Genomic DNA, 63,568 nt, shown 5'->3' with positions numbered 1-63,568 from the left:
GTTTTTATTACGCTGGACTAGGGAGACAATTCTAATAAAGAAAATATGACGTGTTCATCATGGTTTTAAAATAAATCCATTACATCTGAATTGCCCTTGATTAGCTATAAATTCTGTGCTAACACTTCTATTGAACTTCTTATGTTTTAGGTCTCTTTGAAATATCCACTGTAGAGAGAGGTGTTGTTAGCCTATTTGGTGTGAAAAGTGCTCTCTTCATCGCAATGAACAACAAGGGGAAGCTGTATGGAACGGTGAGTACAAGTGCAAATAGTTTTTCAAAGCTTAAACAAAGGCTGCACAGGTTTTCTTTTATGTTTAGGTTTTTTTTCCCTCCTGGAAATCTCTGATTACAAGCAGAAAAAATAGCCTTTCAACTACAGGGAGCCGGCCCAGCCCGGTGTCACCAGTGTTATTTTGTGTGACAAGCAGCGTGGCTGTTAGAGGTCTGTTATTTGAAAGCTTTCCAATAAGATTCTACAGGGAGCACGCTAGGAAAATGAATGCATTCTGCAAATAGTATGGATTAATTAGACTGCTTCTTCTAAGGGCTCAGCACTGCAAACACGTTCTAGTAAGGCTGAACCCTGTTGTTTCCATTTTGCATTGCATTGTATGTAAAGCAAAAGGGTGTGCTCTGCAAAAAACCTTAGGAGGTAAAGCCTGTGGGTATGTCCACGAGTGTGTGTGTGTGTATATGTTGCACGTGTATGTGTGTGACTACAGGTGTGTGTAGGAGAGGTACAATTAGAGCTATCTACACTAGCTACTATTAGTAAAATCATGACCACATTCCTCCCCCTACCAAAACCAACCACACCATGAAGAATAAATAGGAAGTCTACCCTACAAAGTCAACATATGCGCCTGGGGCTATTTTAAGGACCAGTTTTGTGAGATCAGTCCCAAAGCGTGAGAAAACAACAATAGCTATTAACAACGGTATGCAAGTCGTACTGAAACATCATCACCATTATCCTCATCTAGAAAGTGCTAGCTATGCCATCTAAATGCAATTTAATCTCTGAGGCCTGAGCAAGGCATCTCCAGTCTCAACGCTCAGCAGAAAAAGCGCTTCTTAGGAAGTGCGATTGAAAGAGGCTGGCTCTGGGCAATAGGAGCCCATCTCAAAGCATAAGCAGCCCATCTCAAAGTCATGAATGGCACTGATTGCATTCATCTTTTTTGTCAAGAAAGAGCAAAGTCATTTCCTTTGAACCAGCTGTGATTTCAACAAAGCATTTCAGTTGCTTAATGAAATACCAAATGTTGTGAAGGACCCGTAGCCATTACTAATCTGACTGATTCCTTCTGACACAGATAATGAGAGTGGGACGTTTTAAGGGTCATGTCTGATTTCAAACACCTAAAAAGTGCCACAAGCCCAAGTGCTTTATTTGATTAGGTCTTTCTAAAGAAATGCAGGGTCTAGCTTCAGACCTCCCTTTGGTATTTTTTCCCCAGTTTCAATCCAGTCTTGCTTGTTTTCAAAGAGACTTTTAAAAGCTGTAAGAGATGTGCGTTTTCCCTTGCACAATGCAACGCCCAAAGTTAAACTCTTACAAACTATGAATGGTGTTATTACAAAGATGTCCAAATAGAACGGGACTGGTGGTGTCTCATGTGCCAGACATTTGATGTCAGGGAATTATTCTGCTTTCTCTTTTAATTTCCTCGGTGCTTTGCATTTGCCTCCTGCTTCTCCTTGTACCTCCTCTCCCAGAAAACTCCCTCTCCTTGGATTTACATGATGCGACATGAAGAAAAATAAAACTGTTTTCCCAGCTTAAAACCTGCTACATATTTCCCTAAGAGTTAAATATAATGTCACTAATGATACAACAAAAGGAAAGATTGAGTGCTAATCTACAGTCGTATTCAAATACCTTATTCAAGCAAACAGTTCTCCCTAGGCATTGCTGTTTTTAAGACAACTGAATGTTTTGACAGCCAGCATATCATTCTTTTATAGATTACAGGCCTTCTTGCAGAGGGGAAATGTGAAATAAAGCTACGTCATTTGGGTAAAAGGGCATGACGCTGACGGAAATTATTGCTTGCAAATAAAATTAAGAAATCCATGTTTTATGATGAATTAATTTGATCTGTCACAGGAAGTACACAGTCCATTATCTGGACAGGTGGCATCTGAGTTCATCTGACACCAAATTAGCACTGAGGAGGGAGATTTATTGTTGAATGCAGTCACTGTGGCACCACCTGTTGCACACTGCAACAAGTTCTTCTGTAAAAATACTAGTAGGAAAAATGACTTAAGTCTTCATGAAATATTTATTGTACCCGCTTTGTTCTTTTCCCCTGCTCCTTCCTATTCTTTAGCCTGTTTTCCAAGATGAGTGCAAATTCAAAGAAACCTTGCTGCCCAATAACTACAATGCATATGAATCAAATGCTTACCCTGGTGCCTACATAGCACTCAGCAAACATGGGAGAGTGAAGAGAGGAAACAAGGTTTCTCCTGCTATGACAGTGACCCACTTTTTACCGAGAATATGAACATGAGCAAAGCAGAAGATTAAATCCCAGGAAAAACTGTTTCATTTTGCACATGGGAATAATCTCCCAGGTAAAGTATTTATACTGTTCATTGAAAAAAAAAATCTATATATGTATGTATGTGTATATTTGGATAAAAATATTTGTACTAGATTCATCACATAGCATATGTAATACCATGCTGCTTCTCTTCTACTCTACAAATTTTACACGGCTGCGTGCCTCCTTTGGTGCTGAACAGAGAAAAATGCAAGCTGGAGTGCAAAGGAAAAGAAGTATTTGGAAGATATAGAAAGGCTGTGGATAATATAATCTAATCAATCATAGGTTATCTTCTCATTAATATTAATTACCTCAGATAATAACCTTTCACAGTGAGCTGTTTACATATCACGGGCCAAATCATCAGATGACTGATTCACCAGAGCTTCAAGCAGTTCACTCCATCTGAATATCTGCCTGCACCTCCTCTTCTACACTCCGTGTCTTGTCTTGTAAAGTCCTCAATCTATTTTGACCATTAGAGTACCAGTTCCACAACCATTTCCACACAAGCAAACCGTCTACCCCCAGAGCCCCTCTGCCTCTGAAGGGATTCTCCAGGGTCTCCTCACATGGACTTGGCAAAATGAAAACCTACGATCAATTTCCCTTAGGAAGGGCCACAGGATAAATCACAGATGGGTCCCAAATGTAAAATATATTTGGAGCTGAGGATTTTGAATGCCGCCCTCTTGGCATTTTGTGAGCTTAGTTTAGACCCACCTCAAATATAGATGTGTACATCTTTAATATAAATACACGTGTATATCTATAGACATGGGATGTGTGAGTGTGTATCTGTGTGATTACATACTTCTAATGAATCAATCATCCCAGTCTCTAGATGACCAGGTGCCTTTTTATGTGTACACACATAAAAGAACATAAATATTTAAAGGCACTCTATTTCATTTAGGCTGAACCTTGTTAATCTCTAAGAACTAGAACTGGTCTGCAGGATGCATTTTATAAAATGTATGAAATTCCTGAAAGCCTCCGGCAAAGGGTTATTTTAGAAAACTTCTCTGTGTTGAATTCTCTTCTATTTACTGCTTTAAGTACCTTTGGTTCTCGATCATACCTCACTGAGGTATGAAGGACAGAGGAAGAAGGAGGTTGTACAAGCATGCCTTCCTGAGTTGGGGCAGAGAAACTTGTGCCGTAATTCCAATTTCTGTCACTTGCAAAGCATCAGTTTCAAAGACAACACAGCAAGCTCTATGAAACACTCTCCAAATCTCTCCTAGAAGCCGTACAAGTGGCACATAACCTTGTCTTACTATTTTGACAACCTTTTTCCAGATCACCAGTGAAGCTACATTCTCTGTGCCTTTGAAAGAGTATTTTAAGAGGCCCTAAGTCAATAGTCACTATAAATGTCAGTTACCAGAAGCCTTGGGATTCCTGCATTGATGGCATGCTCCTAAATTTGAAACTAGATTCAATGCAATGTCAGAGCATGAGCATTTTCAGCATAGATGGACCATGCTGCTGCAGAAGTGAACATTTGAGTGCAAGATAATCTCCCACGTCCAGCCAAAATGTGGCTATGTCCAGCCTTGACATGCCATTCTATTTGCAGGGGGTGTCTATTCATGATGAATTTGAACCTTCTGACATGCATGAAAAACACTGTCAGGGCTAGATCCTCAGCTGGAGTAAACCAGCCTAGTCAGATGATCAGTTTATAGCTGCAGAAGATTTGGCCCAAAGAGCACACCTACAAGGATGTATCTACAGCCACGCTTTCTGAAAAACTGTCAAGACAATTGTTTTGTGAACAAGATACAGTTTTCCAGCCACTTTTGTGTGATTTATACTTGAATTTATTTTGCTCAAATGTAAGTGGTGATGACAGTGTAAATGAAGAGAAAAAAGAATGGAATACTGCTTACAGCACGTGAACAGGATGCTTTGGATATGGCAAAAGAAAGGAGTTATTCCTAATTTTCTGGTCTTGGAGTATGTAGAGAGAAGCCAAGTTGGCACACTTTGTTCATCCACAATGTGTGCTGCAGTTTGCTTTGGAAAAATGTGCATTTTAAGAGAAAAAGCAGGATGTTTTGAGTCGGGAGAGTGGGTCAGAGAAAAGTTTGGAGGATATCAGACAGTTACATTGACCTCGAGTCTCTAGAGGTGCAGATAGGAAGACTACAGCTGTGCTGGAATACATTAGCTGGCAACCTGTATCCTTGTGTTATACTCCTAATTGTCTTTGAAATGAAATTTGAAGAAGGATGGAAGAGTACATGGAGGTAGAAGAAATCATAGTTCGAATGCTGACACACAAGTTTGTTTCTGATTACAGCTTAAACTAGTGTCCTTAGGATAGGATGAAGCCTGTTCCCTCTTAAACCAGTGCAGTCTAGAGTAACTTATTGTTGCCAGTACTGATAAATAATGGGATAACTGGCATAAAAGGTGAGAATCAGACTCACTGACTCCATTTTGCACATACTGGTCAACAGCCAGAACAAACTGTAGACCAGGTCACAAGAAGTCTGTTTGGACGCAGCTTGCTGGGCTGAGCTTGTTCTTAAGAACTGCAGACCCCTGCGGATGCAGTTTTGGTGGGCGTTTGGAAAGTCCCACCAGTCACTCTGCTGAGTTACTCTTTACACCACTGCTTTTTCCAAATTACATGTCAACGTCAGCCAGATCAACATTGAAGTCAACATCGAAATCAAAAAAGGTCTCTGAGTGCCAGGAGTCCTGATTAATACGTGAGTGAAAGAGGTCATTGTCAGAAGTGACAATGACAGATGCCATTGTTATGAGTGATAACTTTGGCAGGAAACCCCTCCAGCACAACCAGGGAAGTACCGCAGCACTGTGGAGTTTTAGACTAGTTGGATACGGTACTTTGACAGAGGTGCTTCTTAAGTGAATGCATGGCTACTTTCAAGAGAGCACTTAAGGCACATGTTGACACATTGCTGCGGACAGGCAAGCAGTCTAGGGGCAGCTCATGGTAGCAGAATCACTGTGGTCATGTTCAAGGAGTTATGCAACTTGCCTGGGAAACGGCCTAATCCTGTTCTGCCTCATGCTTGATTAGTTGAATTCCACCTCCTCCTCCTCAGGCCATTATCACCTGCATGGGAGAAGGAGGATTTAGGAAGACCACCACTCATTTTACACACGTCAGGATAAATTTGTTGAGCTGGCACAGAGGAAAATAAAAAACCAAACCGTTTGTAAACTGAGTGTACATGATATGGAGGCTATGGAGAGAATATGGGCATAGTCTGACAAACTCTCAAGTAAAACTTGCTTCGAAAAAATAGTTGCATGGATATGTGATCACATAAAGAAAACTGGTGAAAGTAAAGGAGTTTCCCAAATCAGGGCCAAATTAGGAACGTATTATTGACAGTTCTTGCGGTGGTCGCTTTCAAAGCATATCTCATCCCAGTGTGCATTAATGCAGAGTCATGAAATGGGCTACAAGCTTTGAAAGCATTGCTGTGAATGCCCCACGCTAGCCTGTCTTGCCCATATTTTGCACATGGGCTTCTCCTGTGGAGTTGATACCTATTTTCAAGGTTTCTTCTTCCATAGGCAAATCCCATACTAATTTAAGACCTAATCCAGCTCCGTTAGAAAACGGTCTTGACTGGAATTAAGTCATGCTCTTAAATAACCAAAATCATGCTCTTAAATAACCAAACATGCAGAGATGCAGACACACGCAGTGGAAAAGCAGAGTAATTTTTGTATACCTCACTAAGTATTTCAATTCCAAGACTTTATTTTGCACGATAAAATGGTGCCAAAGTTCTCATTTTTTTTTTCCACTAAAATATACCTCATATTCTGACTCAATATGGACTCACAATTGAGACTGTAAATTTGCAAGAAACACACAACTGTCCAATCAATTGTTTGTGAAATTGCTTCTATTTTTATATGTATGTGCTGCGCACAATAGTTTAATGTATTAATAAAATAAACTTTTATACATTTTTGGTAGTGTTTTGACTCCAAATCCCTCTTAACATTTGGGTTTTTCCTTGCTTCAGAGCCGCTGTATTAACAACCCCTCCCCAGTTTTTATTCACCTCTGGAACCAGAGGATGTATTGGTACACTTAAAGACTTTTGTGTTCTTCAAACTTCTTGCCTTGGAAGCCATAAGAGAGTCGTGCTTGTTGTAGAGAATCCGGAAGTTTCACAGAAGAGAAGGAAAATAAAAGTACAATCTGATTAAAGGTGAGCTGTCATAGTCACCTGTCTAAATTCCAGTGCTTTTTACCTAGGGAGGTTCTAGCGCTGCTCTCCTGTTGTTAGTGCTCTTCAGTGTGTAATGAACTGCCCAGGCATATTCCTTACTTTGTTAAATAACAAAGGCTTTTTTTTTAAATGATGTTTTCTTCTTGCCTGGGACTAACTTCGGAGAGCAGCTTCCTGCAGCCATCGCTGACGGGTTTTGCCTCTCTATGCCTGAAAGTTGGGTATTTTTGGAAACGCTGCTACATTTCAGTGATATGGTAAGTTTTGATCTCCCTTTCTCCACTACCAAGTCATCATTTAATCAGTCCTTCAGTTACTTAAATGATTAGACCTCTCCGAGTCTGGCAATACGGACTAAGGTATTAGAAACCAATAGCTGGGAATCAGCCTCCTGCTTTTTGGTTCAAGCACACTGTTTAATCCATACCAGCATGATACCGCAGAGCGGACAAGTCTTCAAAGCTCTGATTGCTGGCGCTCCTTCTCAGGAGCATAAAAATCACAGAATCACAGAATCACAGAACCATTAAGGTTGGAAAAGACCTGTAAGATCAAGTCCAACCATCAACCCAACACCACCATGCCCACTAAACCATGTCTCACAGTGCCACGTCCACACGTTCCTTGAACCCCTCCAGGGATGGTGACTCCACCACCTCCCTGGGCAGCCTGTTCCGATGCTTCACCACTCTCTCCGTAAAGAAATTTTTCCTAATACGCAGCCTAAACCTCCCCTGGTGCAACTTGAGGCCATTTCCTCTTGTCCTGTCGCTAGTCACTTGGGAGAAGAGATCAACACCCACCTCTCTGCAACCCCCTTTCAGGTAGTTGTAGAGAGCATCAGCACCACCACGCTGGCTAAACACCATTCCCTGCATTTGTGCTTCAGCTGCCTACGCTCCCCCGTAATAACTCCCTTTGCTTACAAGTAATCATAAATTCTTCCATATCGTTGCTCTGCGTATGTACCACATCTCACCTGAGAGAGGACCATGTTTCACTGGTGGGTTAAGCAATGCTTCTGTCTGCTGTAGAATGGCCTTGTTTACAGCTCTGAAGGCCAGTGACTGTAAGCAGAAGTGTGAGCAGGAGAAGACAGACAGCCTACACACAGTAACTGGAAACAACAGGACAAACCGGCAGCTGATGTAAACCGTCCTAGCCCCCAGCAAAACAGAAACATAAATGATCTGCTAAGGAGTCATCTGCAGCGGCGAGGAAAAGGCTCCACGTGGCCGGCTCACAAGACATCCCCTCAGACACAGGCTAGTTTCTGCTCCCTGTATCGCAGTTTGCCCTTCGAAAGGTGATGCTGGCCAGACACAGCTGGGCGAGTGCCTGGGTGCCCTGGGAGGCACGGATGGTTCCCATGCTCCCTTCCCACTCTGTGCTCTCAGCTCAGGGGATGGGAAATCTTCAGGGAATTTAGGGGACAAGAGATGGTGGCTAAGCCCCACACCTCTATGAAAAGCAGGAAAAATTTTGGCTGAACTTAGCTCTGTTTACATCATTTTCTGCTTCCTCCCAGGTCATTTGAAACCTAATGGTGTACCTGTTCCTACAGGTACAGCTGCGACACAGTAACCTTATCTTTCTCCTCATCACTTTGACTTGGGTTCCTGCCTCAGCAGCTCTCCGCTGCTCACCCCAGACTCTGTTCCCAAGACTGTAAAGCTGTGGGATGTTTGTCAGGGAAGCAGAAGCTTTAACAGACAAAGAAAAATGCAATTTAAACAGAAAATTAATCAAATGGCTTAAAAAGTGACCTCTCCTACCTCCCTGCACTAATCCTGTCCCTATTCTTTCTTCCACGTCTTTTTGTCTGACCTGTCACTGAAAATATAACAGCTCCTCTGAAAAGTCTCTCCCTGCACCCAGAGCGGAGGAGCAGTATCCCAGCGTGGCCCTTCTCGCCCCCCTCCCTCAAGTCATGCTGCCCTCTGTGTCCCCTGGCCTGAAGCCATTGGCAGAGACCCATAATCTGTCCACTTACTCAGGCTCTGGCTTCTCTGATGACCCATCATCTAAATGAGGGAGCAGGTGCTGTTTTCATTAGCTTGATGAGCCTGGGTTGTCAGTAGCTCCTGACAGACATGCCAGCCCTGAGTCAGCTGGAGGTTACAGTGTGAGCAGCGCAGGTGAAAGCAGGCAGCGCTACATCTTCCCAAAGCCAGCAAAAACTGCTCAGCAATGGAGCAAGATGAAAAAAAAAATATGTAAATATGTATGAAAGAGCAGGAAACCCTTTCTGCTCAAAGTTAAGGGCTAAATAGGTGTTGCCCTGGGAACATCCTGGTCATGGAATCTGAACTATTTAGACTGGAAAGGACTGCTGGAGGGCTTGAGTCCAACCGCTAGCTCAATGCAGGACCAACTTCAAAGCTAGGGAATGTTGCATCAGGAAGAATCGCCTCTATCCACCTCCTCCAACAATCTCTGTGGTAGCCTCATGATTCATTAAGCTCTGGGTGAAACTCTGGATAGCAACTCAAAAAGGGTCAATCACAGAGAAATAACTCAAAGGGGTCACCAGCGCAGCTCGTGCTTTGCTGGAAGGCTATCTAAGAGCTGATGGCATCTTCCTATTGGGCCTTGACACAAGCCACATCTGTCCTGTGCACCAAGCCGAAAATGTCCTTCCTAGTCTCCCCTACCAACACAAATGGCTGCAGAAATCATCTGAAGGATGCAGTCCCCTGAAGGGAAAGGAAAAAAACCAGAAAAAAAAAAGGTTTTCTGACAAGTCACGGATGCAAGTCTACCTCAGCTGTAGGTACACAAGATTTGGGGAAGGACACAGGTACATGAATTGCATGGCTTCAGTGCAACCCCAGACCACTCGCCAGGAAAAGGGCAGCAGCAGTGCTATTCCGAAATCTGAACAGCACCTAACGCCTGCTAGAGACAGGTAGAAAGAGTCTGACCTCCTGAGGCTGATTACTGCACTTTTTTACTGGCTGTTATTATTATTGCCCTCTGGTGGCTATTTTGTTATTTAGCAGCTAGACGTTGGAGACCAAGCATAGGTTCTGTACCATGGGCCTGGGCACAAGGAGGAAAGGAGGCTACCACCTCATGGCTGCAATTGGATTTAGGCTTCAGGTCCCTCGGCGTGTTGGTATCTGTTGCAACCTTATACAGGAAAGTCACAATTTTAACTGGGAAGCCACAGAACACAGCGTTTAGGATTCACAGAATCACAGAATCACTAAGGTTGGAAAAGACCTGTAAGATCATCAAGTCCAACCACCAACCCAACACCACCATGCCCACTGAACCATGTCCCGCAACGCCACATCCACACGTTTTTTGAACACCTCCAGTGATGGTGTCTCAGGTGCCTTCTTGATGAGCAACTTTTCATAAAAATGGGCGGGTAAATTGATCAAGAAAAGTACTTTTCTTTTAGTCCAAATTTTCCAGCATGAAGATTTGCCAAGTTTTTTGCAAACAAAAAACCTGAGCCTAGGCATCAAAGGCAGTGCCACACAGAACACCTTAAAGGACATAGACATGGACCTGTTGGAGCGGGTCCAGAGGAGGCCACAAAAAGAGAGGGCTGGAACACCTCTCCTATAAGGAAAGGCTGACACAGTTGGGGTTGTTCAGCCTGGAGAAGAGAAGGCTCTGGGGAGACCTTATTGCAGCCTTGCAATACTTAAAGAGGGCTTATAAGAAAGATGGGGACAGACTTTTTAGTAGGACCTGTTGCGATAGGACAAGGGGCAATGGTTTTAAACTAGAAAAGGGTAGATTTAGACTAGATGTAAGGAAGACATTTTTTACGCTGAGAGTAGTGAAACACTGGCACAGGTTGCCCAGAGAGGTGGTAGATGCCCCATCCCTGGAAACATTCAAGGTCAGGTTGGACGGAGCTCTGAGCAACCTGATCTAGTTGAAGATGTCCCTGCTCATTGCAGGGGGGTTGGACTAGATGACCTTTGAAGGTCCCTTCCAACCCAAACTATTCTGTGATTCTATGGATCTATGACATAAAATGACAAGGCTCATTGAATCCCCCTGCTATTCCTCGTGACACCTGTGGCAGGAAATAACTGTTTAGCAGCATGGAGCACCTTGAGCGGGATAGCAGAAAGCAACAGCCTTTTCCAAATTATATGGAAGACCACAATTTTAAAGCATGTTAAGAAATCTCTTTTTTCCCCGTTACCTCACTGAGCGCATTATTACAATTAGTGCTGTGGGAGCGTAAGTGATCACAAACAATACAGTCTCCAGTTCATCAACTACCAGAGATGCTCTTTGCAGGAGCAGGAGCCCCAGGCAAGATGCTGGTGCTCTGGCTGCTGGGAGGGCACTGTGCCACCTGCAGAAATGGTGACTTGGGGGAAAAAAAATACAGAAGAAAAAAAAAACCACAGGAGGGGTCACTCACACACTTAGAAACAAGCATATTGTTAAGAAATTTACTGAACAGTGGTTTACTTCACCAGCAAAAATCTAGAGCATGATAAAAATGCTATAGCTATTCTCCATCAACCACTGAGCTAGCACAGTATTTCTAGAAGAGCGGCAACTACTGTGCTCAAGTTTCATGAAAAAACGTAGCCTGAAAAAACTTTTTTTCATGAAAGTTTCATGGAAAAACTTTCATCAAAGGAAAAAAATAGGCTTTCAATTCAGTAGAAAACCCCCAACTTTCAGATAAGTTGTTTACTTTCCTTAGAACATGCATTGGAATGTACGTTGGAAAAGTGATAACAGAAAACATTTTGGTTTTCAGAAGTTTTCACCCATGTCTTTTAGGTCAAGAAAGTTTATGGCAGAAAACACCATGTTTTATTTAATAGGTCCTTATTTTCTGTGTTGTAGGAAAAGAAAAAATTTCTAGTTTAAACGATAGATATGTAAGGCATCTTAGCGTTAATATGTTTTTCTTCCTCTTAAAAGTGAATCTACTGGGAAGTAATAGGCTGACACAGTCAGAGACCGAAGGGCCAGCCTGTACGTTATGTACATAAATGTCACCTGACATTTATGCTGCTAAAAGGAAGGTAGGAAGCAGGATCAAGCTTGCCCAGTGTGTTTAATCTATGCCTCCAGTCCAGTCTCTGAGTTTCTGTGCAGGTGCTGATTGTAGGAGTGGGAGTGGGAGAAGGGGTTGGGGTGCAATGTTGAAATCTCATGGGGACCTGAGGACCTAATTGCTTTCTGGTCCTTTTCTCCTTATTGAGACTTGGTGTTGCATAGAAGAGACCACAGCATGGGCGTCCCAGGGTCTCCAGCAGCTCTGGAAAGCCTGTCTTTTAGAAACCATGATGAGAAACCAAAGCAAAGGTGAGAGCTGGGCTCAATTTGTATGTCAGCTAAACTCAGCCTTGCAGAAGGCCAGGCCAACAACCCTGACCGAAGGTGCCTCCAGGGCCCGGTCTTGTTTAAACCAGCCTGGATCGGGACAGAGCCAAGTGAGGACATCAGAGCTTCTTAACAGCACGGGCAGGGTCAGCCGTAACGAAGCAGGGCATGCACCAGCAGCATTTCTTTTTGGAAAGATAGAAAAGGAGATGCCCCAGAAAAAACATCCAGGGAGATGAGACTGGAGAATGCAAAGGGAAGAATGGGAAAGGAAAAAAGGGAAGCCAGGCAAGATAAAATCAACACCTGATGAAAACAGGAATGAAGGCAGCAGACAGATTTAGTCCCAATTCCTGTCTATGAAAAAACCCATCTGACTGCAAAACGAGCGCACTGCAGAGCAGGCGCTATCCCAACAGTGGCCATGGTGCCACAGCCCTCCTTGCTGAGCTGTGGGCCTGCAGGCCCGCGTGCCCCATGGCCTAGGGCGGCCGGCCAGGCCAGGCCAGGCCCCTGCCAGCCACAGCAGCAGAGCTGTGGGCCATGGGATCCCCCCGGCCTCCCGCACTGCTCCCCGAGGGCGAGCTTAGGCCTTCCCAAGCCCCGAGGCAAGCGCCATGGAGCTGCTCTCTGGCCTCACAGGGCCTTGGCCCTACAAGCCCTCCCGAGGGACTGGCCTTCCCCTGGGCTCTGGCATCCCCACAGCGCCAAGGCCTTCAGCTTGGCCATAATTGGCCCTAATGGCCCTGACCAGCCTCACCTGGGACCTCCTGGATTGAGAGACGTCACCGTAACTCTGGAGAGGAACAACATGTTTCTCTGGAAATTGTCAATATTAGAGAGAGGTTAGCACGGATGGTCACAATTCTGTACGATCTTTCTGATTCTGGAACTGGAGGAGGAAGGCACCTCTGGGAAAATGTTCACACCGGGGGTCTGTAATTGGCAAGAGAGCAGGGAACACTTTACAGGGTGCCGGACTAGCATTTGGGAGTCACAGGCTCAGTTCTCAGCTCTGCCGCAGGCTTCCTCTGTGACCATGGACGATGCCCTGTGTCTCTGCACTGTCACTTGTATGCAGGCAATGCTGCAAAACCAGCTGTAGGAAACTAAGTTAGCCATATGTACTGGATTGGGACACCTCTGATAAACGGAGAGTGGACAAATACCTCAGCAATGTATTTTTCACATCCTAATAATATCACTTCTATCTTCTGTATGTTGCCTTTCATGTAGTGAAACTGCAGCCAGATTTCCCCCGTCTTCTCCAGGCTGAACAAACCCCGCTCCAACAGCCTCTCCTTGTATATCATGTGCTGCAGTCCGCACACATCTTAGTGGCTCTTCTCTGGACTTACTCCAGCTTGTTAACAACTCTCTCGCAACGTGGAGCTCAAAACTAGACACAGTGTCAGATGTGGCCTGACAAAAGGGAAATAAACACTTCCTTCAATCTGTTGGCTATGCTTTTGCTCATGCAACCCAATATGCCATTGTTTTTTTAATGGTTGCATTGATAGTCTTTCTTACACTAAGGAGTCTCAGAGGGTAAGGAGTGGCAAAGGCAGAGAGTCTATAACCCAGGGATTCCCCCTCCAGCCTCTCAAGGGAACTGCCAGACATTCATTTAAGACAGTTTTGTGTAAGAGCATGACAATGGGGTGAGGTTGTTGTCTGGATTTCATAAAGTGATTTGCAAACAAATTAAACTGTTGTGAAACAATCCAGTCCCTACGGAGCTTAACAATACTCAATTCCATTCCCACTGTTGCTAAGGAAAGCAGAGGATATTCAGCATCTTTGACAAACATTTGCAGGCCATGGTCTAAAGATGTCCCACTGTCTTCAGAGTGCTGGTCAGTATTGGCCATGTAACCTAAGATATGCTCATAAAAGGAAATAAACAGCCCCAAATCTCTTTTGCATTCTGGTTTTTTTTGGTTTTACATTTGGCATTTACTGAAGCCACCCTGCTCTGCATCAGTTTAAGCAATGGAGGACAGAATTAGGTCCCAGGTATCTAACTACAGATGGCCTTGTTCCTTGGAAAAATGACCCAACTGCAAGCTGTTGCGCCTCATGTTTGGAATCAGAAATGACTCAGCAGAAGCCAAGAGGACATTCAGTTTCCTTGTCAGAACACAAGAGTGAAGCAGGAAGTAAGAATCTCTTCCAGCTGTTGAGTAACTGAGGGATAGACTGAGGCTAAGACAAACAGTGTGGGAATCTCTAGGTTTAATATATATAATGCAAACTGGAATTACAGTTAACTGTAGTGACCAGTCCCGGCTGATGAAATAGCTGTCACTGGAAAAAAATCCTAAAAACAAACAATCGAGTATGCAGCCACAAGAGGAGATTTCTTTTTTCTCTCCAGCCAAGATCTGCATGCAGCTCAACCCAAAAGCATGTTTGTTTTGGAAGCCGTAGTCTGCTGAAAAGTGTTTGGCCAAAATCCAAGGGGCCAATAAGTCCAGATGAGCTGAACAAGCTGTGTCCTTGGATCATGAGATGTGAACATATTATTCAATCCTGTTTTGCATGCATGCATATTATTGTTGGTTATTTTTTGTTACAGGGTGTGGACCAAAATGCCTTGATCGGGACTAAATTTCTGTCCCCTAAATTAACTGTTTACAATTCACAATTTTATTGTGTGCTTTTGATTTCCTGGACCAGAGCTCGCAGCACTAGAATAGCTCCTCCAAGGACAATGCGACCATACTGACTTACGTCAAAAGAGAAATCATTAGCGGTAATGTATAACCCAACAGAGTTGCTTGCAATTATATTTGTTTCAGGGTTGTCTGGAGAAGAACATCTATTTTTTCCTTAAATATTTATTAGGAGAACTGATCCATCCTGAGTCATTCCAGGTGATCGGAGCCTGTTCTTTTCCTGGGGTTACTCTGTCTGTGACCTGGGTCCAGGGTTCACCGCTCAACACAAATCTTCCAGTTTATTGAAGAGGCAATAGATCTGCTGCTAAAACATAAGGAAGGTAGTCATGATAACCAGCATTGGTGTCATTCAGTGAGATCATCATCTTTTCCAATGGCACTTTAACTACCTCAGTTATCCAGTGAGGGACAAGCTAGCTTACATTTACCACTGGGTCAAAACACAAGCCATTACTGCAAAGCAGTGGACACATGGCAAATCCTTACCCTACCTTGACTCTTGGCAATGCTTCCGTGCAGCCAGGCGTTCAGATCTCAAGCTGAGCTGATGGGAACTGCAAGTAGTACAAGCAAGTTATTTGACTCTAGCCTCGAGATGTTGCCTGGTTTGATCCACAGTCCTTTAGTGAAAATATGTTAAGTACTTCTGCACTTCAATATAAACATGTAGCTAACCCTAAGCAAAAGCACAAAATGCCAGTGCTAGACTAACAGCAATGTTGGTAAATGGGTACCTTTACCTAAAACAAAGAGTTTTCCCAAAATAAAACAGCCACCCAGCCTACTTTCAGCTACCTTGCAATGTAAAACAATGGGAGATGAATGCATGAACTGATTTTCTTGCTGAGGCTGCATATCTGGATCCTCAGTATTCCTAAGGGCCTAGAAGCAAGCACACCAGGAGAAAGAATACGCCTCTTTAAACAAGACACACTACCTGGGTAGGCAGGTCAGCAGAATTGGGTACACCAGTGATGGACAAACTGTAGCACAGGGCAGATTTCAGAATCCAGACAGATAAGCTGCAGCCCTTCCACGTCAGCTCACCAGAAAGCAACACTTTGCAAAGGCAACGACTAGAGCAATAGAAAATGTGGGAAAAGGAAGGGGACGTGTATGGGGCATGTACGGGTGCCACTTTCTGTAAATTTTGAGCAAATCTGTAGCCATTGTGTTGCAGATTTTAAAGAGAAACTTGCAGATTTCAAAAGAAGACAATATCAAATAGGATTTATTTTCTACACCCCTCTAACAATCACCATGCAGATCTATGAGCCACTTGGGTGCCTGTGAAATTTCTTCTGTATGAAATTTCTTATGTATGTTTGCATTCTGCACAACCTCAGTTTATGTTGAGCTGGTCATCAGCTGTCATGAAAATGTTAACTTGAATTCATTTCCATTCAGAAGTGGAGACTGAGGGAGGAATGAACCATGGATCAAGGGCTCTTGAAGTGACATCAGTGTCAAAAAGACATAGTCATGTTCGGGCTAGGAGGGTGGGCTAGCCAGCCTCTGGCATGTAAGAAGGTCCATTAGGGTTATGGAAAGGATAATAAAGAAGATTTTTTTTAAATTAAAAAAAAAGTGTTAGGTTGCATTTCTAAGTTAAAAAAAAAAATGTCAGCCAGCAAATCTTTGTTTTTTGAAAACCGAGCAGTTTGATGAGAGTCCAAAACTTCAATAAAGATGATAAAAACAGCCTGCTTGTCTTCTTTGAAACAGAATGCATTTCCCAACCAGTCCTGGCATCACACCAGCCTGTGCCAGCTGTGAAAATGGGCAAAGATCAGTAGGGCCCAGGTGCAGGATCAGTGTCCCAGCAGCTGATGAACCTGTGCATCAAGGGCGCAATGTGTCACTCAAGTTCCTCCTCGCCAGCAGTGTGACAGGCAACACGGAGAACTATTGTCACTGCAGTCACGAAGAAATATTGTAGCTGTGAATCGACCTGAAAAGCCATTCTGTGATGAAAAACCTGAACCAGAGCAGAGTTCGAGACATATCTTTGCCAGATTTCCATCCAATCTAATCATTCCTTATCTACATGGTCCAGGTGTCCCCATCACAGAAATACCTCAACAAACAGACCCCAGCTTCTGAGCAAAGCTGACGTAACAGTTTTAGGTGAAAAATTGAAGTCACTGTTACTCATCTTGCCTTGCCCTTTCGGTGGAGTCACCATCACTGGAGGTGTTCAAGGAACTTGTAGATGTGGCACTGCGGGACATGGTTTAGTGGGCATGGTGGGGTTGGGTTGATGGTTGGACCTGATGATCTTACAGGTCTTTTCCAACCTTAGTGATTCTGTGATTCTGTGTGAAAGTTTGATCTCCATGTTACTTCAAAGGAGTCCAGAATCATGTATTAGTCTTGCAGTAGTTTGGGAAACTTTTCTACTTTCCTTACATTAGAAGTACCGAGTACAAGAGGGATGCTTGGTTCAATCATGGGCTTCTTCCTTTACTGCTTAGGTTTTCAGATTAAAAAATTACTCTTAAAACTTATAGAGCAAATGTTTCTCAAATCAAGTTTTAGTTTCAAAGAGTTCCCACTAAAAAACAAGCCTCAGAGCTGAAGAGCCACACATGCAATTGCACTGAAGCAATTCCAACCATATCAGTCACACGCTATGTTATTACTGCCCCACAGCAAAAGGACCCTTGGCTGATGATGAGGTTGTCTGCATATTTTGTCTTTTGACAGTTTCAGTGCATTCCCCCCTCCCTCTTTGCATTTTCCATCCTTAATTTCTTTAACCTAAGCCTTTCCATCTCTTCCTCCAGGGTGCAGAGTCGAGAGAAACTTGAACCCAAGAGACTGGAGTAAGTTTAAAACTAGGTTAGAACAAATTTTATTATCTATTCTCATTTTCTATCTAACAAGGGGAAACTACCCTATTAGTTCATCGGAAACTGTCAATAAATACAGTGGCATACCTTGCCATGCCCAGTGTCATAGAATCAGAGAAAGATCTAGGTGGGAAGGGGTCGCTGGAGGTTTCTAGTCCAAGTCGAGATAACAGCAACACCAACTCCCAAGCTCGATCAGCTCACTCATGACCTCGCCCACTCAAGTTCTGAATATCTTCGGGGTTGTGGGCTACAGCCTCTCTGGGCATCTGCTCGAGTGCTGCATCACTCTCAGGGGAAGAATTTTTAACTTCTCTCCAGCCAAAATTCCCCTTATTTCAACTTGTGACCATGGCATATTTTACCCTAAATTACTGATGATACTTACTCTCAGTCTTAATGGATTTTAATGTACAGGTTTTGTACAGAAATTGTACATTACAGGGGGCTGTTAGAGCAGACCATTTGAAACAAAGCACTATCCATGGAGATGACTGGGAACCAATTCACTCACTGTTTGGGTTTGGGTTTTTTTCTGACCAAGGTAAAAAGTATGTTGCATGTTCTGCTCCTGCTTTATTAATTTTAATTCCTCCTTTTTTCAGTGCCATTCATTAACCTAATGTCACTCTGTTTGGTTTGCAAACACTACTCAGAAATGCTTTATAGTTGCATTTCAAATCTGTTTGTCAGTATCTTTTGTAATATCAGTGTATCTTTGAAATCTTGCAAGGCTGTTCTTTGTTTCTTTATGGCTGAAACCAAAGTGATGCTAGAGAGGTCCATTTTTAAAATGTCATCTTTTCTTCAGAAAAAAATTCAGAACTTGCATGATCACTAAAATTCAGATGCAAAGCTGTGGAGGTAGACCAGTGAGATTAGACTGCCTAGACATTATCTTCACTCATGTCTAGATCAAATATCATTGCTGTAAAGTTGAAAACTGAAGGGTCATGAATACTGTACTGAATTTTTCCTCCCAAAAACAGATTTGGAAACATAAAATAAGAAAACTACCATTAAAAACAAAAAACAAAAAAAAAGTGTCTTTTAAAACTTTTGCTTCTGCTTATAAGGCTGCCATCTCGATCCCTCCCAGCCCCTTGTGTAAGGGCATGCATTTCTCAAGAGTAAACTCATTGCAGCTGAGAAACCAATGTCCTTCAAAGACTGCAAGTAGTTTATTATGCTAAAAAACTACATTTTACATAGGACGCCAACCTAAGTGCCACCAACCCTTACAGGTTTTTAGAAGAGGCAAGGAGTTCACACATCTAAGGAAATATCCGTAAAGCTCAGTTCTCTACTTTGTGTCTGTGTTGACGTGCAGGAGAAAAAAAATTCCTTGACCAGTTCAATAGCAACACTAGTTCAGTAGCATTTGGCTATGAGAGTTTGGAGTCAATATAGTGACCATAATAAAACATTAAATGTGATAAAATCATCAAGAAATTTAAGTTCCCTTCAACCCAGAGCACCCAAATGCTTCTGTTTCAAGTCTGAAAAAGAGCACAGCAAAAGGATTCCCCAAGGGCACACTTCTATTTATACTGACTTTGTTTCCAGTACTAAGAAGACTTGAACATAATTGAAAGGCAACAGAGCCGCTGTGAGCAAAATGCTTCACAAGCAACTGAGCGTCAGCCTTTAAACTAGAGTGTATCCAAAAGGAGTCTTTCAGAGGCTGCTTTTTACCTTTTTGCTCCCTTCCCCTGCAGATGAAAGGGAAGATACTATAGTAATCTTACTGGTTTAAAAAAAAAAAAAAAAAATAAAAAGAAGCCACATCTTCTTGATTCTTTCAGTGCCATCGGCTCCTGAGACGCAGGAGCTGCTGGTTCCGCTGCTGCTCGCCCCTGGGGACGCCTGCCAGGGCTTTGCCAGTGGTGGGTGGCCTCTGCTGGCTCTGCTGCCCAGGGAGCTGCACCCCAACCCGTGGTCAACCCGCCGGCCAAAAAACACCTGACACACGTTTTACGCCCTTCTCATCTCAGGTCTGGCAGGTTAAAGAGCATTTCCTTACACCGCATTACGGAACATAGGAAACAATGGAGATGTATCCACGGAAGACAGAAGGGTCATGCAGTGAAACAAGGGATGGAGAAGTGCTGCAGGTTCTTACCATCGGGCATGTGGATTTTATTTTATAGTGGGTGGACTGAAGCAAATCAAGGTGTTCAGGCTGGGATCTGAGCAGCAGGAGCAACAATCCAAGGACGCTCAGTGAAAGCACGGAGGCATCTCCATGTGAGAACTCAGGTTGACTTTGTCTGTCTAGTTTTGAGGAGAAAAAACACCTAAGAGCTGATACAAGTATGTGTGTAGGAGCAGAACTAACTTAAAACTCTTTCACTCTTATGGTACATTATATGAAATTACAAGTTTGCACACTGAGAGATCAAAATATATACTTTTAAATAGATATACATATTTTAAGCCACAGATTATCAGGAGAACTTACTACCACAAGACACTGAGAAAGGGCGTTTGGTTCAGCCACCTGCATCCTTCAAGCAGATTACCTCAGAGTTTGCTCATGTACAAAGAGCAGCAGTTCCCACAGCCAAACGTGACAAGAGGTCTGTCTTCGTTCCTTCTTCCTTCACTTTCTTGGTGTACCCCTTCACACGTCTCCCTTCCACCTTGACCACTTGCCTCTGACAGACTCCTATCCTAGGACCCACCCTCAGATCCCCACCAATTTTTCTCATTTCTCTCACCCTAGGGTAAGTACCTCCTCTTACCTACGTACCACCAAGTGTATTAGCTGATCTATGGGGTTGCTTGTGTCCAGGTGCCGACCTGAGCTGCAGGAGAAGCAGGTCCCCACATGTGAAAGGGGCTTCCCATCCCCAGAGGAAGAGGTGCCACCACCTGGGAGGCTCCGTTTCAATAAACTAGAAGCATCTCTTTGGAAATGGAGGTATTGGCTGCTCTCATCGCAGATTGTAACCATTCTCTATTCCACAATACCTAAGAAAATTCAGACCCTTTAAAATGACAGAAACACTCTCTGTTCAGAAAACACAACCTTTTAGGGACTGGTTCTGCTTTGACTGGGAGCTCTGCCAAGGATTTCAGCCGGAGGAGGAGTGAGGCCCTTCATTTCAGTTAGAGCAAAACAACACAAACAGCATCAGAGATGCCCATCTGGGACATTTACAGGCAGGGCAGTCTGATTTCTTATCTACGTCCTCCTCAGAATACAGAGAAATATTGTGGCTTTCTCTTTCTGCCTTTGTTGTATTAAATTTTGAAAGCCCATAGTCTCTAAAGCCATTGGTAAAAAGCTGCCCACTGCACACACACCACACACCTCCCCCCCCCTTTTGGACTTCTGAACCAGAGCTGAAAGCTTATGCCAGTCTTCTGTTTGACTGGAAAGAAAAATGCCAAGAAGGAAAAACAGGCGCTTCTCAGGAAGACTATACATCCTGCACCCTGTAGAGAAAGGCATCGAGGAAGCTACTCTAGCAATACCACCATCTGAGCTGCCTGTGCAGGTGACTTAGCACTTCTGAAACTGGAAACGGATTTCCACAATGTCTACTATGTAGAGAAAGGGTGAAAGGAAAAAATAGGAGACCCAAGACAATATATTTGGCAAGCACATTGCAGAAACTGCTAGTACATGCTGCGGTCCCAGACCCAGTGGGCTGTGCTTACCTCATTTGTTTCACGTAGGTGAACCTAGCCAGGATGTTTTCTTTAGTCGTGGGCAGTGTGACAAGAATGGGACATCCAAATAAGGTCACTCAGGATGTGTTTAACAACACCGGGTAAAGTCTGTGGCAAAGGCTGATGCACACACACACACACAGAGCATCCACTGTACATACCGTTGACTTAGTGCGTCATTATTCCTAGAATAACTTCTGGAGAGGCACTCCACCCTTGTATTTCCAACGCTGAAGATGTGATTGTCCCAGAGCCAGTTATTACAGTGATTTTAAGGAAGAGGAGGGAGAGGGAAGGGCCCCCGATTTCTCTGACCGCTTTGAAGAGGTGCAATGCAAAGAAAATTGCTAAAAGCAGCGGTAGTTTGAAATCTGTCAACCCAAACTCCCTGGTGATCTTTGAAACAGCAGAGAGCAAGAGGCTTCCTGAGGCCATCCCAGAAAACCAGACAGCACAGGGTTCTGCAAAAGGACAAGCCACACACCTGTTTAAATATAAGTCAATATGCTTTATTAAGCAACAGTGCTCCAGGTGCCCCTACGTGATGAGAGGTAGTCCAGCACTGTGAGGGAACGTGCATTTTTACTCATAGGAGAATCCTGGAAGGCAACCCCATTACACTGAGTACAAACCTCGGGTTTTTAACCTGCAAAATTTTGATGGTGCATAAAGCACTTTCAAGGAGGTCTGTAAAAGGTAACAGAGCAAATCACTTGTAGTAACTTACATGTGTTGTAAAAAAGCTTGCCTTTTCTTTGCAAGCCCTCTGCAGTTGACTGAAGTGATAAGCAGTAAAAGAAAGGAGTTACTTTGCTAGCAGCTGGACAAGGGATGATGTACAGTTGCTGAGATCAGGGTTTTACAAATTTGAAACGGTAGGTTTTGACTGAAAAATGACCTAAGGCTGAAACTCAAAGCAGTCAAAATGGGGGAAAGTCAGATCCCAGGCTGCTCCCATGACCTTAACTCAGTTCCTTCTGTGTACAGGTTTGGGTGTAATTTGCAGTTAAATGATCATATTTAAATAAATTACAAAACTTCCCACTGAACATTTGCTTCCTTCAGCACAGGAAGTTACTATGTTCATTTACAGGTATTCAGTGTTCTGTGTCCCATTGGCTGTGTGCCCTGGGCTAGCACTCCTAGCACAGCCGGTACCAGCGAGGCACAAGCGTTACAGGCGTCCCGGCTGCAGCGTCTGGCCCAGCTGAGCGCCCAGACTAACCAGCTCAGCCAGACCTGGGCTGCCTCTGAAGCAAGGAGGCAGCAGGAGCAGGCCTGGGATGAAGGCACGGCAGAGAGAGGGAGGGGAATGGGACCCACTAAGGGGCAGAGCATCAACGATTTTCTCAAATAAATTCCAGCCTGCAAGCTGGGACCTGTCTTATCCATCTTTTCCTTTCAAGCTTGCTCTGAAGTGAGAATTTCCTCACTTTACCTCCATGGGTCCCGACATCCGCCATGGGTGGTTCCTCCAGGCTGTCTCCCAGCTGCCTTTGCAGGATGCTTCCAAGGAAAGCCCTGCGCCATGGTGGCACCTGACACTGGCTGTGTAACATCCCTGCAATGGGAAGTGGAAAATGTGGCAACACGGCCATCCTGACCGTCGAAATGTCCGCTTTCAGTACTCCCCCTCTACTCTGCCCTGGTGGGGCCACGTCTGGAGTGCTGTGTCCAGTTCTGGGCTCCCTGGTTCAAGAAGGACAGGGAGCTGCTGGAAAGGGTTCAGCAAAGGGCTACGAAGATGATTAGGGGACTGGAACATCTGTCTTATGAGGAAAGGCTGAGGGACTTGGGTCTTTTTAGTCTGGAGAAGAGAAGACTGAGGGGGGATCTTATTAATGCTTATAAATACTGAAAGGGTGGGTGTCAGGAGGATGGGGCCAGTCTTTTTTCAGTGATGCCCAGTGACAGGACAAGAGGTAACGGGCACAAACTTGGTCATAGGAAGTTCCATCCAAACATGAGGAGGAACTTCTTTCCTTTGAGGGTGGCAGAGCACTGGAACAGGTTGCCCAGAGAGGTTGTGGAGTCTCCTTCTCTGGAGATACTCAAAACTCGCCTGGACGCATTCCTGTGCAACCTGCTCTGGGTGACCCTGCTCTGGTGGGGGTTTGGACGAGATGGTCTCCAGAGGTCCCTTCCAATCCCCGTCATTCTGTGAGTCTGTCATTCTAAGGTATAGGTCGGACATGGCCTTTCCCACTGGCATGCCTCCAGCTCCACGCGTGCTCACACCACTGTTTTCACAGCACCCACTTTCCCTCCTGTCTGCTTAGAAGTGTAGGCTCCTCCAGAGGAGAAATTAACCTATTTCCACGTTTGAACAAAACTTAGCACTAGCTGAATTTTTCATTTGGACTAAGGTAGCAGTTAAAGAAGAACAGCAGTTCTGAATTTGCTGAAATGTTTTTGGTCTTCAAATTCAGTTCCATTTTTTTCCTTCCCTCTAAACCAAGCAAAATCTTTAAGACTCTGCAGCTAATTCTTTGCTGAGAACTGAGAAAAGCTGTCTCGCTTGGTTAAACATCTCAGAACAATATAGAGATCTTAAAAAGCAATTATCAACATATGTGGTAAAAGTTGCAGAAATATCATTACTACTGATGCAACAGCATGACAATACAAGAGAAGAAAGATTGTCATCGCTTCTATTAGACTAACAGACACAGCTGAAAAAGTAAGCAAGCTTTCATACACCTGGTTTCTTCATCAACAGCTGAATGAGTAAGAGAAGGTAAGTGGCATACCAATAGAAGGAATAAATGGATCAGCCTGAAATAAAAAAGATATGGACTGTAAAAAAACCCAAAACACAGGCAGCGGGCATTTATAGGTTTAAAAGAAGAAAAAAAAGGTCTATGAAAAGGCAAAATTTTCATTGTCATCCTCACAAGCAGAGACTTAAATAAATTCTCTTTAGCCCAGCAGCTTAAAGAGAACTTGGCAAAGTCTGGAGTTTTGCTGACCCTATGGGAAACTTTTGAAAATGCCAAACAGTTTAAGCATGTGAAAGTAGTCTTTGCTTATATAAAAAAATAAAACAGCTGCTCACAACTGGCATGTGCTGAAATGGGGTTTGAATAAATTTTTCAAACACCTGAGAACTGTTTCTCTGCAGCTAAGACACCAGAGAGAGATCAGATCAGTGCGTAATGGCAAGCACAGAAAAATTTCATGATGAATATGAAACATCAAACCAGAAAAACTGCGTTCACAAAAGAATCACAAAAAATTCCGAGAGGACACGCTATCCTACAAGTACCTCTCGCAGAAACTTTCGCAACTGCTTCTGAGGTATACGTATCCACATTTCCATGGTGGTCTAATGAAAGGGAGCAGAAGAAAAACAAAACAACAAGAAAAAAGCCCAAACATTTGCTTTAATACCAGAGTGAAAAACATTGGTGGATATTTCAACACTAACTAGATACATCGCTTTAAAAAAGAGAAGAAAAAATAACACTTCTTTCCTTCCAAGCTATCTTTTAAGTTAAATTAAAGCATTTCAGATGTTATATCCAGTAAAACATCTAGCCTAGATTACCTCTCAGTGAAGACAGCCTTGTCAGTCTACTCAGTTGAAGATATGACCCTTATACAGTTTGGCTAAAAACCACTGTCATTTACACAGGTGTATATACACTGACGCAAGGCTCTAGATTTACACAGGTGTGACAAAAGAATTTGGCAGAGTTTTGCTAATTTTAAACAATTAAAAAAAAAAAAATCAGATCTTTTGTGTTTGGTTACAGTTGTATCAACCCGTAATGTTTCGTGCTGATGGCACTGCTCCACAGCTTGTTAATGAAACTAAGAATTTTGCATACTGTGTCCAACTAGAGACTGGAACTGAACCTAAGGCTGCTACAATTAAAATCCTCAGGTTTCTTTAAAAAAACTATTAATGTATTGTTTGGTACTCTTTTCAGTTTTGTATTAGTTTTTGAAAGAAACCTTAAAGCAGTCTAGTTTTATAACCTGTTATTCATATCATTGTTTTACCCCTATACTCAGGGTCCCGTTAGTACAGCATTTTCATACAATAAATGGAATCATACTATTTGAAATCAGAAAATTTGTTTGTAAAGCCTCAGAACATTGGCAGGACAACTGAAAAGCAGGTATTGTGTCTTGGAACATTTTTTTAACATTGCTGTCCATTTATTATATTACTTTTCAGCTTGTTTGTGTCCCTTTGTAGTTCTTCCAAGCTTGCTTGCTATACCTGAAGTAATAAAAATGTGCCAATATGAGTGATTTCAGGTTTGATTCAGATCCTAGATCTGAATCACCGGCTGTGCTATCCTATATGACTCTGTAACAAAGACTGCCAGCTGGATGTGCAACGCAGGAACAAAGATGCAGTTTTTAAGTGTTTTACAGGTAATTTTCAGCTGTTTGGCCAACTTTAAATTGTTCAGGTGACTCAAAATGAAACAGGAGAAAGAAAAGGGACGGCTTCTTTGAAGTGGGTTGTGCTCATATCAAATTTCCTTTGCTTAAATGGAGAGACACAAATATCAGCCCAACAGGCTCACTGCTAAACTTGCAGGATAATGGAGGGGGAATCAGGCCCAGGACAACCTAATATCAGCTTTTGATACACTTGCAAAATATTTTAGCAGTACTCGATGTTTCCACTAAATCAGAATCTATTTCGGAAACTGAGAGGGGCAGTGGGAATCCGAATAAACATATCTGAGAAAAAAAAAGACAGTTCAGGTCTGAAAGGTCATTCCCTTCAGCAGAAGTGCAGTGCAGTGGATTGCTCTTCCTGGATCTAACAGTAGGGGCGTGGGAAGCTTTCAGATGTCACAGGGTTGTAGATAACATTTGAACATATGATTAGCTTTTGTGAGCTGTCTTTAGAAACCTTACATTTTTCCCCCCCGCACCTTAGCCAGAGATCCTTCCCTTGAGGTTTCGGGACACTTAAAATGTTGCTTTGACAAAAATCAAGGATGTGGAGAAGTTTTTCCTGTGTGATGTCACTTTGCTGCCCTTTATAAGCCTCTGCAGAAGAGAAGGGAACCTATCTGAGGATTCACACCCCAGACACAGGCGACCAAGGGAAAGCGAGAAGCACAAGGGCGTATCAAGTTGCAGACATCGACCAACAGCCAGGAACGGCGAGCCATGCTGCAGACCAATCCCTACAGCTGCCTGGGGTACACGCTGCTGGTACTCTGCAGCCTGAAGGCTACCCTCGCCTTTCCCAACTCCTCTCCACTGCTGAATCCCAGCTGGGGGAATGGAGATCGCCTGATGCACCTCTACACAGATACAGAGAGGAACAGCTTCCATCTCCAAATCAACGCTGATGGCTACGTTGATGGTGTTCCTCACCAAACCATTTACAGTGAGTAGCTTACTATGGTCCCTGAGTCTTCATGGGAGCAGGGGAGGGAGAACAAGACTTTTGCTTTCTCACTACCTCTAAAAAATCCCCTCCTCTCGTTAGGCAGGCAGACAGACGAGTATAGCTATGGGATGGAAAACATACATAATTACAATCCTCCTTTTGTTTAACAAATAAACAAAATCACTCCAAAGAAATATAGTGGATGGGGAATTTCATTCCTCGCCTAAGAGAAGTGAAGTCCTATGGTTTCTGTGATACTCCGTGAGCAAAAGCTACCTGAATGATCCTTCACTTCATGATTTTACCCACAGCTTCTTGGGGAAGTTCCTAGTAGAGGTTGGTGATGACATCCCCCAAATAGCTACTTCCCACTGCAGTGACAGTATTACCAAAGGAACTGCACTGAGGGAACTCACCACAGCAGTGGTGGAAAACCCATAGCATCCGTAAAATCTTTGTTTTGGGGTAGAGAGCTGATAACTACTAAAACTGATTCTAATGTGCCCAGAACATGGGTATGCAAAGGTCAATTAAAAAGGGGGAAACTACAAAAGGCCAGGCTGTCATAAAAGAAGTGCTAAGCCTTTGGGATTCACAAGAAGTAACTATTCCCTACTGCAACTAAAAGATTCTCAAATGGTCTTATCATAGTTTATTTTCACGGAAAACTAAGGTATTCTTCTTCCTTTGCTGAATACCTGGCTCAAACACTATAGTTAGTAGAAAAATGGGGTTTTTTTTAAAACTTAGGGTTCTTTCACAGCATTCCAAAAGTATGTCTCTTTTAGCAGCACTCAAATCACAAGCAGCTAGGCATCATAAAGACATGTTTATTATTATTGCTGCCTAGCGTCTTCTTCATCCACTCAATTAAAAACGTAAGCATATGTAATGATGTTTTTACATAGGTATATAAGGAGCAAAGGATGTTTTTAAAAGGTATAGTTTAATCAAGGTGAAAGAAGGATCAAGTTCTGCTATTTTATTATTTTTTTTAGGAATGAAACACTTCCAGGGATGTTTGCACTGTCTTGTTATTCTTCCTGCGTATTTAAGGGTTTTATAAAACTCATTTTAGCTATGTTGGTCAAGAACCAATGTGATGTTTTAGAGAACACCAGCCAGCAAAATACCATGTTTTGCCCATATCTGCCATGAAGCAAATACACCAGTGTTTGGAATGGTGGAGCAGGAAGGGTGGAAATCAGACAGCAAAAGGGGTCATGAAAAGGAGGGTGACTGAATCTCTGCCAGGTCACCATGGTACCACTGAGACGCCGGATAAATGAGAAGTGCAAAGTTCGGTAGCAGGGCTGCAATAACCCCCTGCAGCTGCACAGGCTGGGAGGAGGCTGGATGTCTACGGCCTGCCTGGGTAGGACCTGAGGGTTACGGCAGGCACTGAGTCAAAATATAAGTCAACAGCACACTCACTTTGAGAGGATGGCCAACCACCTACTGTGGTCAGCAGTTCAAGGGAAGTTGTTGTTCCCACTTTACTCGGCACCGGTGAAACTGCTCTTGGAGCACTACGGCATGGAGAAACTGGAGCTGGTCTGGTTTTTCAAGATGGTCAGGGGCCTTGAGCACAAGCTATTGGGAAAGGTTGAGGGAGCTGGGCTTGTTTAGTACAGCAAAAAGGAGGTTAAGGATAATCTAATACCACAGGGCAGCCACAAAGATGAGGGAAACAAACTCCCCTTGGTAGTGGCTGATGACAGAACTAAGGGCAATGTCCCCAGGCTGTGGTTTGGGACTTCAGCGGGGATGTTAGGGAAAAAAAGTTGTCTTTGGGAGGTTAATGCAGCACTGGAACAGGGCACCCGGAGAGGTGGTGGCATCTCCATCCTGGGAGCTTTCCAAAACTCAGACGGACAATGCCAGAGCTAACCTGATCTAGGGTGGGCAATAGTCCCAGGCCATGCAGAAGATTGGTTCAGACCCCCAGAAGACACTTCTAGCAAGAGCATCTGTGGATCTGTAAGGCAACAGTGCAGTGTCAAATTGGGTCCTGGATTTGACATCTTTGTTTTTCTAAACAGGTGCCCTGATGATCAAGTCCGAGGGTGCCGGCTCAGTAATAATCACAGGTGTGAAGAGTGGACGCTACCTGTGTATGGACATGAAAGGAAACATTTTTGGTTCGGTGAGTGACCTTTACTAAGACTCAAGACTGAAATGCGGGTGCAGTCTGCTACTGTTGCGCCTATTTCCTCAGCTGGGGCAGATCTGTATAGCTATGGTAGGAGGATGCAGACTTAAGCGAGCTGAGGACCTGCCACTTAGGTTAAACTTTCTTCTCTTCTTGGATTGTATTGAGTTGTAGAGCTGACAAAAATCATCTGAGTTCCTGCTCAGGTAAAGGAGGGCAGAATGAGATCCAGTGATGGACCAATCTCAATTCCTGCTGTAGCGTAGCGCCATGGGTTGGGAGTAGCTCGAAGAATGCAGCCCTCTGAAAGAAAAGAATGTTATCACTGTAATACCTTTGCTGAAAACACGGGCATGCATCTCAGATCTACATTTGACTAAGCCTGAATTGCCCGAGTTACAGAGCTGGCAGATCAGAAAAATGCCTGCTGCAAGATCTCATCCCTCTTTCCGTCTTTAATCGTCACTTGTCGTTCACCAAATCCCTCTGCTCACAGGTATCATGTTTTTTCCCTTAAGCATTACTTCAGTCAAGAGGACTGCGTGTTCAACCACAGGACGCTGGAAAATGGATATGACGTGTACCAATCTCCCAAACACAACTTCTTGGTTAGCTTAGGCAGGGTTAAACAAGCTTTCTTCCCTGGCATGAATCCACCACCATACTCCCAGTTTTTGTCCAGGAGAAATGAAATCCCTTTGTTTCGATTCAACACACCTGAGCCCCACAGAAATACTAGAAGTGCAGATATCGATCCGATGGATCCTCACCAGATCCTGGTCCCGCAGAGAAAGATCTCCGCGTTCGGATCTCAGTTGCAGCAGCAAGCAGACTTTTCCCACATGCCCAGAGAACCCATGAGAATCAACCAGAACGACGTGGTCAACCCAGATGACCCACACGCCATGATGGACGCCAGGAGGTACGCAAGTCCTCGCTTTTATATTACAAGATAACTGTGGCCTCGCCACTTGCAAATTGAAGACATGGGCAAATATAATAGGCAAAAGGAACCATCTGGCATGCTCAGTCTGAATGTCAAAATGGCTATTAGAAACCTGAAAGACACTGGGAAAAAAAATCCTCAATTTCAAATTTCATGCTTGGAGATGACAGTTTACCAAAAAAACAAGTTGGACATTTTCCAGTTGGCGTTGTTTTACTGGAAAGAAGATACATTTTTGAAAAGAATAATACAAACCAAACATTTTAGGGTCTGAATCACCTTAAGTATGCATCAGTGAAAAAAAGAATTCACTTGAATGAGACGAGAAACCGATGTTACGTTACTGATGTAACTGGGAAGAGACCTGGAGCATCTGAGATGCCAACAGAGGCAGGGAATCCTCTTAGTAGCACCGTCCCTGGCTGTGCAAGCACAGCAGACAAACCGACTGATGGTGTGTTATATTATTATATAAAAATTACTATATATGTTTTTAGCTGTTAAGTTGGAGCTTCAGTCTCTTTTCACACCTATACAAGTCAAAAAGTGACTATTTTGCTGTCATAGGAACAGCACACACGGAAAACTGGAGTAACTGGCAGGAGAACAGGACAGGATCAAAGGTCTTGTGTAGAAAGAGTAATTTCTGACACTTATTGAACCCAAGCTGAGGTTTGGGAAACAAAGAGGGGAGTCCCACTGTCCCTCAAGTGCTTCTTTATCATACTTCTATATTCACTAAATTCTAGCATCACAATATGGAAATATAATGTAGTGACATCCATTAGTTTTGCATATTTCCAGCCCAGAGAGAAGTACCAGGGTTACTAATAATCCACAGTGTGTTAAACAGGATGGTTTGTTTTGCACACTGCTGAACTATACAGGGGAAAAAAAAAATCCAAACAATTATGCCTTATAAGCATCAAACTATTAATAGCTCATGAAGACTCTCATCTAATGAGTGAAAATTAGGTTTGTACTTAGAAAAGGAGAATTTACGTTTAGCATCCATGTTTCTATTTAGTTTTGAGCAGGTATCAGATGCTTTATACTTGTAAGAGTGAAATTACTTTAATATTAATCAGATTTCTAATGTTGACAAAAACTTTTCCCAAGATTGGTATATGTTATGGGTAAGTTTACCTATCAGAAGCTAACATCCATATACACATCTGAAGTTTACAAATCTTCAGTTAAGATATCTGCAGAGCAGAGATTTTTATTGTAATTTAGGTGCCAAATTGTTAGCTGGTAGAATTCAGTATAGTTGACTGGTTTTAATGGAGCTATATGGTTGGACTTGATGATCTTACAGGTCTTTTCCAACCTTAATGATTCTGTGATTCTGTGATATTCATTTCCACAAGGACTCTGAAAATTGTGTACATACTTTGCTATTTTTCTCCCTTATTTCTTTTCATTTTGATTCGATCTTCTGGTAATCTTAAATCTGTGTGGTTTTGAAAACGTTGTTCTTGATCTACTCTGCAGAAATCAATAGCACAGTACTGACGAGCTGCATGAATATCCAGTGTGCTAGATATTTGAGGAGAGCTTTTTATTTTGGTGTGTGTGCATTTTCTGCATGTCAAGATGCAGATTCTTCTGTTTCGTTTATTTAGTATATTCAATAGCCTGACAACAGTCTGAAAATGGTACATTTGTCCCAAGTGTGCTCATAGCAATAATCCAAAAGACCTTAGACTAAATTCTGGTCCTGTTCTTTTTTCTGTCTCATGAAGTAACTCACTGAAGCCACTGGAGTTACAGCAGAGTAACAAAATCAAAATAAGGGCCCCTGTGTTTCTTGCTTTCATTGGAATTGCTCTGGATTTAGCACAGGGTCTGTCCTGCTGACAGCATTTAAAATCACCTCTTTTTTTTTCTTCCTATATATGTATATGTATAGGGTACACGATATCTCTTTATCTACAACATCCAAGTTGTTACATTAGAAAAATCATAGGGTCTGATTCTGCTGTCAGAATAGTTTTTCCTACTTGGAGTGATTCCTAATTCATATAAGTTCTTAGGAGCACAAGACAAGCCAAATGATTAGGATTAGACCAAGAGTTCTGCCTCATAATTTGTTGTTTGTCATCCTCTAAACTCATCATGGTTTCAAAAGGAAAGGAGTGATTCTAACGGATTTAGGAGCATTGCAGGGCGGGCGGATAGTTGTGTATTTTCTGGCTTATTCAAAATACAGCGAGACTTTTTACCTTGCTGTCTATACAGTGGGGAGGTGTGATTTTATTTGTACGTTCTAGCTTTGTAATTTTACTTGATTCCTATACCATTCTTCTTGGCTTTTGCTCCTTGATAACTCTAGACTGCAATTACACGAGCAAAGCTTTCATTTTGCACAAATCGTTGTAAGCTCCGCAGAGCTCTCTAGGACTCCAAGTCAACGGACCTACAATTTGCATCATGAAAAGTTCTGTCTCTATCCATATCAAACTTTGATGGGAAATGTCGGTGGGGTTAAACCCCTATACCATCTCCATATTTGTACATTAGAAGAAAATAAGAAGGGTTGCTCATTCCATCAGTAGCCAGGGGATTTAATCCCTAAGCTAAAAGTGAATGCATAGTGGCTTTTGCATCAAAAAACCTATCTGCAACTATGGAGAACTGTATCGAAATGTCAAAAGAATTAATTCTTCAAAGGAGATGCTGGCCATCACCAGCTAGTAAGAAAGCATTACTTATTTATATTGCAATATTTATTTATTTATTTGAGTGGGTTTTAAGTCCCACAGAATATTTATAAGTATTTATAACAATGTATTACAGAGACTGTTTCCTTTTGTAAAAGTACCAATAAACTTTTCCTTCTTGCCAAATGGTGGATTCTGCATCGTCTGTTCAAACTCCCCCTTCCAGAAGGACCTGGGTGAACAAATGGTACTAGCTGTGTCCGAAAATTCTTGTGTCCCACTGGCCCCTGTGATTTTCAGCCTCATAGGTTGCAGCTTCCTGGGTGTTTCACGCGCCACAACCATGAAAGTTCTGTGAAAGATGATGAGGAAAACAAAGTCTTCGTAGGTCTAGACTGACCATGAAGGGATTGTCACCTTTACTGAGAAACAACTTCCGCAACCCAAAAGCAATGGAAAACCACTGGCCTAGCAGTTTGGTCCTGCTAGGAAATACTTGTGATCCTGGCTCTGAGATCTTGGGGTAAAAGATACCTGGTAATTTACCATTACTGCTCACTTATTGCTGCTCATACGAAATATTCTAACTCCATTCCTAGGGCTATGCTAAGGCTCTGTTTTGCAGCAGGCAGGTCACAGCTTGAATACATTGCGGATACCACCCTCATGGTTCTTTCCTGCAACGGTCCCCGGGCCCACCAAGACCCATCAGAGAGCTGCAAAAGGGCAAGTGCCTGTGGGTCTGACAGATTGCCTCCTCGCAGCGCTCCCCCTCACCGCAGACACTCCGTGGAGCTCTGCCGTAGCCGGTAGCATCATTTGCGTCTGCTGTGGTGCCAATACCAAGAGAAACATCACATTACTACCAGGTACCACTGTACTGTTGCGCTTTGTGGGACAGTGGTCTTCGGTGGGAGGGTGGTCAGGTGGGTGGGGAACTTTCCTCTCTTCTCCAAGATCCCTTTCTCCTCCCGTTGCTAAAGTTTAGGTCCATGGACTTCAAAGGGGGAAGAAGCACAGCAGGAATGTGCACCAGAATTGAAGCATATCAGAGATTTAATAGATGCCAAGGTACCGCAAAAAAAGCATCTGGTATCTCTTAGTCTCCCACACACTTGAAATCTCAGTACTGCCTTGGGACTGTTCAAACCCATTCACAGTAAGCTCTGCGCAGTGAAATAAGAAGAAAGGATGCTGCAGAGGAGCCGTGGCCCCAGAAACCATCTCTGCCACCTCTCTCTCTTTCCAAGAGCAGGACAAACACGAAGGTTTGTTCAGTTGTGGTCTCTCCTTGTCCAGAAAGCTTGCTCTGTTGTGAACCGGAACTGCAACTGGATCTTAAAGCAAGGAAAAAACGCTGAGAAAGAGGAACAGTCCAAAGACTGTCGTTTTATGGATCATGAGGTGTTATCAGAAATAATTTCTGAGACTGTTTTCTCCATGGAGTAACGCAAATAAAACACCAAGCATCCGCAAGGTACCTTCGCACAGCAGTGAAGGGGACAGCATGGGTGATAATGGTAGGAAGATCAACGAAATCCAGACTGCCTCTTCCTGGTGTCCTTCTAAAAGCAGACACTTCCTAAAAAAAGCACTTGATCCCCATCTCTAGGCCAAACAAATCCTGGGAAAAGCAACCGGAAAGTGAAGCGACTCTTTTTCTAGAAGTGTCTGTAAATGGTGACACTAAAGAACAGTACTTGAACGGCAGTGTGAATGGAGACTCTTGAAGGACATCTGAAAAGGTTTAATTGGGCCTTGTTTATTTATTTACTAAATATAGAAAGCTTTACCATCTAACTCTTTAAGCCCATATTGCTACAAAGGACCAGCAGAAAGCTGGACTGCAAGTAAACTAGTCCGTGTATGTACACATCTGAAACATTTTTCTGTAAAGATGTTTTTCAATTTTCATTTTTCAGGTACAACCAAATTAAAGGGTCAGCAGAATCAGGTGTATTGGCCTTTTTATGGGTAACGTGTGCCTGCAAAGTGAGGGGAGCAAAACAACTGCGATGAGTGCATTTCTCACGACTGAGAACAAAGTGCCAGGTAGACGTCACCCATCTGTGTTCCATCCCTGCTTCTTTGGCCTGGGTGGGGTTTTGGAATTACAGTAGCTTCATGCCTTGATGTAACCTTCTACCTTCCCTCCAGAGACCCTCACATTGCCTTTGGCCAGTCCTCTCTCCTTGCAGAGCTGCTGAAGATGCAAGGACAAGGGGCAGAGGGGACCGAGCTGGCCACTTCAAGAGCCCCCGGCTATTCTTTCTATTGCTAAATTTTATCTCATTGCAAACTGTGTGATTTTAGAAACTGCTCTTCAGTAATAAGCCTGTAACCCTGTTTGATAACAGTACCAGACGCTAGTGGTGCCCAAAGCCCAGAAGAAAAAGGCTATTGCGAAACACTGATCAGCCCCCGAGTCTTCCTGTGGCACGGGCTGGGCTCGTGGTGGACTTGCCAGCACGAGCTCAAACGTTGTTAGTGCTTCAGGCGTAACGGGGAAGCATGAAGTACCTTCTAGCACAAGCTGCGTCTGCCCAGTGTAACACGGGCGTGGGCAACCACTGGTTCTGCTCACCTGCCCGCTGTGCCGGCTGTTGCTAGGCTCTTCTCGTCACCCACCATCCTATCTTCCCCTACCCGCTTCTTCATCCCTTAGCTTGATTTAACAGGGATTCACCCTCTTTTTATATTTCTTATCTGATTCTGGGCTTTTTATAAAATCACAGACATTCAGAGGAAGTCCATGGCTAGGAAAGAAAGGGGTTCATATGGGGGATTTGTGTTGAAGTTGAAAGACAAAAAAAATTTCTGCACCCTTTTCACCCAAACGCCTGTCTTTTTCACAAGGATGAATGAAGTTTTATTTTTATGAGCCATGTATGCTTGCAAAAGAAGCATGAAAAAAGAGTGCTAGTGCTAGTGCACAGGTCTCAGACGCTACCAGGAGATGAAGACTATGACGCGTATTTGGCTACTCAAAGAAGTAAGAGAACCCTTAAGTTTTTTTACCTGGAGTTGTTGTTCTAACAGAGGAAGACAGGACATGAAGGGTCACACCTGGTCCCGACTCCTGTTCCTGACAGTGACCAGTACCAGCCAACTGAAAGGACGGGCCCAATAACAATACCGTAGCAACTGGGGTTTTTCCAAGACCTGTGACACTGTTTTAGATCCTAAAGCATGAGGATTCACACATCTTCCAGTGCTCTTGCACTTCCTTTTAATCTTTACTCCTTTAATTCTCTAAATCTTCATTAACCTACTATGCATCCTATTCTACTTTGCATCCTGGTAAATGCTTGATCTGGATAATATCTTACAGAAATCTGAGTATTTTGCTTAGTAACTTAGTTGAGGGTTGTGTGGTTTTGCTGAAGCAAGGGAAAGCTGCACCCTGCAGACAGCAGCTTGAATAAGACCGCAATCCCGTTCCAGGACTCTGGGTAAATCCTCATCCCCAACAATTCTTCTCTCTATTCCAACAACATCTGGCGCATAAAACAGGAGTCTGTTTGCTGAGGTAAAGGCACAAGCCTAGATACAGCTCAAATGTTTTTAGAAGGGAGAAGAACTGATTTTGAGACTCAAGAAGCAGTAAGATTGGCAAGTGAACTAAATTTAACCTCAATTTCTACGATTACTTTGGTGGTTTACTGAGCTTGAAATGCTTCTGTGAAGCAGGTCGCCCCTTCTCTTGCCCTACTCTGAGCATCTGAATGAGATGCAGGACTTGCCCCATTCACCTGCCCAAGAGTGAACTTCATTGCTGTCTGTTAGCTTTCAGGGTAAGCACCACGCCTAGGAAGGCACAGGTTAGAAAGAGCAACTTCCTCAAGCGAAATATTGCCTGCTCATTCCCCCCAGAACTAACCATGCATTAAACAGCAACCCCCGGATCTATCAGTAAGAGGAAATCTTTTACAAAATGCTGTTGGTGCTCATCTGAATAACTCAAGGTTTTCGATTGATTTAATTCGGGTCATTGTCTTCCATTTTCAAGGTAGAGTTGCCTTTCCCAGCTCCTCCTTGAAAGTGCCAGAATGACACATAGCATTGCAGGTGAGATCCCATCAGTGCTTGTACACCGGCACTAATGACTCCTCACCTTGACCAGAGACACCTTCCAGGATCAGGTTTGTCTTTCTAAATGCACCACCAACTACCAGTAGCAAGTCAGAACTTAACATTACCCCAGCTAATTCTCCTCCTTTGTTGTTTTCAACAATTATCTTCCAGCTTGTAATGGACGTTATTGTCATTGGTATCAAAGTGCCTGAGCTGGCAGTCTGTAGTAGCTGGTTTCGTGCCATGTCTTTAATTTCACTCCTCAAATTCATCAGTTCTTCCTCTGCATGATATTCTGACCCACGTAGTTATTGGTGGTCCTTCCTCACTAACATTTCCACATTCCTATATTTTTATTCAGAGTCATTACCAAAAAATTTCCCCATGAAGAATTTAAATGTTAACTTTACCCCAGCTCAGTGCTTGACCTCGGACACTACTACCTACTCATATGCCCATAAATTGCTTGCATACCGGCTTCACCGTGGTTTTTTTTTCTAGTAACATCTATCTTTTCCAGTTGAGCTGATGGTTTCCATCATGGCATTGTGTCAAGTGTTCAATTAAAATCCACGTAGATCACATTCCATCATTTTTCTCTTGCCTAGACATCAATTATTCCATCAAAGAACTATCAGTTCAGTCTAACGTAAAACCCCATTTAATTATATTCCAGGTTTCATTTACCTCTCTTGTCTGTAATTACATTCTCCTTCAGAATTTCTTCTAAAGTGCTGAATGTTATTATGGTCAAACTAACAGTTCTGTAAGATTACTTTGTCCTCTGTTCTCAAATAAAAAATATTTTATTTCCTATTCTCTAGTCATACAGTTCCACGCCCAACTTGACAGATCTATTTAAAATACTTGCTTACGGATGTGTAATTTTAGATGTTCTTTCAGAATTCTGGGATAAAGATTAGTCATTTCCCCTGACAGGAGCATATTAAATTCTTTAATTCTTGGCTTTTAAATGTGGTATTTTCCCTATCCTCATTCCCATTATCCATCCCCTTTTGCCCTTGTGTTCAATACTGCTGTAAATGAAGTAATTAATTTTGGGGATGTAATTTAAGACTATCTAATCTCTATTCCATCCACATACTGCAACATTTCTGATACTCCTTTCCTTGTTCTCTATTTTGATAGACACGTATCTCAAGATGTTTTTGCTACTTAATTTACTTTGCAAATTCCCATCATTTCATATCTAAGGTACAACATTCTATATGATATAACTTTCTACTCCTTATAGGCTCTCTTCCCAGTATCAGTAACTCCTTCTGAGCCGATTATTGATCTAACTGGGCCTGGAGACCTTCCCTGTAATTTTTTCCTGGTTGGGATATAACTTCTAGATAATTTTTACATCTCTGATTTAAACAAGCAAAGGTGTTCAGGTAGGACAGTCATGGAGTCACACAGGGCTCCCTGCGTGCCAGGAAACCCCAGAGATGTTTGCAGGTGACACTGGAACTACCTCAGCACAGAAGACCTGCCCCAACAGCGTTGGATTCACCACGCACAAAGAGAGCATCCACACAGCAGGTCTGCCATATCCACGGGTGTCAGGGCAGCGGCTTGCATACCGCGCGGTTGATTTGTGCTCACGCAGCTGCTGTTTGCCTGGGATTACTATACATCCAAAAACCTCAGGCTCCTGGCCAAAGCCCTCACAAGAGGGACACATCTGGGGAAAATCTGACATATTTTAGGTCCAGGCATGTGGGTTGTGGATCTGAGGCAGTCTCATGAAATACCAAAAGCTTGGCTAGAGAATGCATCTGATCTAAATTCTGTACTTAAGGAAAAAAAAAAAGGGGGGGGGGGGAACCCAACCTCCTCCGATTGCAAAGACAGGGCTATGTCTGGAAAACAAACCCAACAGAGAAGTGTGGGAATAGAGCAAAAATCTTGAAAAATACTGATACTTCAGAGGAAGGAAACTGTGATGCTCCCAGAGCACTCTGCCAAAGCGCATGCCTGATGACCACTAGACATTTAGCAGAACTGCTGGGAGATGATGTTGGTGGAGCCAAAACTGAGGAACAAGTGTGCTACCATGCAGGGAACTTGGAACTCCTCTTTGCCTCTCCTGTCACCTCTTTTAAATCAAGCCCAGCCTGGTAAAACACTGCTTAAACATGAACGTCGACTTTATCAAAGGAGGTCACAACTTCTCTACCTTTGGAAGCATCACGTTTTTGGGAGCAGAATACCACCGGACTCTTCAGCAAAAGAAAACATTAGCTGAGAAAGGAGGGGACCAAGTTTCCTCTTGATCTTGGTGATCTCCACCGTCACCTTTTCTTCTCCTATTGTGCATCTGAAAAAGTCTGCCTAGACAGCTTTTATTTTAACCTTCACCAGTTTAAAACATAATTTTCAAGTACACACAGGTTCCCTCAGATCTGACTATAGGCCGTTACATCAGCAAGCTGAGATGTTTCTAACATTTGTTTCAGCACTGTTTTCCTACAAAGGTATTGGAAAGGAATGTACCTTTTTCTTATCACTTGAAATTCTTATAATCCTGGTAATGCATTTAACAGCACAACGGGCTTTCACAGCCTCTCTTACATCTTGGCAGCTACAGCTGAGAATCCACCCTGTAGTTAACGCCTTGTCTCCTGCTGCTAATTAGAGACTGGCATTTCACAAGGACAAAACATTCATTGCCCACCACTGAGTAATCCCTCAAATATTTATGTCCTGCTACTATTCCTAACAGAATCATCTATAACTGAAGCTCTCCTTTCCCATGATCACAATAAACTGTACGGAATTACTGTACAAATGTACAAGGGTCACTTTATTAAGAGCAGGAAGAAAGATTTCATCTCAGTGTCGATTCAAAGACTTAAAAAGACCAGTACCATACACAGACTTAAAGAAAAAAGGCTTACAATTAACTTCAGAAGCTTCCAAAATTACCAATTTACTTTTTAATGCATAGAGAAGCTTACACCTGATATAACAAAGGTGAAATAAAAAGTGTAACTTTATTAGGGTGGGCTATAAGATCACCTAGGCCAGATACTTAGGGAAAGAATACAACAGGGCAACTGCAGAACACGCTTGACTGCTTATACTCCCCTGGCCACTGGCAGATGTGTTTGCACCAATTTAGTGTGTTTTACAAAGTCTTAATTAGGAGACTCGGGCTCTCGAGTGTTTCATTGAAAAATGTTACTTCATTAACATAGGAGCTGTTTAGAAAACGCGAACGGTTTCACGCTTTGATATTTTTCATGGTTAGACACTATGGTACCTGCTGCTTGCCCTACGTAAGAGTTAATGCAAGATGAAAGAATTCGTTAACAACAGCTTAAAGAAAACAATCATAAAGACAGGTTTCTTAGGATGGGTCTAAATTTTAAACATCTACAAATGCATGAAAGAAGGTAAAACACTATAGAGGAACAGCCAAAAATCCCTACGGGAAGAGTACTACCCAAGAAGCGGCAAAGGATTTAACAAATAAGTAATGTCCCCCTAAGGTATTTACCTCATCAGTAAGAACAGAATGTTAATTAACCTGCTGGAGGGTAGGCAAGAAAGAAGAAGGAGTCTTTTAAACTAAGGGAAGCACAGAAATCACAGGTGTGTTTTGAAATATTTGACAAAAGTTACCGACTTACACAGGAAAACTTATTAGGTCTCCACTCATTTTCTAGCTGATGAAGGATGCACGTTCTCAACTTGGTTACTCTGGCTTCAAGAAGCATTATTGGCATGACTGACCAGATTCAGGACACGGCAATTACAGAAAAGTTCAATCTATTTAAAGCACCAGCAGGAGGGTCTCCTGCTACGTAACCAGCCTTCCTGAAATAAACAGGCACTACCAGGGACAGGCAAACTAAGAATGAACTCCCACCCTCCGCCATTAACTCTGTTAGTCGTCATAATTAAAACTTTTGCACCTTCTTTGGCTGTGATCGTCAATTTAGTATTCAGGAGCCCTCTAGGAAGACACATTTCAAAAGAAGCTCAAGGAGTCTGTGCAAAAGCCCACACTCCCATTTTCCCTTCCTACGTACACAACTTATTTCCTTTAGTGTATTAAGAATGAACTCTCTTATTTGTGAAAAAGACCTGTGGAAACTTTTAAACAAGTCTTGAGCAGTTCCTCAAGCTACCACTGTCAACTCTGTGCTGTTGATTTGAAACAGGCCCTTTTTAATTTCACAAATACAAACTTACTGTTTGGGTGGTGATCATGCATCATGTCCATAATAGTTGTCTACCAAGGATTTTTCCAGTTGGCTGGCTTTCTCGAAAAAAAAAAAATTACTAATTTTCTAAACATTTTATTGTGAATTATTTGAATTCAGGAATTTTACTTCTGAATAACACTGAAACACTTTGCTTAAGGATACCTTTGTTTTGAACAAAGGCTGCTTATATAAAATTAAACTTGAAATAGAGCCATTTTGACCAAAGCTTGGTTTTATGTTATTGACAAATCTTAAGTCTCCCAGGATTCTATATTATGAAGATTTCATGTTTGCTGGAAAACCCCTAGTCACAAAACTTTGCCCAGATACACCTGTACATTTATGAACTGCCTCATATGGGGAAAGAGGAGCCATAACGAAGTGGCTTTCCTCTGTAGCTGTAAAGAAACGAAAGGAAGCCAGTTGATCAATAAGTAACAAGCTTAGCCTATCCACGCAGAAGTTCAGTATGGAACTCCAATTTAAATTTACCACCCCAACCGAAGGGCATCCAGTCCTTTACATTATATAATGTTGAGGTTGAAAGACCAATCCTTGCTGACACCAGCTACTAGTATCCATCTTTGCACATCAGGTAAGCTGCTTTATTCTCTACGGACTGGTTTTCAGACACAGCAGCAGACAGTTTCATGGATATTTGCTAGACAAACAAGCCTTGCTGCAAGTAAAAAGCCTTAGGTTCATTTCCAGGTTCTGGAGGTTCTACCTCTACCAGGTTCTTCCTTGGAAGCCTACCTCTGGTCACCACAGGGCTGAATGCTTCCCACTCCATCCCACTCCATTAGCGGTATTAGCGCTGGGCAAACAGCACCAAGAAGGGAAGGAGATCCCCATTCCGTGTTCAAGTAGCAAGCACCAGAACTTCCCTCCTGAATCGCAGTCACAGGAATGGAAGGAGCAAAGTACAGTCACTAGCGTCAGATTAAATAATGCTGTTGCTGTGTTTTAGTAGGGCCACAGTTAAGTATAGGTACCCACCTCTTCACGAAAACAACAGCAACCTCTTTTTCCTCCTCAAAATTCAAGTCTCTGCTTCAAGGCAAAGAAGCCAAGTAGTTTAAAGTACACAGGACAGCATATTTTTTAAATGACATTTAAAAATGTCATTTAAAAGTGACAAAAAATTAAAACTTCATTCAAACAGTTGATTTTGTAGTTGCAAGATATTTAAGTATGTCCTTAGCATTTTAACATCAGTGGTTCTTCCAGGTAAGAGTCAGGATAGCACTGATCCATCAGCCCTAAAAAGGGCTCTTTTTCATAGTAAAAGACCAGCCTGGGGTTTTTTCGGAAAAAAAAAAAAAATGGAAGTTCTAGGATCTGAGCACAGCTTCATAGAGTAATATTAACAAAGATTTTTACCTCAAAAGAAATACAGATGAAATGGAGTTCTATTCAGGAGCCTTTAATTTTTATTTTTTTTTAAAACAGGCTTAAAATATGCAAATGAAGAAAACATATGTGGATATTATAAATAATGTAAGTCAGATAAGCTTACACAGTAACACTACAAACACCCCAGTGGGGAAAGAATGCAGTACTAACAGCAACTATAAGCAATCATCAAGCAATCAAACTTGCCTAATTCTAGGCAAAAATACTCATCCATCAAGCGTACGACTGCAATTGGCAGTAGGATTCCAGTCGGGTACAATTCACCCTATTGATAAGGTTCCTTTTCACAAGAGAGACCGTTATTTCGACTACGTGCACATGAGGTTCCTCAACCTGCTTACAGTTAAAAATAAATACTTTATGTTTGCGTACAGTGCTCTTCAAGAGAGGTCTCAACAACACTAACAATTTCTTACAAAACTCTCCTGCGAGGTAGGTGTATCATCATCCCCATTTTACAAATGGAAAAGAGATTTGCCCAGAGTCTCACAGCTGTTTAGTATCAGAGCAGGAACACATCCCCTGACTCTGTACCAAACCTTTCCCACTAGGCAATGCTCATTTTTAGGTTATCCTATTGCATTCAAAAAAGTTATTTTAAGACAACATATATGTTTAATATTACAATATAGCATTTTGTAATAAAACAGGAATACAGTATAGCTCATCTTTGAGGTAACATTCCTCTCCCCTCCCCAACTCTTTTACCTGGAGATAACTAAATAATTATGAGCTAATGAAAAGAAGTTTTTAAAAATATGCACTGTAGAAGCAGATATGCAAGTGACTGGAAGTATTATGTTTCTGTTCATAAAGAACATCTGTGTTATTTCTCTAGTGCCAACTCATATCGGGCCCTAGGACCATGCAAATTGTGTTATTTTAAGATGGTAAGCAGTTGCATGTCTTCAGTTTTGCAGTGTAGTGTCAATAACTCCAGTCAATCTCAGTAATTACTACAGATACCTTTCCCAAGCTTAGTATAATGGTGATCTAAAACCAATTCCCCCTACTAAGACGCTTAAAACACTTTTGGAGCTACACATTCAGCTCCCACATCCACTAAATGAGAGTCTTGATTAAGACAAACACATGTGATTTCAGGTTTTAACAAATTTCCATTTTCAAGTTTTACAATGAAATGACTAACTCCTGTATTGGGACTAACAGAAGACAACTGGGACTTTGTTAAATTTGTTGGTAAAATACAGTTGAGATCCGACACAAAATAACTAAGCCAGTTCCTCATGTAGGCTCCATGACTCACCACTAATATACTGGCATCTAGTATTTTAGAAGCTCCACCATTATTGGAGCTAAGTTCTGCTTCACTGCAGTGGTTCGTCCAAGGGAAAACTAACTGTTCTTCAGATGTTCCTGAGCTTCTGCTTGCCGCACCAGACATGTCTTCCTCTTTCTGTTCCAATTCAACAGCTAGCCGACACAGAAATTCAAAAAAATCCCTTGCACGTTCTCTTACCTAAAGAGAAAGGTCAGGAGAGTAGACTGTGAAGAATGCAAGAGGCTTTGGCTTCCAGAAATCTGAGATATAACTACTTCAGTTAAAAGACAAACATTTATCTCAGACAAGACTCAGAAATCAATGGTAAGTTACTGAATGCTATAAAAACTCCTTTGCCCTCCAAAGGCAAGGTTGAGAGTAATTGCTGTCATCCCCCTGCAAATGAGAGCTTCACAATCTCAAAATCAATATTTTAGTTCTAAAGAGATTCCCTACTTGGCAGTCACTGCAATCAGGTCAGGTAGTGTTTTTAGCTTAGAAAAATAGCTACCTTTGGTTGGGCTAATCTCTCAATAAGATGTTCCTAAGTACGCAATAGCTGCATCTGCACTAATAAAATGGCCTAGAAAGTAGGGCACAAATAAATAAATACCATACTTCATCCAGTGTTTCTCCTCCAGAAGGCGTGAATGAAGGACATTGCTCTCCAGCAGCCTTGGCCATAGCCTTGAGGTCAGTCAAAGGCCTTCCTTCTGCAACACCGTATTTCTGTAAGAGGCAAGTTGCAAAGAGCGGGTTTAGCAAGATATATCAAGTCTCCAGTACTGCTTCCAATGCAAACACCTCTTAACAGCTTTGTTTCCTTGGATTCTCAAGTGTAACGTGCAGGCGTAGCTACCTTTTACATTTTATCCCAATATTGGGGGAGGAGGTATCTTTGTATCTGCTATTTAAGTTAAAAGTATGTATATAAAGTGTATATATAGATACCTGCTCGGTAGAGGAATACATTAAGAGCAGCATCTCATTTAAAGTACTAACATTCAAAACACTACCTTCAGCCTGATCTTCGCCTTGAGATTTTTTCCTACATTCTTGACACTCACTCTTAGCGTACAAAATTCACATGTCTTTGTAACTGAGGTTACATTGCAAACACCTCTGTACGTGGCTGTTCACACAAGGATAAACTCCATTTACTTTTCATTTGCAGAAAGACTACAGGGAATTATTTTTCACAAGAAACGAAACAAATAATTTCCCTACAGACCTCTGAAATCTCCACAACAGAGAAGGAGGCCATTTTAAAAATCAAAATTATTGAAAAAGACAAAAAAAAAAAGAGACAAAGAAACACAAGCACTCTACCCATTAGAAATAAATAATAAGGCCTCCCCCCATTTTTTCAGGACATACATTACTGCTGTGGACAGTGTTTTCAGAAAACAAGAAAGGCAAAAAAGATCTTAAAAACACATGCTAATGGACTCAGAGAACATGCAATTAAGTATCTTCAATGACATGCTTATTCCTGAGACCTCCAAATGCAAGGCCCATATGAGAAACAGTAGTAAGAACCCATATATAGTTATTCTGGATCACTAGAAGTCACATTATAAAACACAGTATTTATCATCTGTAATGTATTTTACAAGATAGATACACTTGGATGTGCATCACCGTTTCTGACCTTGAAGATCTTTCCAAGGCACATCTCTAACAATGGTAAAAAGAATTAATACTTCTCCCTCTGAAGATTAATACTTCGCTAACAGATGAAAAATGTACTCAAATGGAAAGCTTTGGTCTTTCCTTGAAACATCTGAAGACAGTGAAAACGCTGCAGTTTTGATGAATGTTTTGAGAAAGTAAGAGATGATGCTATACTGTCAACCACTCACTCACATGCATTCCAGAAATCCAGATGTTGATGACTAGGATACAGACACATGCTCATTACTGAGGCTTTTTTGACTTCTATGTCACTATCTGCTTGCTGTGGATATGCAATTAGCTGCCACAACTAATTTATTACAGTCTTCAGCATTTAAATGTACTGAAACACATTCACTTCAGCCTCTCAAACCATTTCTCTAAAGCAAAATATTGGCAATTTAAGAATGCTAAGAAAGATGTGAAGAAATAAGTGCTCTGAAACAGCTGAAAATCAAATCTTAATCTTAAAGATTTTTCCAGACTTCTCTGATGAAAGCAAGTCATGAGAGTATATAACTTTCTTAATAGGGTCAACAACATATGTTCTTTTAAAGGGCTTGGCTTCTTTTCATGCAATTCAAACTTAATTCCAGTTATCCAGAGTAGTGACTTACAACCTGTGGCCCACAGACACTGTACTGGCATTTCCATACAGCCGTACAAACACCATGAAAGACGAAAGAAAATGTAACAGAGACTTAAGATCATTCTTTCTAAAATCCTGCATCACGACCCATAATATTTTTGAAAACGTCAGGTGGTAAGGCAACTAAAGAAGACTGGGAGGCATTTAACTTGCTGGTTTCAGGGGAAGTACTGGAATTTCTCACAGAAAAAGAAGATCCAAATAGGAAACGCTGCAATCGTGTTCGGCTCCTTCAACACTTATTTGCCTGCTAGCAATATGCCATCCCACTTTTGGTTTTGTAGCATTTCCTTATTTAAAATTCAGCTGACACTCTCAATGTAGCATCTGAAAGGTGATTCATATTAGGAGAAACAGCCAGCATCGGAGTTTATTCTGATCAAGACATACTTAAAAACAGACAGGAGGTACAACTATGCCTGTTACCAGGCAGAGAGGCTAATCATGAAGGCAGATTGTCCTATGGACAGCAGAAAGCCTTCCAGTAGTCTCTGTGCAAATGAAAAGGTATAAACAGCTTAAAAGCCAACACCGAGTTGTGCCATCAGGCTAGAGAATGTAGGCAGAGGGAGTATCTTTAACACTTCACACATGGGGTTAGAAAACAGAGCTAAGCTTTTTATTACATTTAAGATAATTCCCTCTCAATGTAAATCTTACCTTACTTAAATCATTAAAGCATCACAGTTACAGCACTGATCACTAAATTTTCGCTTTGCTTCACAATTCTGCAAACAATTCATAGCACCTGATGTGAAGAGCTCAGTTTTCAGTGATTAAAAACACATCAAATAGTGCTCTCCACTGTTAAATCTACCATTTAATAAGCCAAGGTATGCATCACAGTAAGTTACATTTTCAAATTTTTCAGTGTTCAATACTAAAACAAACTCTTCTGGCACTTACTCTCTCTCGAAGTCTTGCATCATACTTGATTTCCAAATCTTTGCAAAACTTATTTTTTCCTAGAATTGTGGCAGCAGTCTAAAAAGTGAATATACAGTCACATCAATCAGCTGTTTTCTCATGGGATAGCTAGACCATCTTACACCACCACAGCCAACAGGAATCACATCAGTAGTACCCATCCACCCAAACAAACAAGATAAAAAGTTTTTCAGTTAGTAGTGTCTGTCAGAATTGGACATATGGCCTGCGTCAGGCCATAGAAGGCAGAAAAGCTGCAATCTTCTGAAAGTTCCTTCACAATTCAAAGCCCAAAACAGCTGAAGACACTTAGCACCCGTGAAAGGTAGGCAGCAAGACACATGGCAGCAGCAGGACTTACTGGGATAAAAGCCACATCTTCTCTTGAGTATACTGCCACTCACAAAGCAATCATGCCGACACGTTCTTTACACATAGTATGTGGGTCAGACTCACAAGTAGTACATTCCTAAAAACTGATCCGTTAATCCGACTGTGAAAAACATAGCATCTAACAAATTAAGTTACTTTCTGGCAAGTGGCTACTTAATGCACCTCAGAAATTAAATACTCTTGAAGCAGTTAAGAGGCAGGAGGGTGTTTGTCGGCAGCATGCTGAAGTGTCAGCCTGGATGTTACGAGGGAGAAATGCACTGGATGATACACTTGGGGGAAAAAAAAATAATCTAGCTTATTGTATTCACCTGCCTTTTGAGAGCCTGGCCAAGAGACAGAGGCTTAATTTGCTTTTAACAATAGTCTGGATGTCTTGAGTTTTGTGCTATATATCTTTTTTTCTTCCAGCGAAGCATGTGATTTTGGGCGTGTAGGGAGGGCACGACAGCTGATCAAGAAGAAATTCTGATACCACTTTGGAAAAAGTATTGCCTAATACAGGCTCTAGCGTGTCTGGCTGGCTGCCACAGCCAATAATGGGAACTAAAGGACAGCTAACCTGCTCCTGTTCTTATACACCCCAAAGCGTGAAGACTGTACTGGATTCGCATACAGCTGTGACTGGTAATATCAGCTGGAAGTCTTATGCAAACATCCACGTCCCATCAAACTGATATTCAAAGAACTCATTTTGAAAAGGCTCCTGGGATTCTGTCAAATAATAAGCAGCCTTGCTGTACTAACAAGATTTTATGACCTATTTATTGCATTGCTTAGGAAAGGCTTTATGTTGCAACTTTAAATTTCTGTCACAGAATAATGTCAAAATTCAGATAGGGTTGAATCAACTTCCTTGTATATATGAATAGCACAGTTAATTGTATGATTGTGTTCTGAAATTTCTCCAGAACTGAGATCTCATTCAGGACAGAACAGACAACATTCACCTACTGAGCACAGATTCATACTCTGAACTGTAAATATTAAACATGAAGCCTCGTTTACTGTGCTGAAACCAAAATCTGCTCTGAAGAAGAGATTAACTTCCTGACACCTTTCCTGCACTATCCATTACTAGAATACCAGCATGCTTCAGAAAGGTTCCTGAATCTTCACAGTACCACAGTGAGAGAAGGGATACTAGCCCCACTTTACACACAGAAAAGACTCAAAAGATTTTCTTTCATACTTCTCAGGGTGCAGCGTGTCCCAGCCCTGAACCCACCTTCGCTGCTGCAGAGTTCTTGTCCCAATGGCACGAGTGTCCCACAGTAGGCCCCATATTCCCCTGCAGACTTTGGTGTTACGCCCTGTTGAGCTTACAAGTCTTAGGGAGTTATGCTCTGTTCACACCCCAAACCAGTCTGCCCAACTAGTCTTTTTTTTTTATTATTTTCACATTGCAGGTCTGCCTGCTCCCTTCCACACTGCTAATTTCTGGGGCTAGTCTTTGACCCTCCCTCCTAGGCTTATTATCTCTAACAGGCTTCCCTGCAAAGCCTCTCTCTGCATTTCCTATACCTGCTCACTTGGCATCTCCGGTAGCTCTCGGAATTCCTGCCCAGCTGGTACAACTCTCTTTGAACACATCTTTGCACACTCGAATCCTGTGTTCAGTTTTGGGCCCTTCACTACAAGAAGGACATTGAGGTGCTGGAGAGTGTCCAGAGAAGGGCAACGAAGCTGGTGAGGGGTCTGGAGCACAAGTCTGATGAGGAGCGGCTGAGGGAACTGGGGTTGTTCAGTCTGGAGAAGAGGAGGCTGAGGGGAGACCTTATCACTCTCTACAACTACCTGAAAGGAGGTTGGAGAGGGGTGGGTGTTGGTCTCTTCTCCCAAGTGACTAGCGACAGGACAAGACGAAATGGCCTCAAGTTGTGCCAGGGGAGGTTTAGACTGGATATTAGGAAAAATTTCTTTCTGAGAGAGTGGTGAAGCATTGCAACAGAATGCCCAGGGAGGTGGTGGAGTCACCATCAGTAGGAGATGTTCAAAAAACATGTAGACGTGGCACTGCAGGACACGGTTTAGGGGCATGGTGGTGTTGGGTTGATGGTTGGACCTGATGATTTTACAGGTTTTTTCCAACGTTAATGATTCTGTGATGCTGTGATCCCTGTTTTCTCCTATCCCGCTCAGGCTTGAAGGTTCAGCTGTCAGCCATGGGCAGTGGCCAGAGGACCGCATTCCACTCCTGGTTCCAGCAACCAGTACACACCCTGACTACAGCTGAGGCAGGAGCCATCGCAAGGAGAACTAAGCTTTACCACTAACAGTTTCTTTAAAAAACTCTTTTTTCCTCTTTTGCACAGGAAGTCATACATTCCTCTCATACTTGAGCTATGAAGTGACAGCGTAGTAAAGGACACTTCTTCATAGATTTGCAGCTGCCAAAAAAGGGAGTTCCAAGCAAATGGAAACCGCAGCTTTACACATCTTTGGAAAAGCTGCCACAAAGTCTGGAGAGCTTGTCAAACAAGTGCCAAAACACATTTCCTTTATGCAAAGAACAAATTCAGGCCTGTCTTCTACATTTTGAGAGTGAAAATGCTTCTCATGGAAAAAGCTGTCTCTAATACAAGGAAAAAAAACTACCAACCTCACTCTCAAGCGGCTGAGCATTCAAAAACAATTTGCCTAAGGCAGGCACATAGCACAGACAGTCTGATGAACGTTATAAAGCACTATTAATGTTTTTAAATATAATCACTGCCATTCACACACTTAAAGGAAGTGACTTGTCAGGCAGTTATCATGCAGTTTAATAACCTCTAATTATTGCATCCCTCCCTCCCTCCCTGCCTCTCTAGTTTGTTTTCTGCCTAAGTTGTGCTGCTACAGCAGTTTATGGGACTGTGCTGCAAAACTGATGAGCAATGTTGATGATGTATGTTTTAAGATAAAAAAGGGGATTTATGCTAGATTTAGTTGATCTGGTTTACAGGAAGGCTGCACAGACTTTTGCAGCAGGAAAACAGAGCAAAAAGCAAGCAACCAGCAGGGCTATCAAGAATCGCTTAGCAGTTTCAATCACGCGAAGCCTACATGTCTCCTGAAATCACGGCATCAGTAACAGAAGAAAGAATTAAGGACAGGGCTTCCACAGGAGACATGACCTTCCTAGAACAGCCGATCTATGCCTCTACCTTTGAAAGTCCCGTTTCCCTAAGTTTTTGAGTATTTTTTAATCTTGCACACAAAATCACACGTAATCCCACTCAGTAATTAACATTTTTTCCTCTTTAATTAACCTATCAAAATAGTGCATCAAGGTGAGAGGTGTGCTATTACGTTCCTGCCAAAATCCAACCTCTCTGCACATTTAATGATCCTTATACTGACTTCACATCAAAACTTGATCTTGCCTGTATTGGTCTGCATTCTTCAGAAAAGCACAGCACACAGCCGCAATGCATAAGACAGTACAACAATACTGCAGCCAATTTGCTTTCTTTAAAGAAAAACTGGCTTCAGTTTCCGTTACCTCTAAGTCCCGATTGCCCCCTTAGCAAGAACCTATGCACATCTAAAATAATGGCAAATCTGTAAGAACAACACTGCATGACACCCTGCAAAGCAAGCGGGCCTTCATCACTTCCTAACTGAGCTGTTCTCACTGAAATTTCCTCACTCATGGAGGCCTTCGCAAACCCTACGCAACTCAAACTGCAGTTCTAAGGCCATCAAAATAACTTTTGGCTCTTTGTCACTGTATTTTTTTTGCATCATCAATAGCAAATAAATGCCAAATTCTGAAGCTAATATTTACATTCAGTTGCCTCAAGAAGCACTTGCCTGCTTTGCTCGAAGGAGGTCACTTGAAAAGACATGAGTAAACTTCACATTACTGAGAAATAAACCAGCAGCATCTGCTTGTCTGAAACCAGTTGCAGAGAGCGGCTCATCCACTCCTTGACCTGCAAAAGAAAAACCCATCAACATTAAGTCATGCACATTTTAGACCAGTTAGCAGCTGAGCAAGTATGGCAGCAATAAAGAATCGGCTCCGTCGTAATAAAATGATTCTCCTTCAGTAAAGCCAACCATTAGTAAAAGTCATTGTTCCTCTGGTCTTCCCTAAACTCAGTCACACAAATTGTATGAAAAAAGGGAGTACAGGCTAGGAAGACAGAAGGATCATTAACGATGTTACTTGTATTAATGTATACATATGACAAATTTAAACCAGAGGCCTACATTTTCTAAACGTGAATGGTCATTTCAAATCACTTGCCCTTTTTAGAATGGTCACTGGTAGGCTTCCTGGAAGAGGAATCTCACAACTGAAACTCTATAAACAGATTTGTTGATTGTAAATAAGAAAAAGGACAATACAACTGAGATAACATTGTTGATATTAAAATACATATACAGAAAACACATCCGCATCGGGAGAGTCAAGTCTTGACAAATATGAAATGCTTGCTCCTCCCCATTCCCTAATGTTGACAATGCCTTGAAGAAATGAGGCAACAAGAAGGGATTCTGTGTAATGTAGAAAGCAGCGCACGCTCTTTGCCGAAGACACCATTTCACAAGAATTTTACAGTTGATGTAAACACAATCTGTTGTGGCCTCTTCCTCTCCCCTGCTCCACCTTGCATGTTGACACTAACGCTCATGCAGCTGCATAGTGAGCATGTTGACCAAACAAACCTAGCTGAAAAGCAGCAACCCTTCCAAAAATTGTCTTCAGCCAGAGTAGTCTGTGAAACTAGCTACGGACAGAGCTCTAGGACAGCATTGAGAGAACCAGCACTTTGGTAATCTGACCTGAATGAAATAGGTGTGCTCCTGTCACAGCTCAGAGAGCCTGCAGGAAAACTGAGAACTGTGGCAAAGGGACAAACCTGTAACAAATTGCTACGTCCACACTTGTATCACTGATTTTACTTTTGTAGGAAGTCAAAGCAGAGCACGTGCAATTCTCCTCAGATCCAGAACAACGACAAAACCAATTTTCAGCAAGCAAGTGCACAATCATTTATATGCTTCCAACAGCAAAAGACAGGGCACCAGAAGTGGAGAACTTGAGTTCTGAGCACCTCATCTGTAATTCAGCCATGTGAGATCTCAGACCCCACCATGCTGGTACAGGTCGTACACCTCTCGAAACACAAGGCAACGTTCACTTTCTACACTGCATGTCATTTGACACAGAGGGAGAATTTAAAAGACATCATTGGTACTTTTAAGAACATCAAGCAGGGGAATATTCTTCATTCACTTTATTATGAGCTCAAAGCCATGTCACAAGAACTGTAAATCGCAATGTCAAAACAGAGGTAGGAAAATCTGGAAGCACGATTCTTCCTCACAGCATGTAGCATTATATAAAGGTTATTTATTCAGAGTACGACCCCACTAGGTCCCCTGTAGCGGTGAGCCTCGCTTTTCCTACAACAGACATGCGAGCAGCTCAGCGTTTTCAGTTCTGGGTGTACAAATCAGCAGTCACTAAGGAGCAGTCTGGTTTTAAATGTTTTGTCTAAAGACTGCCTTCCTAGAAAGAGCTGGGATTGAACAATTCAAGCATTCATCCTTACTTTTCATCCTTCCTTGCTCTACCATAGGCTTTTTTTGCAAGTGACAGGATTGCCTTCTTACGGCAACAGTCTCCTTTACAACACGACCTTTATCCATCCTTCTGCAGGTCTTTACCAGCTCCATCATATGTGCCCCTGGCTGGTTCTTCACCACGGCTGCAGCTCTCGCCCCAGAAGCCCTCTTCCCAGGCTTCGTACTACGGAGATTTAACGCAGTGCTATGGGACATTCTGGCACCCCTAGTAACAGGTGCTGCTATTGCTTTATCTGATTACAGGCAACTTTTTTTTCCCTGGTTAGAAAAAGGTACTATTCTAATACTCCTGTTGATACCAGAAATGCATCACTATTTGTTGATATCCTGTGGAGCCCGACTTAGAATCTTCATAGTTCTGTAAAGCTATCAAGCTAACATCCTGGCTTACAAATCAAGTCTCTTAAGGTTTACAGTATTATTCCGTAATAATACTTAACATTTCAGCAATTGGTTACAGGATTTCACATTTTGCAGGGAAGAATAGTTTTCCATCTCTAACAAGCTAGCAGCGTAACTGATACCAACCTTGTAGTATCTTGTCTTTGTTGTATCTTGTTTCTCCACTGAAAAAGAGATTATAAACAAAAAAAAAATTAACTCACAATTATTTTACTGAATGTTCAAAAACATTATTATATGAGATACCGACAGGGAACAGCAGAGTCTGAATATGAAAAATGAGATATAGTACAGCACAGCCTCTTTTCAAAAAGACAACGAATCTGAAGACTTTACAATTAAAAAAAAACCCCAAAACATTTTCAAGCAGTCAACCCCAATCATGCCATCAATATTTACTAAGACAAACCTACCTGGAATAAAAGGAAGGGAAGTAATTTCTTAAATTTATTATAAATGCAACATAATTTATCTATTACAATAACACCTCTATGCTGGAGAGAGGGAAGATGCAGGAAGACTCTGGAGTCCTCTTATGAAAAGCGTGTGCTAGCCAACCGGACTGCTGTGCTTCGAAGGGAAGCCAATTCAAGAGCTTATCAAAGATAGCAGCAGAGCACGCTGCACAACCTTGAAGCAACACAGCATTAAGAAGCCAGAGCTGTAGAAAAACTACTGGACTGAACATCACCTTCTTTAAGAATTAGAATATTCTACCTTGAAAACCGTAACTGACGGTATTTCAAGAGAAGAGGGACTAAAACCATGTGCAGATTTATTCAGGAGGGAAAATCTAACAACTGCACTTGACATGAACAAAGTTAAGCATGCTGACTTTGTTGAGACTCCTCACCTGACTGAAACGTCACGTGCTTAAGTTTTTTGCAGGACTAAGTCCAAACGTGGCACTTGGTTTTTATACAGAGAGCTATCAACGCTGCTGTGCGGAAGTTCTCAAGATGAGCCCCAAACAGGTAAGTGATCACAGGCAGCCAGTACTTTTAGGAGAAAACACTGTAACTTAGCACACTTTAAACTCTTTCCTGCACAGGGGGCAGCAGTTTAATTCTTCAGGCTCACCCCATGGCATGACAGCTACTTCCAGCCTCCTGAGGAAAACACAGCAGGCTGGATGGAGTCCATCCTGCTGGTCATCAACTGGGGTGCAGGTGGGGGGCAGAGCAAAACGTGCAGTTTTCCAAGGAGCCGTACGATAGCACAGCACACGCAAGCACAGTGTGATGGATGAACTCCATCCATTTGCTGGTGAACGAACTGGGATCTTTCTGAAGTGTCTGCAAAAGTCCCACCTGAAGACTGCATGTGCAACAAATTGTTTCAGGCTCACGTGTTTTCTAGGTGATGTAAAAGTTAGGCTGCAACTACAGCAGCAAGTCAGCAGACCCAGGTCCTTAAGGGAGGTCAAGAGTAACTCTTAACAGGAGGAAAATCAGAAGGAAAAAAAAAAAAGTCATTGCTCCAGTTGCACTGATCAAGTATTAAACTGTGTTATGTTAAAGGGGAAAAAAAGTTTAGCTTTCATAAAAATTAAACAGTTAACTACTGTCAGTTGCAGGAAGCTGGATCTACTTAATGTAGTTAATGAGAAATCTTTGTCTATATCCACTGTAGCTTGAAAGTTAAAATCGTTGAGTTTTTCCAAGTCACAAACACCAATTCTTTAACACTTCACAGTAGAAACGTTAGACTACCATTCCTAAAGGAGCTCTTTGCCCCACCAGAGAGCTTTTGGCAGGAGAAAGGTCTTACGTGCAGCCACCTAAGAGTTCACCGACAGCGCTGACCAACGTGGCGTGTAACCCCGCCCTTCCCCCAACACCGAGCTACTCCGAGGCGGCCGGACCCATCTGGTTGACCAAAGCATACCGGAGCAGGCTCCCGTTCCCAGCCGGACCTGCTAACACCAGGGCAGCGACCAGACAGCCCCTCCGGGCCCAGCCCGCGGCCCGGCAGCGGTACCGCCGGGGCGCACAGCGCGGCCCCCCCGCCTCCCCCAAGGGCCGGGCCAGCGCTCGCCCGCCCGCGGGCTCCCTCACGGCGCTCCCCGCCCGCCGCGCCTGACCGACCGACCGACGGACAGGAGGCGTTACCCCTGAGGGAGCCGCGCGCGCCCAACGCGGGGGGGGGGGCGGAACTCCGCTGACGTCACGCCCCGTCCCGGCACCGGCGCGGGGGACGGAGTGCGCAGCGGGCAGACGGGGGAAGGGCAAGGCCCGGCCCCGGCGGGGCGGGGGTGCCGCGGTACTCACTGCCGGACGACGGTCAGCCCGAAGCGAACCATGGCGCGGCCGCACCGCTGCGCGCAGGCCCGGTCCAGCCTCACCCCGCCTCACCTCACCACGCCGCCGGCGCCTCCTGCCCGCACTGCGGCGCCCGGCCGCCGCGCGCCCGCCGCTGACGTCACGGGCCCGCCCCCTGCCGTCCCCTCGCGGCGCTGGGAGGAAGGCGGGAAGAGGGGGCGGGCCCGGAGCCGGTGGCAGCGCGTGTCCCCTCCCGCCGGGGCAGCCCCCGGCCCCCTCCCGCCCTGGGTCCCGGGTCATTTTAAAATTAAAGGGGAGGTCTCTGCAGTCTGAAGCATTTTTTTAAGGCACACGCTGAGAACAAGGCCTGTGAGGAGCGGCTGAGGGAGCTGGGGTTGTTCGGTCTGGAGAAGAGGAGGCTGAGGGGAGACCTCATCGCTCTCTACAACTACCTGAAAGGGGGTTGTGGGGAGGTGGGTGTTGGTCTCTTCTCCCATGTAACTAGCGATAGAATGAGAGGAAATGGCCTCAAGTTGTGCCAGGGGAGGTTTAGGCTGGATATTGGGAAATATTTCCTCACAAAAGTGTTGTCAGACACTGGAACAGGCTGCCCAGGGAGGTGGTGGAGTCACCATCACTGGAGGTATTTAAAAGACATGTGGATGAGGCACTTTGGGACACGCTTTAGTGGTGGACTTGGCACTGTTAGGTTAACAGTTGGACTCAATGATCTTAAAGGTCTTTTCCAACCTAAACGATTCTACGTTCTTACTTTCCAATTATAATCAGATGGCTTTCACTTTAAAACTCTATAGTTTTCAGAAAATCTCACGATTCTGGGACCAGAGAGTTGAGTAAGTTTACCACATTGCAGAAGATGTCATCTTTGATGATGTTCAGCCTTGTTACATCAACTAAATTAAGAACACTAATCGGCAACAGGACTTTGCTCAGAGTAGTATCAATAGTTGGATAAATTACTCTAATTACAAATCGATGACAAGTCTTGGAAGCCAAATCGTACCCCCGAGTAATCATCGGCAAAGATGGGAGCCATTCTGAAGCAACGGCTTCAGACCAGCAGCTCGCAAGGCAAAGCGGCGTGTGGTGTTGGCATCATCCACAACACAGATATCCACAACCAGCCAGACCTGTGCTGTCCTTCTGCGGCAGGAGTCCAGAGCCCCCACGTATCTTCTCAAAAATGGTCCTATTCACTTATTTATTTATCATTAACTATTTATTTATCATTTCAGCTCCTGGGATCTAGATGGGAGATTGGTGGAATACAGTTTTGGGACCCGTAGTCCTGGGATGGGTGAGCTTCATATGAAGACTGTTGCAGACTCATTTGTTGGACAGAGGCCACTTTTGCTCCACGCCACCATTGTACTCGGGAAATAACAGAGAGAGGAATTAGGTGAGTTGGCAGGGAGAGAGAAAAGCAAACCTACCACCTACAAACTCTGTATCACAGTGATGTTTTCAAACTCGGGAGTAAAGCTGACATCTGAGCTACATAAAATAAATCAGCTCTCCTTCTGCCTAGCTGTGTTCTTTCTGGGCCAACTGACGGCATTTGTGGGAAGATACAAGACATATCTGCATTTTGTAGTTCACGCTCTCGTTGCCTATGCACTACTTGCTGGGTGAGTAAGGGGATTCTTCCTTCAGTTGCTAGGGTTTGACATTCAGACTCTCACTTTCCCTAGTGAGAGTGAAAAAGCAAAGCAAAAAAAAAAGTCTTACAAAAGTAGGAATTTATTTTGCCGTTCCTTCCCCACTTCCCGTTTTTGAAGATTCATGAAAAAACACGTGTACATCTTGGCAAACTGCAAGGATACGGCATAGGAGATGTTTTCCTCAACACAGAAATATAACATTCACCTCAGGAAAGGTCCTGCTGGCTAGAGATACTAAGGATTCAAAATGATTGATATTTTAGGAAATTAACCATAAAAATTTGGTTAAATTGTCACTGTGTTATTGATGCAGAATACAATAACAGGTAATATGTCTTTTATGGATGCAAAAAGCAAGGGAATAAATGGGGAAGTCACTTAAGGGAGAACAAAAATATCCAAGGAGCTATAATAGCACACAAGAACTAAGAAAATAGCATTTAAAGTTGGTATTTTAATCATTTTGCTAATGGTGATTTTTAATAGACAATGAGAGCAAAGACCCAATTGCTATCATTAAATAATAGCATTATGAAATTACTCCTGGTAAAATGGATGAAGTAACGGAAGAAGCGACCGCAAATCATCCTTTTCCCCTCAGAAAGGTAAAGTTTTATGGATTACAGAGCAAAATATTAGTTGGTCAGATAGCTGAGTGTATTTCCTTTAGGATTTCACAACGGGATGGAATAAATGCTATCTAAAAATCAGTCATTTGAGAAATTTTTCTGTATTGCCTAGTGATCTGTCCTAACTTTGAAACCTGTTTGTGCTTTAACACTGAACAATTTCTAAATGAAGACTAAAACATAATTTTTTTCATTTGATAGCAGTTTAGAACAGATGCTAAATTAAATATTTAATGCAACGGTGGGTCTGTTGTATCTTCCCTTGGCAGTGTGGCATATCCTTGTGTTTCTGCAGTGCCTCTCCTCCACAGCTTCCAGAACTGACATTTTCAAAGGGTGAGACTAGTGACATGTCGAGCCTCTAAACGAGTCCGTGCCAAATGACTCAGCTCTGACATATTTCTATTGTATCACCATGAAAAACAACTGTGTTTTGCTACAGTGATAAGACCCCAGCTGTGTTTCAGGCATGTTTTAGAAGAACAAGAAATAAATATGAGTCACCACTGCTAGCGTCTATATTCTTGTAAGTGCGTGTTTTGATACAGGTCCTTTTGCAAGAGTGACAGCCCTGCAGGCAAAGTTTTAAAGAGGCTTCCTCTGAAGTCAGACAGTTCGGGTTTGTGAGACAACGGCTCGAAAGGCCTGCAGCTTCTGACTTACAGCCTAGTGGTTTGACTGCTAGATCATGTTTCCCTTTTCTGTTGTTTAGTCCTCTTATCTTTGCTCCTGTCTTCTTCATCTTCATAGCACGTGCACATTTTTTCCTGAGCATTAACATTCTTCTTTTTCATTTCTTCCTCCTCAGTAATGTCTCTGATCTGCTGTAACACAGCATGTCAGTCTGTGTTCATGAGCCTCTTTTTTTAAATTGACCCACTGAAACAAAGCATTTATAAAGCACAACTGCTAACAGGAGCACAGAAGCTCATCAGATGAGGAGCGGTATTTTGAGGAAAGCATCTCAGGAAGGAAAAGCTTTTGTGAAGCTGGAGATTAAACATTTTCAAATGAGAAATTTTTTTTCTAATAAAAATTTTAAACTTGAATAATGTTGACTATCGAGTAATGTCGTCATCATAGGGATCGCATGTCACTAACATCAGATGATACCAATCCAGGGCGAGTTATCTAGTCTTCATGAAACAACGGTTGGCAATTAGGAACACAGAACTGAAACCATCAGCAGGGCTATATTCCCTGCAGCCTGCATGTCATTCGGGATCTGATCTTGCTTCCTGCTTTACAAGTACACTGGGCCAGCAGAAACCTAGGCTGAATTTCTTTGGGTTTTTTCCTCTCCCACTCCTCTCCCTGCGTAATATGCCTCTAAAGGACATGCTAGCACAAAGAAATTCATAACTTGATCAAATCCAAACACGGAGACCGTGCTGCGTCCAGTTGCGCAATACCTTTGCGGCAACTACAGCAATTGCTTTCATGGACAAGTAACTTTAGGAACGTGTTTAATTATTTTTAAGATGGTTTTCAGGGTGATATACCAGCTGCAAACAGGGAGCAGAGCCAGCCCCTCAGGACTGTCCCACTGACCAGAAACCCTTCCGTGCTCCTGCAACAGCAGCACTTCACACTCATTTGCGCAACACCCCCACCCCCCCCCCCCCACCCGAGTGTGAAAGTTCAAGAGGCGGCTGCAGGCTTTCTGGTTCATGAAGACAGTTCAGGTGAGGTGTCAGAGAAATGAGAAGGTTCAAACATTTTGCTTTCCAGAAGGCTGGGAAAGCCCAGGCAGCTCCTGGAGGAGCTCCAGGAATTGCTGCAGCTGTAGGAGTTGCGTTACTGTCATCTAGCGGTCCTCCTGCAGTCTGCAGCCTCGGGTTTTACCATCCCATTTTCGTCAGTTCCCCTTCAACAAGCTTTGCACTTCACCTAGATTGCGTATTTAATCTTTTGCTCTGGTGCTGCTAGCCTTCAAGGGGAATCCCATCCAAATTTTATGCATTTCTGTTGCAAATTTCTATAAGGTTAGGCTGAGCCTTAATATCTGAACTTGGGAAACTAAATAATACCGACAGGGCAGCCCAGAAAGATCAATACTTTGTCGTGTGTAAGAAGCAAATCCAAAGAAATGAAAATAAAAAACTTCTCGGGAAGCAAAGAGGTTGAACTTGAGGAAGCTGGAAAAATTGGGAGAAATTTTTGTTCAGGGGTGCTGGGTAACAATCCTGAAGTCACTCCTCATCCTCCAGCTGGTTATGTCCCACTCACAGTTTTGTTCAAGTTCTGAAAACTCTGGTCATCAGAAAGGTCAACCTATGGCTCTTCAGGGATGCTTGCTAGTCTCCCACCAGACGAACCAGAGTTTTTGCTCTAAGAAGCATTACCAAGTAATCAGAGCTGGAGCTGCAGCCCCAAAGGCGGCCAGTCTGCTGACCTTTCTCTCTCTCCTTCGCCGCTCTGTCCTAATTCTTCTTGTTGTTTCTGCATGTTACATTTTGGAAGAGCTCAAATAACATCCCAGTTTATTTTTAGAGAAAACTCAATAGCAAGACAGAGCTATCACCACATCATTTCCACAGAAGGACAGACTTTTAAGGAGACAGACATTTTCCCCTTTTCATTTTCCTTTTCTTTTCTTACTGTGCTTTGCATCAGCTCCTTTCAGTCTCTCTAGCAGGTTGCAGCAGAACTCGGAGCAGCCCCTCATGCCGGATATATTGCATACGGAGCTCATACCTAAGCATAAATACCTCAGCTTTACTCACCTTAACTTATAAGCCTAACAGGTCTTGATTTAACATAGCCGCTACCGAGGGATGCCCTTCCCCACAGTGCACCTGAAGCCCACGCTGAGAGCTGGCCTGATGTTCTCCCTGACAAGTGTCCGTCCTAAGACCCCCACAATTTTCACTTGTCCCCTGGCAGCATCAGCGGTAACATCAGCTGCCACGCGCTCTTTTTGGTGTAAAAATATTGTGGTACCTGTGCCCCTGCGGCTGTGCGCAGCTGGAATGCAGATCACCTTTGAGAACCCTTTTAAGTATATCATTATATGAAGAAAAATGAAAGAGTGTGCGTTTTTTTAATGTTTCAAGGAGGCACAAAGTAAACGTGGTCCAGCCAGCTTTCTCCAAAGATCTAAAGGGGTCCCCAAAGTCTTTTTAAAATAAACTTTCCCTTAATTGGGAGAAATGATTCAGTGTGCTGTGGGGGGCAGAGAAGTAGAGCATAGCCTGTTTCCCTTCGTGCCAGCTGGCTGGCTTCGATTTGCGAACAGCGCAGAGAAGGCTCTAATATAATTCTCTAAAAACTGTATGCAACTACTCTGTATTTATGCCTGCAAGCGGCTGCAGAAGGGTGCGAAAGTCTATCAGCAATAGTCACCTGCCTGAGCAAAGCCATACTCCTTTCCTGGCCCTTCTTCCCCGTGAAATGTGAGATTAAAATACACCTTTTCTACCTTATTATCTACGTTGCCATTAAGCAGTCCATGTGTTTGACAGGGCATGCTTTGTCTCTCCTGCTGTTTACCCAGGGGACGTTCAAGTTGCAGTATGTTTGCAAATGCTCGTCATTCATGCGTGCTCCTGCGCATCCTTCCGGGCAGAGTATGGGTGACTGATAGGCTTGTGACCGCAGACAGCGAGCTTCAGTGACCTAGGGAGTCCCCTGTGCCGATTTTAATAGGACAAAGCACCGACGTAATGCTCCAGGGTTAACACCATATTGAGAAAGGTGGACTCCACACCTCTCGTGGCAGCTAAATCCTGACTTCTCCCGCTGAAAAAAACAAAATTACTTGGCCAGACTTAGCAGAAATTCTCCCTGCCTTTACATCAGCTTCGCCTTTATTGATGTGACTGGTAATTTACAGCACGAGGCAAGAATGAACTGGAGGTGGTGGGAAAATTATTAAGCCTATTAAAAGTCAACAGCGGAGCTCCCACTGTCTTCAGCAGGGATAGAATTTCATTCTGCTTGTGCTGGTTGCAGGAGATTTGAAGGGAATTTTGCTTTTTTAGAGCAGCACAGAATGAAGAGTGGCTACATAGTTCATGGACAAATTAAAAAATAGAGCAATTGCAATGGAAGTGTTTGAAAAGACTCCTGAAACAAGCATGAAGGATGCCTTCTTTGAAACACAAAGAATTCCATGCTTAGAAAGATATAGTGCATTTCTAGTCCCTACAGAAAGATTTGGGGAAATATAAAATAAAACATAATCTAACTCATATACTGAGATTGGAAACACCGAGCAATTGCGTGGTTGTTTTTTTTTTTCTGGAATCTCAGTGCTAAAGCTTTCTTTCCTTTTCTTAAACACAAAAGTCAGTCTAGCATGTAGTTGTTTCAAAGCATGATTTTGCTATGTTGTCCCTCCTTAAAATCCTCAGGCTGTCCTTATGTAAAGTATAGGATCATGACGGGCAGAAATTGTTTGCAGATGGTAAGAAGATGACAATACAAAACGGTTTCACAGGCCACATAATAATGGAACTTAACCCTATTGTATGTGGCTTCTCAGCATTCAGCCAGCTTTCTTTAAAGGAAGGGAACAGGCTGTTGTCCAATTAATTTCAAGTTTAGCTTCTGCGCCCTGTATCCACTAATTTACTTAAACGACAACAGAGCATCGCTTTTCTGCTACATCTAGATTTAGTAAAACCTCTTAAAACACAAAGCTGGGGAGCACATCCCTGCAGTTCCAGGCAGACTAGTGGTGACACTATAGTGGGAAAAGAATGCCCTAAAACCTGAAAGGCCGGAGAGCACCCCTTCGAGCTGTAAACCACAAATGGAAGGTGTATGAACAACCTTCACAAGTTCCGGTTCTTCACAGGCTCTAAGTTACGCCTACGAAATGCTGCAGATTGCTGGTCACGTTGTTAAATGGCAGCCAGAGGAAGACGAGGACTCATGATGCTTTAAAATCTCTACCTTTGGTACAGACAACCTGTGAAATGTAAGGCTCACAGGTCACTTTGCAGGGAAGTCTTAAGACTTTGCCTAAAGCCACAGCTCCCAAGGCTGGGTGATGATGGATAGGAAGAACTGTGTCTCCTGACTCACAGCCTCATGATTTAGTTTGGATTTCCTATCCTGTCCATTTCTCATCTCTGTTTTTGGCTGTATTATTCACTTTACGATGGCGTTACTTTTTCCCCAGTGTGTCTGCCCAAATACCTCTTCTTCATTCTCCAGTGCCTCTTTGCTCTCCCCAGGGGGGCCCAGAGGCCCGAAATTCGTCAGGAGAAGACTGCTACTGGATGACAGTGGAGGAGGAGAGACTCTGAGGTCAGACCAAGCCCGTCAGATGTCACACGGGAGGTTGGTCACCTCACAGCAAGCATCCACAAGCAGGAGATGCGGAAGCAGGCGAGGGCCAGCATCCCACCTCCTGGGCACAGGCTGAGGAAGGAGACGCGGGTGCGTGAGGCTCATTTCTTCCTGCTGGCTTCAGCACAGAGCCCTGTCCTTTTACTCACAGTTTGCCCAAAGCTTATAGAAAGAAAAACATCATTTTTGCAGTAGCATTTAAATGCAACAAATAACTGAGCAGAGATTTGAATAATATTTCAATTAGTTGCAAAAATGCGCGCTCCGTGTGCTTACAAGGACTTTTCCACCAGCTCAATTTAATTTCCACCAAATGTTTTAATCCAGCAACTTACCGTTTTTAGGACTTTGTTCTCCTTAGATCTCGCAGGATTGTTTCACAGAAGAACCGTGCCAGAATTTGCCTATCCAGTAGGCAATGAGGTATGTTTTAGAGGAAAACGTGTTCTGTGACCACAACATTCAATAGTCCACGTTTCATATGCCTGCTAACACCATCTACCTAGATCAGAGGCTTTAGAATCACATCTTCCTTTGCACCATCTTCACACTGAATGAATAAAACCAAGACAGGCAAATTTAGGTCAAGGTGAGTTTATTGTCCGTACAGCATACCTAATCCCGCCAAAACACT

At 43.0% G+C, this 63,568-nt stretch overlaps 3 protein-coding genes across 3 annotated transcripts in view; 2 read left to right on the top strand and 1 right to left on the bottom strand.

The window, feature by feature from the left end:
• The window catches only part of FGF6 (fibroblast growth factor 6), a 3,601-nt gene extending 1,084 nt beyond the window's left edge, over positions 1–2,517 (top strand). The window contains exons 2-3 of the mRNA XM_009811095.1: positions 151–254; positions 2,341–2,517. Coding sequence (XP_009809397.1) covers positions 151–254; positions 2,341–2,517 — 281 coding nt within the window. The remainder of the gene's footprint in view (positions 1–150; positions 255–2,340) is intronic.
• A 23,934-nt stretch (positions 2,518–26,451) lies between these two features.
• FGF23 (fibroblast growth factor 23) lies at positions 26,452–29,791 on the top strand. Its single transcript, XM_009811096.2, has 3 exons — positions 26,452–26,680; positions 28,726–28,829; positions 29,354–29,791. The coding sequence occupies exons 1-3, from the start codon at positions 26,458–26,460 to the stop codon at positions 29,789–29,791; spliced, it is 765 nt and encodes a 254-aa protein (XP_009809398.2). The 5' UTR covers positions 26,452–26,457.
• Positions 29,792–42,179: 12,388 nt separating this feature from the next.
• TIGAR (TP53 induced glycolysis regulatory phosphatase) lies at positions 42,180–55,396 on the bottom strand. Its single transcript, XM_059816869.1, has 6 exons — positions 55,335–55,396; positions 53,191–53,228; positions 50,878–50,999; positions 46,666–46,743; positions 44,055–44,165; positions 42,180–43,634 (listed from the first exon to the last, which is right to left on the bottom strand). Exons 1-6 carry the CDS (start codon positions 55,364–55,366, stop codon positions 43,176–43,178), a joined length of 840 nt encoding a protein of 279 aa, XP_059672852.1. The 5' UTR covers positions 55,367–55,396; the 3' UTR covers positions 42,180–43,175.
• Between the last annotated feature and the right edge of the window lie 8,172 nt (positions 55,397–63,568).

This window comes from Gavia stellata, chromosome 4 (assembly GCF_030936135.1).
Source record: "Gavia stellata isolate bGavSte3 chromosome 4, bGavSte3.hap2, whole genome shotgun sequence".
NCBI lineage: Eukaryota > Metazoa > Chordata > Aves > Gaviiformes > Gaviidae > Gavia > Gavia stellata.
The sequence above is the reverse complement of the archived record's forward strand: the minus strand, read 5'-3'. Positions and strand labels throughout refer to the sequence as shown.

Bases quoted from the DNA above. Each gene is read 5' to 3' on its own strand.
- FGF23 (XM_009811096.2), top strand. From the start codon at position 26,458: ATGCTGCAGACCAATCCCTACAGCTGCCTGGGGTACACGCTGCTGGTA. The intron at 26,681-28,725 runs GTGAGTAGCTTA...TTTTCTAAACAG, and splicing joins TCCTCACCAAACCATTTACA to GTGCCCTGATGATCAAGTCC. The intron at 28,830-29,353 runs GTGAGTGACCTT...TTTTCCCTTAAG, and splicing joins AAGGAAACATTTTTGGTTCG to CATTACTTCAGTCAAGAGGA.
- TIGAR (XM_059816869.1), bottom strand. From the start codon at position 55,366: ATGGTTCGCTTCGGGCTGACCGTCGTCCGGCA. The intron at 51,000-53,190 runs GTTGGTATCAGT...TTTCTTTTGCAG, and splicing joins CAAAGACAAGATACTACAAG to GTCAAGGAGTGGATGAGCCG. The intron at 46,744-50,877 runs GCAAGTGCTTCT...TTCACTTTTTAG, and splicing joins ACCTCCTTCGAGCAAAGCAG to ACTGCTGCCACAATTCTAGG.